Source organism: Vulpes lagopus, chromosome 4 (assembly GCF_018345385.1).
Source record: "Vulpes lagopus strain Blue_001 chromosome 4, ASM1834538v1, whole genome shotgun sequence".
NCBI classification, from domain to species: domain Eukaryota; kingdom Metazoa; phylum Chordata; class Mammalia; order Carnivora; family Canidae; genus Vulpes; species Vulpes lagopus.
In genome coordinates this window covers 114,046,897-114,117,572 of record NC_054827.1, presented here as the reverse complement: position 1 = coordinate 114,117,572, position 70,676 = coordinate 114,046,897, and the positions used below count along the sequence as shown (strand labels likewise).

Sequence of the window (70,676 nt, the reverse complement as noted above, 5' to 3'; positions counted from 1 at the left end):
TTTGAGAGACAAGAGAGAGCACAAGTATGGGGAAAGGCAGAGAGAGAGGGAGAAGCAAACTCCCCGCTGAGCAGGGAGTCGGGGGCTCCATCTCAGGACCCTAGAATCATGACCCAAGCTGAAAGCAGATGCTTGATTACCTGACTGAGCCACTCAGGTGCCCCAGTAGTGTCTTTTAAAGCATAAAAAAGTCCTACATTTTGGTGAAGTCCAGTTCTTCAGTGTTTTAAGGACTGTACTTTTGGTGTCATATTTAAGAAATCTTTGTCTACCCCACAGTTTTTCCCTATGCTTTATTTTTCCCCTAAATTTTTATTGTTTTAGTGCCAGCACTTAAGCCTATGATCTCTTTAGAGTTACCTTTGTGTACAGTATGAAATAAGGGTCTAAGTTCACCTTTTTGCATGTAAGCATCCAGTTGTCTCAGCACTATTTGTCAAAAAGCCTAACCTCTCTCCAGTGATTGGCCTTGTGCCTTTGTTGAAAGATGGTTGCTTAACCATAAATATAAGGATTTATTTATGGACTCTGAATTCTGCTCCACTGATCTTTGTGTCTGTCCTTATACCAGTAACTTGTAATTGTTTTTTATCTTTGCCTAAAAATAGGCCGTGTGGGACAGCAGTCGTTTAAAAACAAGAGGGAAAGGAGTCTTGCTAACCATTTGGAGGCACCTGGAGCTGCCTTTTGTCCTGACGGGGCCTGAGCTACCAGGTGCCATACAGAACCTATAGCCCCAGGGAAGCTGATGGCCCAAAGGGACTTGTTTTGACACTCCCATGGGAAGAAGAAATCAGAGTTCTCCTAGATACTAGTGCAGAATATTCCAGAGCCTGGGGAAGGTTGCAGCTGTTTTCCTAGAAATCAAAAAGCATAGTGTTATCTAAGGTGAATTTTCCAAGGTCCAGGTTTTGACCACAGCCTTGATGTCTCAAAAACCTGATTTTGTTAGCACATCCTAAATGAATTGTTTCTAGAGACAGATGTACTCACCAGACTCCCAAGACTGCTGCAGAAACCAGATTGCAGTTTCCTTAGTTCATAAATGAAAGAAGAGGTATCCCTGAAGGTGGAATATTCCAGATCCTGATTCTTTCCCTGTAGAAGACCTTACTTAATCAAAGATTGATAAACAAAACTATAGGGCAACCCCGGTGGCTCAGCGGTGTAGTGCTGCCTTCCGTCCAGGGTGTGATCCTGGAGACTAGGGATCGAGTCCCATGTCAGCCTCCCTGCATGGAGGCTGCTTCTCCCTCTGCCTGTGTTTCTGCCTTCTCTCTCTCTCTCTGTGTCTCATGAATTAAAAAAAAAAAATCTTTAACAAAACTATAACAAGAGGAATCAGCTCAAAGGTTTCCAAATTGTGAAGTGGTGTTTGGCACAAAGTATCCAACTTGTGAAAGCATTGCTGCCTGGGCCCTCATGCCATCCAGGGCCCTAGAGTGGTGTCTCAGGCCTCTTCTCTCATCACTGGGGCCATGGAAACCTTTGAGTTGGATGAATACATATCTAATGGCTTCAGCTGAATGTCACCTGCTTTATCCACTTTGAAGTTCAGTGTTCAGTCTAGTGTGGCTCCCTCTTCCCTGGACAGGCCCCCAGTATTTTCTTTGCCTCTGTGGCTGAACAGCCCCTCTCAGGAACACCACCATCCTCTAGATGTGTTCATAAATTTTCTCACTACTGCAGGTGTGGGTGCCATTCTGACCCCTTAAGCAGTGTGCCTGCCTCTGCTCTGACCTGTTCTGTGTCAGGTGAATCCTCAGACACGACCTTCCATTCTGGCCACATTCATGGAGGTGCCTCATCGTGTCTTTTGTTATCCTACTCGTTCCTCTTTTCTCTTTGGGGCTGGTTTTTTGTGGCTTCTCTGGAGGAGGGCATTTTCCACTGACCAGAGAGGGAAGGTGGAGGAAACCTGCATTTCTTTCCTATTTTAATTACAGAGTACCTCTCCAGTCTGACAAATAGGCCTTTGAAGGCTTTCTCCTGGCCGCCTTCTTTCTCCCGTCAGAGGACAGATCATATCTGAGGCCCCATTACCCTGGTTCAGGGCACTAGGTCCTAGCTGTTCCAGGTTCCTCAGAGTGTGCACAAAGGGAAGTGGCCCAGGAGATGCAGGGAAGCTGTGCCTCATCGGCACTCCTGGAGACAAAGCCTGGTCCTGAGGCTGAACTGTCCTGCCTGCGCCAAACCTCTAGTTCAGCAGTTCTAGATCAGGGGCACTGAAGGTCCATGGGCCTTAGGAGCAGCACCCAAGGGCCGTTTGCATTCCCGCCCAGCCATGGCCCCCATGCCTTCTTTGGATGGGAACGATCTCAAGGGGATTAGCTGCCTTATGCTTGCTTGGCAGGCCATGCTAGTATTCCTTCTCGTCCATTCCTTCCTCATTCTGACTTCTGCCTACACTTTGGAATTTAAAAAATAGATGTCCGTTTTCCTCAGAGAACATGGAGACCAAGTAATGAGCCTCTCTTGGAGTGAGAAAATGTAAAATGGAAATAATGTGTCTCCTACAAAGTAGTTTGTACAGCAGACTCCTTGCTCTGAGCTATGTTCAGAGAAGCCTCCAGTGTAGATGCAGAGGCGAGGACCAAGCAGGCTAAAACACACACTGAAACGATACACCTTGAGGCCTGCATGTCTTTCCTCCATTTGGTGCAACAACGACATGGACCCTCCTGCCCATTCACGTTTGGAGACATTGGCATGGTGACCTTTACCTGCTAGGCATCTGCAGGTTGCTTGAACATGTTTTTGAAGAAATACTCTTTGTTCATGAACTCTGCCTGTGACTTTCACTTGAGGTGTGACATCCTCAGGTTGCTCTTTGTTTTTTTTCTATCTTCATTTGTTCTTTGTGAAACTATAAAAAAGCCAAAGTGCTTTGGGGGTTTTGAGATGGCTGCTATGATTCATTATCTCCCATTTGCAAAACTGTTTATACGACAAATGATAAAGGAATTAAACTGCTTCTGACAGTTTCAGACATTAATGTAATCCAGAGCATTTATGTCTCGCATCCTCTCTTGCCAACTGTCAGGCACCTTTATTCCTTGACCTTCTGAATGTATAAGGGAAGACTGCTGGCTGGCCTTCACCTTTTACTGTTTTTTTTTTTTTTTCTTTAAAGATCTTATTTATTTATTCATAAGAGACACAGAGAATGAGAGGCAGAGACACAGGCAGAGGGAGAAGCAGGCTCTGTGCAGGGAGCCCGACATGGGACTCGATCCTGGGTCTCCATGATCACACCCTAGGCTAAAGGCGGTGCTAAACCACTGAGCCACCTGGGCTGCCCACTTGTTCTGTTTCAAACCTTCATCAGTATCCTGGGTTTTAGCCTCTTATGCTTTCCTCCAGATGTCATTCAGGCTGTCAGCACCATTGCTGTGCAGGAGAAGGAGGACAGTCTGTGGCCTAGGGTGGCCATCTTCTCTTCGACAACACCCGGAGTCCTCCATGGGGTGAGGCTCAGCAGTCTCAGGGTCGTGGATTTAGAATCCCAGAAGACCACATACACCTCAGGTACGTTCATCCATTGTGGCTTCTCCTGCTAACTCCCATCTGCCAGTGCTCTGCCGTGTTAAGAACTGAGTTCAGCTGCATGGGCCCAGTGCTAGGGAAACTAGATGGATGCGAGGCAGGTTCTGGGGCTAGAGGAGGCAGTCCCAGGGACCAGTACCAACCTGGCTGGGTAGAGCATGCCAAAGTGCCTGGGGCTGGAGGGAGACTTCCAGAGGAAGAAACGGGCAACTGGCCAGACTCCTGCGACTCCAACAGCTTTTGTCTGTCACCATCTGTCTTCCAGGGGTCAGTGACAGTGAGGAGCTGAGTAGCCTGCAGGTCCTGGACACAAACACCTTTGCCTTCTGCTGTGCCTCAGGCCGGCTGGGGCTCGTCGACATCCGCCAGAAGTGGGCGCCGTCAGAGAATGTCAGCAATGGCCGTGGCGGCCCTGGCACTGCTGGAGGGAGATGGTGTGCTGAAGTTGGGGGCAAGGTCCGGAGCCCTGGGCCCAGTGTTGCCATCCTTGGCTCAAATGGGCAGCTCTGTCTTCTTGACCCCCGGGATCTCTGCCATCCTGTGAGCTCGGTCCAGTGCCTGGTGTCTGCACCTAGCCCTGACCCAGAGCTGCTGCGAGTGACATGGGCTCCAGTCCTGGACAACTGCTTGGCCATTTCAGGTACTGCTGAGCGGTATTTTGTGTCTGTTACCTGGAGGACTCAGGAAGGAACCTGCAGGAAGGAACCTGCAGCCCCATAATAAATCTGACCCCAGAAGTGACAGTTGCTCACAGAGAAGCTCCAGATCAGCTTTCCAGGTTCTTCCATGACAGGCCCTTCCCCATTCTGGCTGCTAAACTTTCACATTAGTAGCAGGCTATTCCTCCCTGAGCAGGAATTTGGTGCTAAGGTTGGTGAAGAGTCTACAGAGAGGGAGGGGCTAGGACGGTCAGGGGGCTGTGCCAGGAAGAGGTGAGAGGATCACAGAAGTGTTTCTCAGTCTACTTGCTTTCCGAATTATAGCAGGCTGCTGGGTCAGCAAGCCCCTGGGTCTGGCCTGGCAGTTTCTAGCTGAGTAACGGTATCTATCTAATCAGGAGGGTAGCTGAAAGTCAATGGGAAGGACCCAGGTCCAGGATTGGCCTTGGGCCTTGCACATAATAGATGAACGACAGAAATACACCATCACATGCCCTGTGAAGTCATCAACTTCTGACACTGAGGACAGAGGTTACATGGCGTTCTGCTGGCCTTTGGCTTTTTTTTTTTTTTTTTTTTTAGTAATCTCCATCCAATGTAGGGCTCAAATTTGTGACCCTATGATCAAGAGTCAGATGCTCTACTGACTGAACCAGCCAGGCACCCCTGGCCCTAAGCATTTTGTTATTATTTGATTTTTCATCCTATAGCCTGTTTCGATACCACAGAGCAAACTAAAAATTATTTCCAGGGCACCTGGCTGGCTCAGTCAGAATGTGGACTCTGGCCCATGTTGGGCAATAGAGGTAACTTAAAAAAATGAACAAACAATAAAAACTACTTTACAGATTCAGCAGCAATCCTCTCTTTTCTTGTGTTTCTTAGGTTTTGATGGGACGGTCCAGGTCTATGATACCACATCTTGGGATGGAATGGGGAGCCAAGTAGAACCTCTCTTCACTCACAGAGGTCACATTTTCCTGGAAGGCAATCAGACAGACACGACTCCACTGGTCACTACCCACACCTGGCACCCCCACAAGCCAAGGACTTTGTTATCAGCAGCAAGCGATGCCTCTCTGCATGTGTGGGACTGGGTGGACATGCATGCGTCCAGCTGACTCCAGCGTCTTTCTGCCCAGGCCTCTAAGAAGAGGAGGAACTGCTGTATAGCCAATGTGCTGATTTAGGACTCCAGTGACTGTAGGTCCCTATTACCAGCCCGGTGGCCTTGGGCAAGTTAGCCAGCTTCTCCTGCCCCCAGTTTCTTCATTTGTAAAATGATAATAGTAGTAGCTTCCTCTCAGGGATGTTGGGAAAGTTAGAAGTGATGTATTAAAAAATAGGATGCGTGACACTATAAATATTTAGTAGCTAGCGCTCAATCCAAGAGTACAATGTAGAGCGATGTTTTATCCCTGTCTGTTTACAATATCATAGAATCAAAAAAAGGCAACAAATGTAAACATGTTTTGTGAGCTTTTTTACATAACTCAAACTATCTAAGGGCTAACAAACATGAAAAAAAAGTCAACCCCAGTAGCAATGAAGGAAATAGCAATTAAAACAAGATTATGCCTTTTTTACCTACCAACTTGCCAAATTGTAAAGCATTATTGCTTTGGACACCTGATAAAGGTGACAACCCAGTTCAGGAGGCACAAAGCAACAGCACATGGTTCCTGCTCCCAGCTGTACATGGGACCAATGTTCAGTGGAACCATAATTCATATATCCAGTCTCCTGTTATGTGATGGTTAAAGTTTTCTGATCTTTGGCTGTTTCAAATAGTATGAATAATGTTTGTACCCGGGAACAAAAGCCTGTAGGATAAATTTATACAATTAAAATTGCTAAGGTAGAGGATATGTGCATTTTTAGGTCCTTATTATAAGTACTGCCAACGTGCCCTCCATGGAGACTGTGCCATTTATGATGGCAGCAGTGATGGGTCTGTCCCTCTTTACTCACCAGCCAAGTCTCCCTACTGGCTTTTGACCTTTGCCAGTCTGATAGGTGAAAAATCATTACTTGTAGTTTTAGTCTTCTTATATGTGTGAAATTGAGACTCCAGGGGAGCAGGCCCAAGGGATGCTCCTGGCCCATAGCAAATATTAAAGTGTACCTGCATCCCTGTTACATACCATCTCTCACTATCACACTTGTTAAGGAATTTTCAGCAGGTTTGCTTTTGAAATTATTTGATTACTAGTCAGTTTGGGCTCTGAGTTTTTAAAAATAGCTCTATTGAGATATAATTCACACACCATGCAGTTCACCCACCGAAAGTGTACGATTTGGTGGTTTGGGTATATCATTAAATTTTTAAAGATTGTGGTAAAATATATGTAAAAATTTGCCAGTCCTTTTCATTTTAAAGTATACAATTAATAGAATTAAGCACATTCACAATGTTGTTACAACCGTCACCACTTCTAAAACTTTCTTGTCACCCCAAACAAGTTCATGGCCATCATGTGTCCTGGTTTTCTGTCGGTGAGCATACTTGTATTCTCAGGTCAGCTGCCCTAACAGCACCACAGACACTCACTGCTCACAGTTCTGGAGGCTGGGAGTTCAAGAGCCGGGTGCCAGCACGTTTCCTCCTGAGGCCTCTGGCCCTGGCTGGTGGGAGCCCCCATCTCTGTGTGCTCACCGGGCCTCCCTGTGTCCTTGCAGAAAGAGCTCTGGCCTCTGTCCTCTTATAAGGACACCAGTCCTTTCAGATTGGGGCCCCACCCTCACGACCTCACTTAACCTCATTTACCTCTTAAAGACTGTATCTCCAAATACTGTCACCTTGGGAGTTAGTTAGTGAGTTGAAACCTAAGAATCTGGGGGGGCAGGGGACAGTACACAATTCAATTCATAGCACTTAGGAAGTATCTTGAAGTGAGAAAAACCTAAGACATTTTCAAATGAAATGATTTTAACAGTGAAGTTGAGAGAGTGTTACATATTGGAGAAATTTAACTTAAAATATTCAGTTTCAAGATGTGATCATTTTTACCATCTTCTGAAATCATCTTTCTGTCATGCCCACCACCACACACACACACACACACACACATACCACCACCACCACCACCACTTGGGAGAGCTGGTCCTGTAGACCTGGCTCTGTTGGTGACATCACTCTGACAGTTTGAAATTGGCCATGATGGACATACTTACCCCACAGAAATTGGCAAACACTGCAGCACACCACTGGCTAAGCTATATTATTTCACCAAATGAAAGGAGAAACGAGTCATTTAGAAAATGGAATTGATGCACCAATTCAAAATCTGCCTTGCTAGAAAATAGCGTAAAAATGCACATCAGTCAGGGTCCAGCCTGAAAAACTGAACCGACACCTAGTAATTCAGTTGCAGGAATTTAGTTATGAGTCTGAAAGAGAATGCAAGGGAAGGTGGGGCCCTGAGGGAGGAGCAGCAGCAGGAAGTACAGAGAGGGATCCAGGGGTGGGGTAGGGGAGTGACTGGAGCTGAACCCTGGGCTTCCCAGGGGCAAGGGAACACAGTAATGGTGCTGGCCTGGCCTGGGGCTGGGACCTCGGGGCAGGAGCTAGGACTGCAGAGGAGACAGCCGGAGACTGCAGGAGTCCAAGAGAAGCTCCCTGGCTCCTCTCCCGCCCTCCAGTGTCCTGTGTGTGCCAGGACCAGTGTGTGTGTGGGGGGGGCTTGCCAGCAGGGGCCCTGAGAGGCAGGTGCAGTGAGCAGGAGGCAGCACCTGCAGTACACAGCAGAAAGGCGGAACCCAAATCCACTACATCTAAGTCCCTATGAATTAAGCAAGAAAAAGAAAAAAAAGAGAACAAAGGTTATAAGAGAACAGTGTGTAACAATTATATGTTAATTTGAAAATCTCAAGACAGTTTTCTTAAAAACAATGTAAACTATTTTTTAGTAGAAAATCTGAATTATCCAATACTCAAGAAAGTAGCACCAAAGGGATGTTGGGGGTGGGGTAATTTTATGTGTACATTTTTTCAAACTTTTGAGGCAAATTCCCATGCCAGAGACATTTTCTTTCTTTTTTAAAAAGATTTGAGAGAGAGAGAGAGCAGGGGGAGAGGGAGCAGCCGACTCCCCACTGAGCACAGAGCCCTATGGCCATGACCCTGAGATCAGGACCCGAACTTAACCAACTAATCCACCCAGGTGCTCCAACTAAAGACATTTTCATTTTAAAAATCTGGGAAGGGGCACCTGGGTGGCTCAGCAGTTGAGCATCTGCCTTCAGCTCATGTCCTGATCTCAGGGTCTCTGGATGGAGTCCTGTTGGACCCTGGCTCACGGGTGCCAACGTGTCCCGGTGGACGCCCCAGAGACTCAGACCAGATGCAATTAGCAAGAGGGTATATTGAACGTTTGCGCAAACGGGCTCTCCGCCTCGTGCCACATTGGGCTCCCCGCAGGGAGCCTGCTTCTCCCTCTGCCTATGCCTCTGCCTCTCTCTATGCGTCTCTCATGAATAAATAAAATCTTAAAAAATATATATCTGGGGAACTACCCAATTCCTATAATCATAATACCAAAATGTGGCCCAGAAACTGTGGGTGCTCCTAGACACACAGACACACTCACTCAAGCTGTTATTAATACAAGACAGTGGCCCTCAACACTGTGTACCCCAACATGCCTTCTGTAAACACCCCTTTAGTATCCTGAAGTAAAATTTTATAGGGAAAATTGCTTAGTTACAATTTTAAAACCAGTATAAAAAAAAAATAAAAAAAAATAAAACCAGTATAAATACAAAATAATGTGTTTCAATACATAAATGTTCATACTTCTGCATAGCAATGTAATCAGATGCTTGGCTGGCTCAGTCGGAGCATGCACCTCTTGATCTTGGGGTCGTGAATTCCAGCCCCATGTTGGGGGAGAGTTTACTGAAATAAACTAAAAACAAAACAAAACTCCTTGAAAAGTTCTGAACAAAAGAAAGTACTTTTTTCCTTAGTTTTATATCATAGTAGAGTTTCTGAGAAATTCAGGTACATTAAAACTGTGCGAAACTGTCCTTATATAGATATAAAAAAGTTCCCTTCCATTAGTGGTTCTCAAACTTTCACATGTGTCAGAATCACCTAGAGGACTGGTTGAAACAGATTGCTGGGGGCAGCCCGGGTTGCTCAGCAGTTAGCACCACCTTCAGCCCAGGGCCTGATCCTGGAGACCCGGGTTTGAGTCCCACATCAGGCTCCCTGCACAGAGCCTGCTTCTCCCTCTGCCTGTGTGTATGTGTGTGTGTGTGTGTGTGTGTGTGTGTGTGTGTGTGTGTGTGTGTCTCATAAATAAATTAAATCTTTAAAAAAAAAAAAATGCCTGCCCCTTCACTACCTCCAAATCTCACCCCAAAACAACTCCTGTGGCTCGCTCTACCTGGAAACAGACAGGGAAATGAATTCTGGGGAATGTGGTCTTGTGCCCAAGATTACGTATCCTAGAAACCACCTAGGAGCCAACACCAATGCAAACATACGAGGGTTTATTTACAAGCTTGAGCTTGGGTCCAAGTATAACCAACACAGCGGAGCAGGGACTTGGTCCCCGAGGTGGGTTCCAGCTTAGTTTTATGGGCTGGTCTAGGGGACCTCCAGAGTCCAGTCGGGATCCAGTCAGAGTCCAGTGGGAGTCTAGTCGGAGTCCAGTCGAGGTCCAGTGGGAGTCCCGTAAGGGTCAAGTAAGGGTCCAGTCAGGGTCCAGTCGGGGTCCCGTCGGAGTCCAGTCAGAGTCCAGTGGGAGTCCAGTCGGGGTGCAGTAAGGGTCCAGTCGAGGTCCAGTCGGGGTCCCGTCGGAGTCCAGTCAGAGTCCAGTGGGAGTCCAGTCGGGGTGCAGTAAGGGTCCAGTCGAGGTCCAGTCGGGGTCCCGTCGGAGTCCAGTCAGAGTCCAGTGGGAGTCCAGTCGGGTCCAGTAAGGGTCCAGTCGGGGTCCAGTCAGAGTCTAATGGGAGTCCAGTCGGGGTCCAGTTGGGGTCCAGTGGGAGTCCTGTAAGGGTCCAATAAGGGTCCCGTCGGAGTCCAGTCGGGGTCCAGTCAGAGTCCAGTGGGAGTCCATTAAGGGTCCAGTCGGGGTCCAGTAAGGGTCCAGTAAGGGTCCAGTCGGGGTCCAGTTGGGGTCCAGTCGGAGTCCAGTAAGGGTCCAGTGGGGGTCCAGTCAGAGTCCAGTAAGGTTCAAGTAAGGTTCCAGTAAGGGTCCAGTAGGGACCAGTCGGAGTCCAGTAAGGGTCCAGTAAGGGTCCAGTCGGGGTCCAGATGGGGTCCCGTTTGAGTCCAGTTGGAGTCCAGTCAGAGTCCAGTGGGAGTCCAGTCGGGGTCCAGTAAAGGTCCAGTCGGGGTCCAGTCAGAGTCCAGTGGGAGTCCAGTCGGGGTCCAGTCGGGGTCCAGTGGGAGTCAAATAAGGGTCCAGTAAGGGTCCAGTCGGGGTCCAGTCGGAGTCCAGTCGAGGTCCAGTATGAGTCCAGTGGGAGTCCAGTAAGGGTCCAGTTGGGGTCCTGTAAGCGTCCAGTCGGGGTCCAGTCGGAGTCAAGAGGGGTCCAGTCGGGGTCCAGTGGGAGTCCAGTCGGGGTCCAGTAAGGGTCCATTCGGGGTCCAGTTGGAGTCCAGTCAGGGTCCAGTAAGGGTCCAATCGGGGTCCAGTGGGGGTCCAGTCGGAGTCCAGTAAGGGTACAGTCGGGGTCCAGTAAGGGTCCAGTAAAGGTCCAGTAGGGTCCAGTCGGAGTCCAATAAGGGTCCAGTAAAGGTCCAGTCGGGGTCCAGTCGGGGTCCAGTCCGGGTCCAGTCGGAGTCCAGTAAGGGTCCAGTCGGGGGTCCAGTCAGAGTCCAGTAAGGTCCAGTCGGGGTCCAGTGGGGGTCCAGTTGGAGTCCAGTAAGGGTCCAGTCGGGGTCCAGTCGGGGTCCAGTCGGAGTCCTGTAAGGGACCAGTAAGGGTCCAGTCGGCGTCCAGTCGGGGTCCCATCGGAGTCCAGTAAGGGTCCAGTAAGTGTCCAGTCAGGGTCCAGTCGGGGTCCAGTAAGGGTCCATTCAGAGTCCAGTCAGGGTCCAGAGTCCAGTGGGAGTCCAGTCGGGGTCCATTCGGGGTCCAGTCAGAGTCTAGTCGGGGTCAGTTGGGGTCCAGTCAGGGTCCAGTCGGAGTCCAGTTGGAGCCCAGTGGGAGTCCTGTCAGGGTCCAGTCGGGGTCCAGTGGGAGTCCCGTAAGGGTCCAGTCGGGGTCCAGTCGGGGTCCCATAAGTGTCCCGTCGGGGTCCAGTAAGTTTCCAGTCGGGGTCCAGTCGGGATCCAGTCGGGGTCCAGTCGGGGTCCAGTCAGGGTCCAGTAAGGGTCCATTCGAAGTCCAGTCGGGGTCCAGTCGGGGTCCAGTCAGGGTCCAGTAAGGGTCCATTCGGAATCCAGTCGGGGTCCAGTCAGGGTCCAGTAAGGGTCCAGTTGGGGTCCAGTAAGGGTCCAGTCGGGGTCCAGTCAGGGTCCAGTAAGGGTCCATTCGGAGTCCAGTCGGGGTCCAGTCGGGGTCCAGTAAGGGTCCAGTAAGGGTCCATTCGGAGTCCAGTCGGGGTCCAGTCGGGGTCCAGTAAGGGTCCATTCGGAGTCCAGTCGGGGTCCAGTCAGGGTCGTCAGGGCCGACCAGGGAGCGGGCGCCCCCCAGCGGTTGCTGTGTGCGAAGCAGCACACTGGCCGCCGGGGTGGGAGGCGGGGGGATCCACAAGCCTGGCCCTGCTGGTGGGGCGTCGAAGGACCGCTGAGAGGGAAGGGGTCGTGAGAGCGGAGCCAGAGACCAGCTGTGGTCACGAAGGGGGTACGTGAGTTGCACCCTTCCCTCCAGCTAAGGAGACGGTGGGCTGTTCCAGGCAGAAGGAACAGCATGGGAGAGGACGAAGTGAGAAGAGGCACAGCCCAGCCTGGGGAGCGAAGCAAGCTGGAAACACGACTGAGAACGGGCTGTGGCCGGTCGGTAACGGCCCTGAGTGCCGTGCCGCGTCCCGACGACGGCTGCAGGGAGAGCAGGTAAGGGAGGTGGCTGTTGCGCTTACCTGGGCGAGGGCAGGTACGCCTCCTCCAGGCGGGAGGAGCAAGGACATCTGACTGGCGCCCACATCTGTGGCCTCTGGATCTGCTCTCAGTTATCGCTTTGGCTACATTCTGTCTAGGAAGTATCACCAGTCAGTGAAGTGGTTTGGATTTTCTCTGCCTGGTGCTACCCCCTTGGGCGTGGGCAGAACCGGTGCCAGGAAGTAGGGCAGGCGCAATGGACAAATCTATGATTCCGCTTACAGGAGGGACCTGAACCAGGCCAGTTCACTGAGAAAGTAGAAGAGTGGTTGCCAGGGGCTGGGGTGAGGGGCCATGGGGAGTTCACATCAGTTTGGGACAATGAAAAAGCTTTGGTGTTGAATGGTGGGGTAACTGCACAGAAATGCAAACATACTGGGGCACCTAGGTGATTGATCCTTTGGCTGAAGGCGTGATCCCGGGGTCCTGGGATCAAGTCCCACATCCAGTTCCTCACTGGAAGCCTGCTTCTCCCTCTGCCTATGTCTCTGCCTCTCTCTCTCTCTCTGTGTGTCTCTCATGAATAGATGAATAAATCTTAAAAAAAATTTTTTTTTTAAACAAGGGCTGCTCTGTGTTCTCTGGCCAGGGCCTCACAACACTAGGGACAGGCCCCGGGGCTGCAGCAAGGGTTATGGGTCTGGATGATGGCAATGTGTTTGGGGTATCAGATTTCGGAACCAGGAGTGACAGTTCAACTACCTCTCTGTTTTGCAGATGAGAACACGGAGCACAGAGAGGTGCTGTGGCCTGGATGCAGAGGCACCCACGATCCAGGGCAAAGGGGACCAGCTGTCCAGAGCAGCTGCGAGAGGTAGGCTTCTGCTGCACATTAGCATCTCACAGGCCTGAGAAAGACACTGTCCTTGCCTACTGGGCTGTGGCAGGGACTCTCAGGAGTCATTCTGAGCACACACAATCATTCCCTTGTGTGCAGACTTCACAGCCCAGCCCCCACAGCCGCCGTGGCTCCCAAGAGTGCACAGCTCGGGGCTGAGAATAGGGTGATCAAGGTCCCCCACCCCGTGGTGGAATCAGAAAGATTGGGGGGCCCCAGGCGCAGCTCTGCACGTGCCCCACACGTGCCCCACACCTGCAGCAGCTGTGATGGTTATAGGACACCCGCAGTGAAGGGCTCCGCAAGGGCCTGCCTCCCTCAGTAGGCAATGAGCGAACTGTTCTCCTTTCACCCTGCCTTCCTGCCTGGAGGGCTAACAGAACTGCGAAGACTCTGGAAGATGGAGTCTGGAGAGACCTGAAGGGAGGGTCGTGTTCTCTGCTGGGGGAGCAGAGCTAGCAAAGCCAGTGTGTATGGGAGGGGGCTTCTGGGCTGAGGGGGGGCCTGGATCACATCCAGGTCAGCAGGTGTGCCCCACCCATGTGGCTGGCACAGCCTTGGGGGACCTCAGGCTCACAAAGCCTCTGGCCTGGGGCTGAATCTATGACAACTTGACAAAAGCAGCTCACCCTTCGACCATTCCACAAATAGGATGCAGTTGGAATTCATTTATCTAATGGGTGAATATACTTGCATCAGCTTCGGCTAGCAGGATTGGCTTCTGAAACCCAACTCCCGTTTCTTGCTATCTGTAAATGAGAATAAGAGCCAGTGGTTTTGCTATGAGCTGCTTCTGTTAAAATTTTGCAACACATAATTGGATTGACTGTATCATCTCCTGCAACTGTTATGATAGAGATGAATTTCATGCATTCCCACTTAGAACTTTCATTATTATTTTCATCTTGAGGGATTTCCAAGGAAACAGCTTCCAAAAGCCACTTTGCTTGCCTGGTTCAAAAACTCTGAAGCCGTGATTGTGAGTCTGAGTTGAGCTAAAAATAAAAGCCCCCAGAGCTTCGCTCATGCCAAGGACCATGGTGGACAAATGGGTAAATCAAAACACTCCTGAGCAATGTAACAGAAGACTAGCTTCAAATCAAAATCCAGACCATGTAAGAAGTACATACTGCATTTGGTTCCCTGGGAAGCCTCTCCATGTGATAGTCGCCTAGTGTTAATGCCCTGCTCTAGTCTTCCATGGAGAACTGAAAGTAGTGCCCTCACATGTCCTATTGCATCAAGGATTGTACAATCCGTATGAAAGATCTACAATCTCCAGCTCAGTCTTCCCACTGCTTTGCTAAGGGGAAAATACATGTGAGATGAAATTGTGTGGATATTATATTTGAATCTCCTTGTTCCATTCCAAAGAAGTATGATGGCAAAGGTTTCCAAAAAGGAATCTGGTTACTTCCAAAGTCTTTTTATAAGGCACAGCCACATTGGTTTTAGTATGATGAATTTCCACCCAAGAAAAAACTTTCTCATTCAAAAGAGTAAATGATTTAAAATAACACATGTCAGATTTATTTCCTGGCCTTACAAAAACATTTTGAACTCAAATTTCTGGGATCTTTTTGAAAACCATCTCCAAAAATAGGGTCTTTGAAGTCTCCTCGATGGTAACAAATTGACATCCTTTGAAAGGAATTTATTTTCAGAAAGCAGATACTGGGCAGAGCCAAGTCTCGTGGATAAGAGAGGCAATTGGGCTAGGTAACAAACTGTTGGTTCTAACAGTGTTTACTAAGCCCTTCTTATGTGCGGGGCACTACTCTGTGCTGGAAAAACATAGGGGGCCTTCTGAGGTGGTTTGAAGACAAATCTCAAAGGAAAACTCAATTTCTTCAATATGGCAACAACAAATACAGTCCACAGCCCATCAGAATGGCTGCCTGACAGGTAACACTTATTGGAATAAGTTCTTTTATGTTCATTTAAAAAGACTCATTACTTGATCACATTTTATAAATCTAATTATATGAAATTGTCATAAGAATAGATAGTGCTCTGTTTTATAATTGGTGGGATTCTGGAAAGTTGTGGGAAAATACTTTCAAGTTAAATGCACAAAGGAAACTTTTTTATTTTTTAAGCAGGCTCCATATCTAGCATGAGGCATAATGTGGCCCTTGAACTCCCAGGCACAAGATAGAGATCTCAGGAGTCAGACGCTAAACCGACTGAGCCACCCAAAGATAACTATTTTAAGAGGGAGAAACTGTATTCAACTTATTTCCGAGCACCATTTGCTCTGTGTGTCAGAGAGTGCCCCCAGGAATTGTGCTCTGGTCTCACAGAGATACCCCAATCTCCAGGAACCTGTGGACCAGGACATGGCCTCCCCTGGAGGAGCTAGTATACTTGTCAGAGGCCAGACAAGAGAGGCAGATCCTCTAGCTGGGAGTCCTCTTAATGCCATGGTTCCTAGTTATTGCTCTGGATATATTTACAAACAGAAAAGGCTTTCTCCACTACACCATCCTGTTTGTGATCTCCTCAACCCAGTGTTGAGTATCTTAGGACACAGCAGGACCTGTAAGGCTCTGCAGCAGCCCTGCTGGCAGTCTGGAGTAATTCTATCCTGCAAAAAGTCTGTTTAGGTTGAATCATGAAATTGCTGGTTTTTGAGATCAAAACGGCAATCTCCTATGATTTGAGCTAATATGTTGATAGGAAGGGTAAGTCATGGTGTAGAAAGCCAACCTCCAGTGATGATCTTTTCTCCTTTGCCCTCCTCCAATGTGATAAGAGTGCTTTTCTTTCCAGTCACTCCATATAAATCCTAAGAAAACAAATGCGGAGAATGCAGGCAGTTCCCAGGCCCCCATCTTCCTATAGGGAGGATCGTAGAAGATCTTTAAAAGTGTAGGGAGTTAAGTAATCCCAGTTCAGCTGCCCAGTGCTGAGAAGAGACAGCTCAGCACCTGCTGCTCTGTGCCCAAGCCAGCCGTCCACAGTGCCAGCCACACAGCAGGGCGGAGGCTCCCATCCTTGGAGGAGGGTCTCGGGGACAGGACTCCCACCCCCAGCTTACCAAGCCTGGAAGTTAAGGCATAGGGTCATAGTGGACACATACTGTAATGGTGACCTGGTCAAATTCAGAACCAGTCTCTGAATTCTCTGCAAATGAGCTTCCATTACGACAGTGTGTAGAAGAAAGCCCTGAGTAGTATTTCATAAGCCAAGTGAGTTTTTAGAGAGAGAAACAAAATAACATCTACTGGGCTGGGATCTAAATTCTTTCTCTCCATTTCGAGTGGGTGTCGTGATAGAGAATCAGGACAGTACAAACCATTTTTGGAATGGATTCTGCAGTGTTCTTAGACTTGCTGTTTTAAAGATGCTCCTACTACATTTTGAGTCTCTGCCATGTGGGTCCTCCGATGTGCACTGAAATGTGAGCTGTTGTTGAATCGCCTCCCACATTCAGCACACTCATAGGGTTTCTCTCCGGTGTGGATTCTCTGGTGGATGATGAGGCTGGAGCTCTGATTGAAGCTTTTCCCACACTCCCCGCATCTATAGGGTCTCTCTCCAGTGTGAATTCGCCAGTGGGTAATGAGGTTTGAGCGGTCGCTGAAACTTTTCCTGCACTCGAGACATTCGTAGGGCTTCTCTCCTGTGTGGATCCTCTGATGGCTGGTGAGCGTGGAACTCTTGCTAAACCTTTTCCCACACTCAGGGCACTGGTAGGGTTTTTCGGCAGTATGTGTTCGCTGGTGTGCACTGAAGTGTGAGATACTGGTGAAACTTTTTTCACACTTAGTGCACTTATGGGGCTTCTCCCCTGTGTGGACTCTCTGGTGCAGAGTAAGGCTTGAACTCTGGTTGAAGCTCTTCCAGCACTCTCCACATTTGTAGGGCTTCTCTCCAGTGTGGACTCTCTGGTGTGCTGGAAGGTTGGAAGGATCACTGAAGCCTTTTCCACATTCAGGGCATTTGTAGGGCTTCTCCCTAACGTGGATTCTCTGGTGGCAAACCAGATGTGAGTTTCGGCCACAGCTTTTCCCACAATGGCCACACTTGGAAGGTTTCTTTTCCCCAGTGTGGGCTAATCTGTGGACAGTGAAGTGTGAGCTCTGGCTGACATGCCTTCCATATGCGCAGCACAGACAGGACTTCCTTCCTATGTAGGTTCCCTGAGGATCTAGAGTTTACCTACGTCTCTTTCTGGAGGGAAGAGTGCTTTTTGTCTGTCTTCTGAGGGTGTTTCCCACTGCTTTTCCACTCCACATTTGCCTGCCCAGTTTTTCCTCCAATCAGGGGCCTGGGAAGCATCTATTTGGGGTCTCTCTAACTGTACTCCCTGTAGCTCTGCTTCCACTGAGATGTCCTGGCTTGAATTCTCCTTGTCCTCTGTCCTCATGTCACGATCTGAAAGAATGAGATGAAACCGTAAATGTGACCTGCTTTCTGAGCTCAGAAGAATGCAAACAATGTGCAGGAGGCCCCTTCTGGACACTGAGAATTTCTCGATGGTGACAGAAAACCGTCAGCTTTCCATTAAGGAACACAGAAACAGGAATCTGGCTGAACCACGGGTCAGACAGCCAACTTGCAGGCCTTCCTCCCTCCTCCAGCTTCAAACAAGAAGGCTGTGTGGAGAAAGGCTGAAAGGAAGGGAGGTGGGCATGGTCCAGACCCATTTCTTCCTCTTCCTACTCCTAGGAGCCTCTGCCCCCGAGCGTGGCTCCTCACTTCTCCTCCCACCCACCTTGGCTGGCAATCAGTACTAAAAAGGTACCTTTCTCTGCTTGATGCTGCCTTCTGGGTGGAGGGACAAGCCTGAGAATAACTCTGGCTTTCTATAATGTTTCTATAATTGTTTCTATAATGCTCTATAATGTTTCTCAAAGAAGACAGGGAGACCCATTTGCTATAGAGCAGAGCAAGACCCTCAAAGTTGTCTTGTGAGTCACCTCGTACCATGGCTTCAGCAGAGGGCTGATTCTAGCAATATCTGAGGACAAGCAGTCAACAACGTTCCCTTCCCCCTTCCTTCTCAAGTAGGAGGAAGGATTCCTTCCATTAACAAGGAGCTGGGCACACATGGCTCAGAAGCCCAGCAGTGAAGGCTCCATGCCGGCGGGGCAACGCTGTGGGCAATGCTGTGGTTGTCTGGGGTTCAGTGTGAGGAAGCCCACTGTGGCCACCCATCAAGCCACATTGTCCTATGGCTCTACCCGTTAGAAAGCTGCCATTCTGATCTCAACAGGTTACTCTTATGTTTCTTGGTGGGTCCAGAATCTGAGTGGGGGAAGAACAGTACTATATTGGATCCTCTCACATTACAGCAAAATGACTGAGCCCCATCAAGGAGGGAAGCTCATCTGAACCATGAGAAATTCACCCCTCTAATAATCCGAGGTTGACTGCAGTTTAATTGGGGGTTGCCAAGGCTCACTTTTTCTATTAACCTGGTTATACGATAGTTAATCATAAAATTCAGATTGAGGGGCATCTGGGTGGCTCAGTGGTTGAACCTCTGCCTTTGGCTCAGGTCATGATCCCGGGGTCCTGGGATCGAGTCCCACATCAAGCTCCTTGCATCAAGCCTACTTCTCCCTCTGCCTATGTCTCTGCCTCTTTCTCCGTGTCTCTCATAAATAAATAAATAAAATATTTGAAAAAAAAATTCAGATTGAAACTTAAGTGGGAGGGGTGCCTGGCTGGCTCAGTTGGTAGAGCATTTGACTCTTCATCTTGGGGTCATGAGTTCAAGCCCCATGTTGGGGGTAGAATTTACTTACAAAGAGGGCCTTAAAAAAAAAAAAAGAAATTTGAAAGGGAAACCATAAACACTGATAATTTATTTATATCTGTAAGCCAAGGTCAATAAAGAGAGCTGGCTTTCCTGGTGCCACCTGCTTTCCTGTTCTTCTGCCACCACTTGCTGTTTTAGCAGCACCTCAGAGTCCAGCCTTCACTCGGTGCTGCTTTGTCCATGTTCAGAATTCCGGGTCAGACTTCCTTGTTGGTGCCATCCTAGCTATCATTCATTTCCCATTTGCACAGGAAGTTCTCCGAAAGTCCTGGAGATCAGCATTCAGAGGCTCGTCACTTCCCTCCCACCTTGAGACCCCCTCTGGCTGGGGAACCGGGAGTCCTGCTCAAGGACAAGCAAGAAAGGACATGGAGTTCTTACGTAGTCTGCTTTCTGTTCCCATATCTGGAAGTGGTAGGGGAGATGAGAATGGAAGTACCTCCCAGGGGATCCCTGGGTGGCTCAGCAGTTTAGCACTGCCTTCAGCCCAGGGCATGATCCTGGAGTCCTGGGATCAAGTGCCACGTCAGGCTCCCTGCATGGAGACTGCTTCTCCCTCTGCCTGTGTCTCTGCCTCTCTCTCTGTGTCTCTGTGTCTCTCATGAATAAATAAATAAAATCTTAAAAAAAAAAAAAGGAAGTACCTCCCAGAAAATCTAGTTTTTGTAGGAAAATGTTTAGTTAATGAGTCAGGAAACTTGCTCCTATCAGTGAGGAGTACAGGGCAAGGTGTTCATGTATTTAACAATAATTACAAGGCTCATGATAATGACAACATCTGCTGAGTGCTAGCCCTGTGCCAGGGTCCTAGTAATGGCCCAGTGAGGTAGAAACTGGCGCTATGTCCATTTTACAGATGAGAAGATGGAGGCTTAGGGTATGTAACCAGTTTATCCAAGAACAGACAAGTCTTAAGCTGGAAGGCTATTGTCTATAATATGCACAGAGTTCAAAAAAAAAAAAAATATGCACAGAGTTCACATGGATAGGGTACTTTGGATGGAAATGAACAACTGGAACGTTGTCACCCCCACCTCTCTTTCCTCCTATAACTGTTACTAAATATTGTTTCTATAATGCTTTCTATAATGTTTCTATAATTGTTTCTATAATGCTCTATAATGTTTCTCAAAGAAGACAGGGAGACCCATTTGCTATAGAGCAGAGCAAGACCCTCAAAGTTGTCTTGTGAGTCACCTCGTACCATGGCTTCAGCAGAGGGCTGATTCTAGCAATATCTGAGGACAAGCAGTCAACAACGTTCCTTAAGGAAATAACAGTTCTCCTGACAAGCCCATTCCAGAGGCACAGAGAGTGACCATCTCTCCTGCTTCCGGTCCCTAATGATTCCCTTCCCCACTGCTCTGAGGGGCACTGTGGGAAGGAGTGCTTACCACTGGGACTTCCCTTCCAGGCCTGGGGGCCAAGGCTCCTGGGCTCCTCCTGGGGTTCCTCGGCCAGTTCCCTACCATCCCATGTCACATCCTCCAGCGTGGCCTTCTGGCTCTCTTCAGAGTCCCCCCTGTTCCACAACAGGCCTCCCGCCACCTCTAGGGCATCAACGGTGCCAGCGAGGGTCTAGGGGCTCATCAGGGCATCCATCTCCTGATAGAAGGGGCAGGTGCCTGGAGCACGGCTGCTCCTGGCTTTTCGGTAGTGGGTCTGGAGGTTTTTGAACCGGTAGCGACACTGTTCCAGGGTCCGCAGGAAGCCGTGCTCCCGCAGCCGTGCAGCCACCAGCCGGTACACCTGGCGGTTCCAATGGCAGGTGCGCAGCTTCTCATGGATGTAGGGCTCCCCAAGAATCCCCAGGAAGGTTTTTGTTTCCTCATAGCCCCAGTGCACCCCTGGAGGAAAGGAAGAGAGGAAAGCTAAGATGCCGCAGCTGCTTGTGTCCTGAGGCCAGCAGAAACACCTGCCGCCTGCCTCAGCCTCAGTGACTTCCTTGTCCTCTGTGACAGGACCTGATTCAACAATATGCACACATTAATTTTTATGCTTATAAATATTATTCTTACAAAAGGGTTTTCCTTTTTCTTTTTTTTTTTTTTTTTAATTTTTATTTATTTATGATAGGCACACAGTGAGAGAGAGAGAGAGGCAGAGACACAGGCAGAGGGAGAAGCAGGCTCCATGCACCGGGAGCCTGACGTGGGATTCGATCCCGGGTCTCCAGGATCGCGCCCTGGGCCAAAGACAGGCGCTAAACCGCTGCGCCACCCAGGGATCCCGGGTTTTTCCTTTTTCTCAATGGCACACAGGAACAAAGGGCTATCCCACTTGTTTGTAAAAATAGCCTTCCCTGCCCTTTCCAGATGGTTGCAGAACCCCCTGACCCCATGGCACCTCTGAAATAACTGGTTGGTGGGGTTCTTTCCATACCCTGCTGACAGCCAGGGCCCTCCCATCTTGCTCACGACGAGGGCTTACCAGTAGGACCATGAAGCAGGGCGGGGATTCCAGGGCTTCCAGACACTTCTTCAACATTTAGCTCGTCCCCCTCAGAATCCTTGTGATGGCTCCTGAATGCCCTTCTAAAGATGCTGCTGTGTGGCCCATGTTCTGCCCCGGCTCCTCCGACTCACGTTCCAGCACAGCCTCAACCAGCACCGCCTCCTCCTCTCCCCAGTAACCCTCCTGCAGCTCTTTCTGCTCCACATCAGGGTCGCTCTGGCTAAGCAGAGCCCCTGCCACATCTGGAATGGGGATGGCAGCCTGTGGGCACATCAGGGCATCCATCTCCTGATAGAAGGGGCAAGTGCCTGGAGTGCGCTGCTCCTGGCTTTGCGATAGTGGGTCTGGAGGTTTTTGAACCGGTAGCGACACTGTTCCAGGGTCCGCAGGAAGCCGCGCCCCCGCAGCCGTGCAGCCACCAGCCGGTACACCTGGCGGTTCCGATGGCAGGTGCGCAGCTTCTCATGGATCCAGGACTCACTGAGAATTTCCAAAAAGATCTTGGTCTCCTCATAGCCCCAGTGCACCCCTGCCACCTTCTCATCCTCCAGGCCCTGCCACTCCAGCTCCTCCCAGGTCTTGTGTTTTCTCAGGATGGGCAAGTAGCTGGGCTTGACTCTTCTCCCACTTGCTGGAGAGTCTCTGGGGCCCTCCTCTCCGAGGCCCTGATGATCTGGGCTCTGTGGGTTTTCCTCCTCCCTGTGGCAGTTGACCCTAGGTCGTGGGTTGGCAAATCTATTTGCAGGGAGACAAAGAGAAGACACAATGGTTTGCTAAATCTAATCCCAACCACTTTATATGCCAGGGAAGGGAAATACTATTAATTTTTTTTTTTTGAAGTCTCAGGGGATTCTTGGGAAGCCTTGGTGAAAGTAATAGTAAGGACTGTGAGGGAAGACAAGAAAAAATCCAGGCCCAGATCTAGAACTATACACACATGATCATCTGTCCTGTAACAAAATTTAGGCTCCCACCAGAGGCGTTACTGACCGTCTTCCTAAGATGAGCTTCGGTACAATCTCCTCTCTGGGCTCTAGAAACTCATCCTCGATAGCACTGACTTTGGTATTAGATTACAGGTCTCTGGGATCCCTGGGTGGCGCAGCGGTTTGGCGCCTGCCTTTGGCCCAGGGCGTGATCCTGGAGACCCGGGATCGAATCCCATATCGGGCTCCCGGTGCATGGAGCCTGCTTCTGTCTCTGCCTCTCTCTCTCTCTCTGTGACTATCTATCATAAATAAATAAAAATTTAAAAAAAAAATAGATTACAGGTCTCTTTTTAAGCAGGATTGAGGGACTTGAAAATTTTGACCCAAAAAGGTCTGGAGTAGTAACTACTATGGGAACTCACCAGCTAACTTCTGTACAGGAACACGACACCCTTACCCAGTGCAGCCCCATTTGCAGATCTCTCCCAACTTCTTTCCAGGTGGTTCCTCCATCCAGGTTCTGGCTGCTTCTGTGCCTCCTGAAAGACATACACAGCCACATCACCGAGTGTCAGCAACTCCTGAAAAAACACAACACCCTACTCAAAATATGCTGCCTTGGGACAAAACATCTCTTACACTGCCTTCATCAGAGGGCAGGTGACAAAAAAGATTGAGAAGAAACTAAAACATGAGTGTTCTTTGGCTTTTACATGCCATAAGGCATGGGGAGCCTGGGTGGCTCAGTCAGTTAAGTGTCCGACTCTTGATTTTGGTTCAGGTCATGATCTCAAGGTCTGGGGATCAAGCCCCACGTTTGGCTCTGGGTTCAGCGAGGGGTCTGCTTGGGATTCTCTCTCTCCCTCTCTTCCTGCCTCTCTCCCTCTAAAAAAATTCACTCATTCACTCTCCCTCTAAAAAAATAAATAAATAAATAAATAAATAAATCTTTTTTAAAAAGGCAATAAGGGGCAGGGGAAGGGAACAGAGGGAGAGGAATAAAGCAAGAAAGCAGCTATCATTTAGTGAACACTTATGCACTGTGCTGGAAATTTTTCACACTTGCTCAAAATTCTACGGTCAGTATGCAGTGGAGCTGGAACTTGAACTCAGGGCTGTCTGACTCTGAAGCTGGTCCCTGGCTACACCTACACCCGTAGTCCTGCATACCATACAGGCTAGATTCCGATACGGAAATAACTATTCCCCTTAAGGCAAACAAGCAAATCAGCATAATCTTACAATCTCAGGGGCAAGGAAAAGAATGACTTTAATACAATTCCTCACTACCTCAGCTGTGGTGCTGCCTTACATAAAGAGGCACAGAATTTTAGGCAACATTCGTTTGGGTAACATTTTTCTGGCAGATGAAATCTATAATACTGGGCCTCCCTGATGGCTAAATTTGCCTTGGCATTTCTGATAAGCAAGAGAGTTGGTTGCAAAAGCCCCCCTGCATGAGAAGTAAAATGTGTCCTGAGTAAGAGAAAAAATCTAGCTCACCTGGGAGGTGCTCAGGATCCCCTGGTCACCACCACTCTCCTCCAGAGAAAGACCCAGAGCCCGAGGATCTGTTTGGAGACAACGTTTCTTGACTCCTTCTGGGGACTAGCCTGACTTAGCTCTGAAATAGAAGAGTCTTCCCCTGTCTCTTTGTATATCTTTGTCCCAGAAAGAAGGTTGGTAAAAAAAACAAAATGGACTTTTCCTTTCCATCCAGGTTACTGACTGTCCTAGTTTTATGATTTTCTTCTTCAGTTTTTTTTTTTTTAATTTTTATTTATTTATGATAGTCACACAGAGAGAGAGAGAGAGAGGCAGAGACACAGGCAGAGGGAGAAGCAGGCTCCATGCACTGGGAGCCCAACGTGGGATTCGATCCCGGGTCTCCAGGATCGCGCCCTGGGCCAAAGGCAGGCGCCAAACCGCTGCGCCACCCAGGGATCCCTCTTCTTCAGTTTTGATAACACATTTGAATTGTCTGAATTGGGGCAGCCCGGGTGGCTCAGCGGTTTAGCGCCGCCTTCAGCCCAGGGCCTGATCCTGGAGACCCGAGATCAAATCCCACGTCAGGTTCCCTGCATGGAGCCTGCTTCTCCCTCTGCCTGTGTCTCTGCCTCTCTCTCTCTCTCTCTCTCTGTCTCTTGTGAATAAATAAATAAAATCTTTAAAAAAATTTTTTTTAAATGAACTGTCTGAATTGGTCTAGGGACACATGTACCTGTTCTGAGAATTACTGTGCTGTAGTTTAACCCTACCTTGTGCTTTTCCCAGCAATCAGGCCTAAAAACTGTGCCCACACCTAACCTACTGGGACCAGTAGCCTGCCACTCACATAAGGAAAAGTGCCACAGACTCCCCTATGTAAGTTTACAAAACATGCCAACCAAGGCTCATCTTCCCTTTGAAGGTGTCTATTGAGAATCCCCCAGATTCATGTGGCCAGCCTCATTTCACATGCCCCATCTTCCAAGTGGAAAGAAATCCCACTCCCTCCACTCAGAAGGGACTTTCACACCCTCTCCACAGAAGGGTCCTTCCTCCTCCCCAAACTGCTGCCTCTTGGGGATCCCTGGGTAGCACAGCGGTTTGGAGCCTGCCTTTGGCCCAGGGCGCGATCCTGGAGACCCGGGATCGAATCCCATGTCGGGCTCCCGGTGCATGGAGCCTGTTTCTCCCTCTGCCTATGTCTCTGCCTCTCTCTTTCTGTGTGTGACTATCATAAATAAATTAAAAAAATTAAAAAAAAAAAAAAAAACTGCTGCCTCTTACCGTTCTTGTGGAAGGATCGGAGTTCTACTTTTGGGCTATGATTCAACTGTTCTTCTGGTTCTGGCTGTGAGTTTCTCACCATCACCTGTAACAGACACATGGATCCTGTCTGCACTTGCTTCAGATGGATGCTTAGGGAACCTGGCACTGATCCCAAGGGTCCCAACTCCTCTGAGTGTACCTTCAGCCCCTGTCCAAGGACCAGAAGTGGTCAAAATTCCGTAGGTACTAAAGCTTAATCATCCCAAGACATAAAAAAACAAAGCAGAAATCAGTCTTATGCAAATCACTGCAGGGCAGTAAGAAGTGTGAATGTGTGGAAGACTAACAGAGAAGGTCTGGGACCCAGGCTCTCTCCTGGAGCCACACCTGTCAATCCCCAGCAAAATGCAGCCAACCAAAAATACAGCTGTTTTTCAGTAGGACTCAAAGGTCCAGTGTTATCAGGGAAGACCAGTGAAGCCTCTTGCTTCCAGCTGGCTGCTGATGAATGACAGCTATTCTGTAAAACAACAACAATCAGCTTTTTGGTCCATCTGTGTGTTCCTCCTCGACCAGAGTGGTGTTCAAGGCACCTTAAGCACCACTCATACTTAATGGCAGGGACCGACACTCAGAACAACCTATGTAATGGATTCCCTGGAGTCAGTCTGAGCTTGGAAGGAAAACTGTGGCTCCCAGACTCAGGGAATAAGCAAACAGCACCTGACACAAACAGCAGAGCTCTATGCGTCACCCATACTGCTGGCAAACCAAGGGAGTGCAGTCTCTCACATTCCCCTATTTTAACCACTCAGAACAAGTTTCCTGTTTCTCACCTGGAGCCCATATCGTCCAGGTCCTTTCTGCAAGTCTTCCACCAGGGCCACGGCCGCCTCTCCACTCTCTGGATGCTTCTGTCTAACCCAGATCTGGATTTCCTGAGGAAGGACAGTCAGGAACTGTTCCAGCACCAGCAACTCCAGGATCTGGTCTTTTGTACACTCCTCTGGTCTCAGCCACTGACGACAGAGCTTCCGGAGTTGGATAAGGGCCTCCTGGGGTCCTGATGCTTCCTGATAGCAGAAATGCCAGAAGCGCTGGCAGGAGGTCTCTGGTCCACGGTCACTCTCCTGAAGGGAAATCTCCTGCTCCCAATGGGAATCATCTTCCAGCTTCACTATTCGAAGGTCTTCTTGCACTTGAGGAGTATGGATTTGTCGGCCCACAGACACAGCCATGGTTCAGCTCAGAGAAGAACCTTGCAACTGGGTTCTGATGCTCAAACTTCTTCCTTTAGCACACTGGGACGCTACGTTGAGATAGGAGTCACCGAGTTAACTTGAAATTCTAGAGCCAGAGATACATTACGGAGTGAAGGCAAGTGACCATCACAAGTTAGCCCAGAAAGACAGAGGTGAAGGAAAGAGCCCTCCTGTTCTCCCCTTCCCAAGTCCTGGTGCCTGTGGAGTCTGGCCCTCTGTCGCTGGGGTGGGGGTGGAGATGTGTGGGGCAGCAGCTCCCAAAGTCTGAGAGGAGGGTCAAGGGCTGGCGATCTGGTTGGAAAGTAGGGGAGCCTGACACTGTTTGCATAGCAATTTACTTGAGGCCAAGAAAGATGTCAATTATCCATACTTATGAATGAGGAAGGGCTGGAGGAGATATCCCGGGGACAATAGCTGCCCACCCTCCCAGGCCACTGGTCTTCAGGAGTGAACAGGACAAGGACGAGCTGGTGCACAAGGTAGCAGCACCTTGGAGAGCAGCGCCCGGGTGGAGCGGGCTCTAGGCTTCAGGCGCACAGGATCCAACCTCTAAACTGCCCACATCTCTGGAGGGGCGCTGGGCACCGGGCCCCCCACTCAGGCCTCCCCAGTCCTGCAAGAACTCTCTCCCAAACAGGGACATCTACCCTGGCTCAACTTCAAAAGCACGGATAATAAAGACACAGACTCCTATTCAGAGCTGGCAGGAAAGTTAAGAGATACTTCGGCTGGTCAATCACAGCCCAGGGACTGCATTCCTTGGAGACCCCCAGGGACTCGCCCAAGGTCACAGAGCTGATGTTTGGCAGGGAAGACGCGGGGCTCCCTGACCGTGGGCTGAGGGGCTGGCCCACAGAGCGTGACTTACACTGGAAGGTGGCTCCGCGGGCGACCTTCCCTGGAAGACTTACGGGGTCCACACGGGCCCTGCGGACTGGGTGGCCTCGGCGCCTACGGGGCCAGGGTCCTCCCCGCGGGGTCCGGTGGGCGGCGCGAAGGACGGCGGTGCCAGCACGAGGAGCGCATCCTGCCCGGGACCCTCACGGGGCCTGGGCCCGAGGCGGCGGGACCCAGGGTATCGGTCCGGCCACGCCGCCCCCACCCCCGCCGGCGAGGGCGGCCAGCGTCCCCGCTGAGACCTGCGCGCGCCCCCGGAGGCTCCGCGAGTACGGGCGGCCGGGGCCCGCCGCACCAGCTCCGCGGCTACGCAACGTCCCCACACGACCCGGACCCCCAAGCCCAGACCCGGAGTCCGGGTATTCGGACGTCCACTAAACACCGGAAGCGGAAACGCAAGCCCCAGAAGGACTCGGTTTTGTCGGACTCCATTTCCCATAGGCCTCCGCCAGTGCCCGCAGATTGACAGCGGCATTAGCCAATAAGCTGCGGGGGTGGCCTAGGCGTCTATGTGTTTCAGACGAATCGTTAATGATGGGTGGGACCTCACGGCACGCGGGATTTGGGAGTTCAGAGCCACCCGTAGGACCGTCCTAGGTGGCGGACGTGTGATCATCCTCCTTTCCCGCACTCTCGGGGGCGCTGAGACAGAGAAGGACCCTTGCAGGCAGGAAGTCTGCGAGTGTGAAGCCAGAACTCCAAATAAGTTTGTTTTTTTTTTTTTTTTTTTTTTGCTACTTAAAAAAGTACTTTTCTGGCATGTCCCCTATGTAATGCTTTACGTATACATACACCACACACCACCCCCAGTTCCTGAGTGCACAGTCCTGGGATATTCAGGATGAATCCTACTGACGCTTACTCATTCAAGAATCAGTCATGGAGGGATCCCTGGGTGGCACAGCGGTTTAGCGCCTGCCTTTGGCCCAGGGCGCGATCCTGGAGACCTGGGATGGAGTCCCACATCGGGCTCCCGGTGCATAGCCTGCTTATGTCTCTGCCTCTCTCTCTCTCTCTCTCTCTCTCTCTCTCTCTCTCTCTCTCTCTCTCTCTCTGTGACTATCATAAATAAATTAAAAAAAAAAAAAAAAGAATCAGTCATGGAACATCAACTTTGGCCCAAAGGAAACACTCCCGCCTCCTCTAAGGAATGCAGTCCAGCAGAGGATGCATTTTTATTTTAAGTTTATTTATTTGTTTTTAGTAATCTCTGTGCCCAACGTGGAGCTGGAACTTAACCACGGTGAGATCAAGGGTCGCGTGCTCCAGCGACTGAGCCAGACAGGCGCCCCTAGTGGATGCATTTTTTTAAATGCTGCCCAGAACCACTCCTATATCTCCAATGCAGTGTGGTAAGTGCTAAAAGGTGACTTCAAACTTAGTGGCTGGAAAGAAATACCAGAGAGCAACTGGGTGAGCCCAAGAGGTAAGAAGGTGCAGCTACAGGGGAAGGGGACAGGAAACTGTACTTTATTAAGCATCTACATTGCATATTTTATCTGGTTTGGATCTGACAAGGAATCCTGCATAGATCTCCCTATATAACAGATGAAAGATCCAAAATTCAACTGGAGGTGGGTGAAGCTATGATTCTGCCCACACAATTGGCAACCTGAGGTGGGGGAGGAGATGCACAAGGGAAGGGCCAGGTGACAAGAGGGGCTTTCCAGAAAGTCCTAAGTTGTGAGTTCCCACCAAATCACCAGAGCAGCTTTGCTTTTACGTATTTTCTGCTATTAAAAAAAAAGAAAATTGAAAATCACTGATCCAAGCCCATGCCCTATTACCTTAACTCATTTCCTGAGCAAGTGGAACTTTCACTGGAAGCAAAATCAAGCATGGAGAGGGTGGTCCCCACCTCAGGTCATATCACCTTCACCATCAACACCACATTAGTATTTCAAGGGAAAAATGCATACATGTCCTCAAACTGTGAGCCACACCCCTCAAAGAACAGGATTAAAGGACCCCTTCCCCCAAGGTCTATTTAGATAAGATACTTTCCTTCTCGCAGCCTTCTGGTCCCTCAGAGGACAGTTGTCCTCAAAAACCTAGACAGGTCCATTTGTTGGTGAAAGCAGGCTCCATCTAGGTCAGAGTTGTCAGTATTACCAGAGAGAATAGGATTTCAATGTTCATGGCCTTACAGAGTGACTTACCTCTTCCCAGCAGCCTTCCAGAATGAGAAAGGCAAGTATCACCAGCGGTTTGGCAGATGTGGAAAATGAGGCCTCCAGAAGTGATTTGCCCTCCTCATACTGCTAGTCAGCCACACAAGTGTGTCTGGAACCAGGTCTGCCAGGCTCCCAACACTCCACCCACTGCACAACAAGTGTCAGGACAGGAGCGGGTGGGAGACGCACAGGGCCTAAGAGCTCTGAAGGGCGTCACCGTGTGGGACAGCTGGAAGAGGCAAGCAGAGGTCACTAGTCAGTTTAAGCAAGTTTGGTTTTTAGATCTTTGGAATGTATTTAGAAAAACATTGCACAGAGGTGTTGATAAGCAGTGCCTCAGCAGACAAGGATCTCCAGATGAAGGAGATAAGCTTATCCTCCAGAAATTTGATGGATCACAGCCACATATAATGAGTAGAGGCTACTGTTCCTTGGGCACACTGGATCATCCATTTAACTCCAGTTTAACCAGTGATACTAACATATCTGCACAAGGGGATGTGTTCATAGGGGAACCTGGAGGAGGAGTTATCAAGGGGATCTTGGGTACTGAGTAGACAGTGCTGGGGGTGAGGGGGGCATGAAGATAAGCTGGATTTGAAGTACCGCATCTGCCTCCTGAGGGTGGCTGGTGTCTGCTTGTCCCTCACATGATCCCTTCCTTTCCTTCCATGCTGCTCAAGCACTGTCTGATCATAAAGCCACTCATTTCAGTCACTCAAGACCAGGAACAAGGGGTGCTCTGAAGGTGGCTTGCGATAGGAGATCCCCTACTATGAATTCATAATTGGGGATCATTAACACGAGCCTACCACCCAGGATTCCATCATCTCTGGGTGTACTCTCCAGGCTCCAGGTGTACATCTCCAGGCTCTGCACCAGAAAGGCTGGGGACCAGAAATCTGTGGTGATTTTGCCAGAATGTACCACCCCTGAGGCCTCCTGGCAGGTACCCCTGCCTCTGGTACCAACAGTGTAAACAGGCAACAGAGATGTCATGCCTGCTGGGGCCTGGGAGTGGTCAGGGGCCTGGGCAGGGTTTCCTGAGACCCAGACTCCACATCCCGCAGCAGTTCTACAGCTGCCTGGGGCTTGTGAAGGGTGGAAAGTTCTCAGGGTTAGGACACTGAGAGGAGCCAGCAGGAGCGGGGAACCCCAGGGGCCAGAGGGCCCTAGAGCCACAGCCTCTGCCGATGCCAGAGGCTTGAGCCCTCTTGCAAAGGCAAATGGAATTCACCATCCACTCTTACTCTACCCCAGGCTAGGAAACCCTCCAGCTCAAAACCTGACCATCCTTCATGCAGTTCTATGTCTATTCCCTCTGGGATTGGGGCTATTTTATCAAGTCAAGAGGATGGGAAAAGGAAAGACCCTACTCCTATGTCCAGAAATTTGGAATAGCTTCATAGGGCCCTGCAGCAGGGAGGCTTGAAAGACTCCAGTGCTGCCTGTGAGGGCCCCCGCAGAGCTCCCTGTTAGGAGACAGGACCCCAAGGTAGGGGGTAAAGGGCTGGGAAGAGCACCACTGGCCACGTGGTCACGTGCAAAGAAAGGCCAATTACATCTGTGGATCTTCTTGATGCCAGCTCCAGAGAAGACTCGTAGGCAGCATATCAGTTATCTTTCAGTGTTTTGTTGTTCTCTCCATTCTTCCCATAGATATTTCTCAGGGCTGTAGTAGCAGAACAGGCATGGGGCAACGTACTTACTGGGCCTCTCTGCCCTAAAGTGGAGATAGTGACCTACCTCACTTACCTCCCTGCCTCGTTGTCCAGATTAAGTGGGGCACACGTGGAGAGCTTAGCACAGAGCCTGTGCATGGTAACCGCTCAGTAAATCGTTACTATAAACTATTATGGCTTTTTTGTAAACTATAAACACAACCCAAAGGGAAAGAAAATTCCATGAAAAAGAAAAAGAAGCCTCATTATGACCTGCCTCCAATTGTAAAATCTCTAATAAAAATGAGGGTGTGTGGTTAATGGCACAAGTGTCTAGAGCCAGGTCTGTCCAGTGCACACACTCCCTCCACTACACCAAGCTTGAGAATGGGGGCAGGGGACAGGGGGCCAAAGTACTGCCTGGGAGGGGACCTGAAGGGGACTTCTGGGATGTGGCAAAGTTGTTTCTTTCTTTCTTTCTTTCTTTTTTTTGGGCAAAGTTGATTCTTGATCTGAGTGCTGGTCACACAGGTGTGTTCAGTTTGAAAAAGTGCAAGGAGCTTACACTTCCATGGGCTTATCTGTGTGTTGTATTTTTAAAAAAGATCAAAACAAGGGGAGCTGTCTCAGAATATAGTCATATGACTACACTGGGACCAAAGAGTGAGTAAGATACAGTCTCCAAGTTGCATTGCCTGTCCAGACAGAGGAGAAACAGATTGCGTATTAGACTTGGCTACAATAAGAAGATGCCTAGTTTTCCATTGTGTTTTGATATCTGTGATATTTCAAATATGAGTTGTTTCATTAGGATACTGGTTAATTGGGTTCTTTTTTAAGATTTTATTTTTTTAAGTAATCGCTACACCCAACATGGGGCTTGAACTTAAAACCCCAAGATCAAGAGTCACATGCTCTAGCTACTGAACCAGCCAGGCGCCCTGGATAGTTGGTTTTTATAAATGTCTTCAGCTGTGATTTCATGTACCAATTCCAATAAATCATAATTTAGGTGAGAGACACTGAGGTTTCAATTAATTTACATTTGGGGCACTTGGGTGGCTAGTCAAGCATCTGCCTTCAATTCAGGTCATGATCCTGGGGTCCTGGGATCGAGCCCCACGTTGGGCTCCCTGCTTAGCGGGAGTCTGCTTCTCCCACTCCCTCTGCCGCACTGTTTATGCTCTGTCTCTCCCTCTCTTGCTGTATCTCAAATAAATAAATACAATCTTTAAAAAAAACCTAATTTATATTTATCTTCTTACCAAAGGAAAGTGTGGGAAACTGAGTTTATTTTCCAACTCAGAGTTTTGGGCTCCACCTGCCTCTTCATTTCTGTATATCCCATGAAGAGAACTCAGCTGGCAAAAATGAACTGAGTTCCTGTCACATACCAGGCCCTGAGCCGGGTGCTGGAGACAGAGTTTAGGACCTCTGTCTAGAAGGCAGAGGAGGGGCAGAATCATCTCACAGACTCTAAACTCAGGGAGCGAGCCAGTGCAGGAGGCAGGGTCAGGTCTGCGAAAGAAGAGCAGGGAAGGCCTCCTGGAGGAGGGGGTACCCAGGCTGGGTGTTCTGAGATGTACAGATATGCCTTAGGCAGACCAAGCACTTCAGAAAAGGGGGGACAGCATGAGGACAAGGCGAGGCCCCCTGGAACACATTCATGGGGAGTGGCCAGGGGGACAAGGATAGTCTGTGGATTGGGGTGCAGTGAAGAGGTTGCACGGGGGCCAACCAAGGAACGTAGGGATGGGGAGCCCCAGGGGGTTTAAGCTGGGTCGTGCCAGGCTCAGTTGTGTTGGAGAATGCTCATGCCGGCGACGACCTGAAGGGTGAAGTGGAGAGAGCTTGGGTGCTGTTGCAGGTGCAAGGGTCTGACTGTGCTCCGTGTGGGGGTGGTGGTGAGGTGGGAGCTGGCAGGTAGAATTGGAAGGGCCGGATTCCTGAATGGCCCTCAGGGTGGCGAGGGAGGAAGGAGTCGTGGGGGACTCCCAGGGGAGACCAGGTCTGGCAGTGCTGTTGACAGAGGAGACACCAGGGAGGCCGCAGGGAGCGGGCTCCTGAACATACAGAGTCTGAGGCTGTAGGACCCACTGCAGTTTTTGTACCATTTATTATAAAATTTTTAAAAGATTTATTATTATTATTATTTTTTTTAATTTATGATAGTCAGAGAGAGAGAGAGAGAGAGAGAGAGAGGCAGAGACATAGGCAGAGGGAGAAGCAGGCTCCATGCACCGGGAACCCGACGTAGGACTTGATCCCGGGTCTCCAGGATCGCGCCCTGGGCCAAAGGCAGGCGTCAAACCGCTGTGCCACCCAGGGATCCCAAGATTTATTATTTAGAGAGAGTGCACGAGGAGGGGGGAGCAGATCCTGACCTGAGCCGAAACCCAGAGTTGATGTATAACCGGCTAAGCCACCCAGGTGTTCATTATAAATTTTCAACTGTCCCAAGGCTGTTCCCATGAACTTAGAAGCAACCGGCGACAGAACATCAGTCCCTAAATGCATGTAAATGTAGGGGAAATGTCTTGTTACAGACACAGGTGTAACTGAATTGAGAGCAAAGGCTGGCAGATCATCTGCCAAGGGAACTGGGGCTTCCTGAGGTCTTTTCGGGAAGGCCATGCCCTTCCATTCCAGGCCAAGCCACACGAAGGCCTGTGTATGCCAAGCCCTCCCTGCCCCCACATACCTGTTCCAGGGGCAAGCAGAACAGGAAGCAGAGGACTCTTGGCCTTTCTATGACCATGGTCGGTCACTTCCCAACCTGGGTCTAGCCTGATCTTGTGTCCCTTTTTTTCCAAGATGTTTTGTGTGCCTATCAGCTAGAGAGGAGTAAAAAAAATAGAAAGTTTTGCTAAGCTTAATGTCAGCTCTTTTCTTAGGTGGAGACTTAGGGGAAGAGAGAGCCAGTATCTTCTACAACCCAAACACCAGAACCTAGTATCAGCTAGGAAACCACCCTATCCATTCTCCCTTGGGACAGCTCTCATAGCTTCCCAGACAGATGGGATTACTTCTGTGAAAACTTCATGAAGCCAGGTAATGGAATTTCTCATTCATCACCCTTCCCTAGTACCTAACAGTGATGGTACCTAAGTCCTTAATGTTTGCAAGGAAATGAGGGAATGGGATTGATGATGGGGATTTCACAGCCTACGTGGTTTGGTTTAACAACCGTCACTCCTGGGATGCCTGGGTGACTCAGTGGTTGGGCATCTGCCTTTGGCTCAGGTCGTGATCCTGGGGTCCTGGGATTGAGTCCCACATCGGTTCCCCATGGGAAGCCTGCTTCTCCCTCTGCCCATGTCTCTCTCTGCCTTTCTCTGTGTCTCTCATGAATAAATTGAAAAAAAAAAAAAAACCGTCACTGCCAAGTTTAGAAATGTCCTCCTTGTGTCTAATCTAGCTGATTCTGGAAAGAGAGGATTCCCAACGACCTCCTTAGAAGGCCGCCTGGCTCCTTGACCAAAGCTGCCACTCCAAGTCCTGCCTGACAGACTGAATGAACTGTTGGCAAAAGGCAGTGGGCAGGTGTGTGCACTAGTCAAGCACACAAGTCTAAGTTCACCCAAAGGTGTGTTTTTTGAAACCACTGATTTTAACTCCCTGAAGGTCTTGAACCACTTTCGGCCTAGGGCAGAAGGTGAGTGGGTAGGAAGTGAGGTGTGGGTTTGCTAATAGTCAAGTTCACATTAAAAGGCAGACACACGAAAAGAATGGGACTCTATTTTATTAGGAAACATTGAGCAGTCTATAAGAACCAAGGCCCATTGTGAGCATAGGCTCCATGCACTGGAGGAGATGGTTTCATATTTCCCAGAAACACCTGATCTGCTCTCCTCTTCCTTATAACAAACCCCTTGCCCCGCTATCACCCCCTGGTCTTTATGGTTTCAAGGACCCAAGAACAAAGCCCTGGTAGCATCCCAAGATCGACACCTTCAGGACAACAACTGATTCAAGCCCAGATCTCTCCAGAGGACAGATGATGTGTCCTCAAAATCAACACTTCCTTAAAAATATGTACGTATATAAAACCTATCAGACAAATTCCAGCTTTGCACATACAAAAAACAAAAACAAAAAAACAGAAGAACAGAGGAATGACAAGTGCATAGAGATGATTCAGGGGCTATGTATCCATGAGGGTGAAGACACAAGCCTACCCTGAAGAGAACAAGACTGTTTCACCCTCGAAGAGACAGAAACCACTGTCCGCCAGGGGTAGGTGGCTGGGGGCTCCCAATTTCACACTCAAAAAACAGAACCCCACCAAAACTAGTGCATTCCCCTGGCAGCTGACTTACCACAGGATGGTAAGCAGAGACACAAGCAAACGTGTCAACCTCCTCAGTTTATACCCTCGCTGGTGGGTCCTGCTCCACTCTTACCAATGGAAAAGCTCCTGGGATATTGGTTCCAGGCCACACTCCCTCATGCCTACATGTTCCTGACACTTTCTATGGATAGAAAAAGGCTTTACCTTCATATGGATGGCTCAGAATTGGAAAAGCCCATCCACCGTGACCTGAAATTGAAGCCCAGGACAACTCCAGGAAGAGGTTTTTCTGACCCAACCCTCTGGCATGCCAGCAACTTGGGGTGAAGGCACCTTAACCTAACCAAGTGGCAGCAGGGTAACCAGACCACACCTACCGATTTCCAGTATTTCTGAGCCTGTGGCCCGTGTGTGCGGGCCACACACTCACCCTCCTCTACCAAAAAGGAAACAGACACAGAGGATCAGGAGAGAGGAAGCCCATTGTGGGTTGTGCAATGAAACAGGAAAAAGACACAACTTTCTGACCATCCCTTCCTGTGCTCTGTTCTGGGGGTTTGACTCTGAACATCAAGATGGCAACACGGTAGAGATGAGGATGAGCAAGGGTGAGATTCTGGCAGAAGTCCCCAAAGACCACTTAGGAGGAATGGCTCTCCTAAAGGGATGCCAGTACTGGGGGGCAGCCCTCATTATGCCTCTCTGCCAGCTCAGTACCCTTTCTCTTTCATGTGAGTCCTCTGGTGGGTAATGAAGTTGGAGCTATTGCTGAAGCCCTTGCCACACTCTGGGCACTTGTAGGGCTTTTCCCCCGTGTGGATACGCTGGTGGATGATGAGAACAGAATTCCAGCTGAAGCCCTTCCCGCACTCGGGGCACCGGTATGGCTTGTCCCCCAAGTGGGCACGCTGGTGCATGACCAAGATGGAGCCCCGGCTAAAGCTCTTGCCGCACATGAGACACTCATAGGGCTTCTCGCCCGTGTGGGTGCGCTGGTGCACCACAAGCTGGGAGCGCTGGCTGAAGCTCTTGCCACACTCCCCGCATTGGTAGGGCTTCTCGCCAGTGTGCACTCGCTGGTGCTTGACGAGGTTGGAGCTCCAGCTGAAGCTCTCCCCACAAGTCAGGCACTCATAGGGCTTTTCGCCAGTGTGCGCCCCCTGGTGGGCGATCAAGCTAGAGCTCTGGCTGAAGCTCTTGCCGCACTCGCCGCACTTGTAGGGCTTCTCCACCAGATGCGTCCTCCTGTGCGTGGCCAGGTTGGAGCTGCGGCTGAAGCTCTTGCCGCACTCCGCACACTGGTAGGGCTTCTCCCCGGTGTGTGTCCTCCGGTGCGTGATGAGTGCTGAGCTCTGGCTGAACCTCTGCCTGCAGTCAGGGCACTCGTATGGCTTCTCCCCCGTGTGGATCCTCTGGTGCCGGATCAGATTGGAGTTGTAGCTGAAGCTCTCACCACACTCCTTACACTCATAAGGCTTCTCGCCCGTGTGGATGCCCTGGTGTGTGTTAAGGCTGGACCGGTTGCCAAAACTCTTTCCACACTCAGGGCATGAGTAGGGCTTCTCCCCTGTGTGGGTTCGCTGGTGAGCAATGAGGTTGGGGCTCCTGCTGAAACTTTTGCCGCACTCGGCACACTGAAAAGGCTTTTCTCCTGTGTGGATCCGCTGGTGGGTGATGAGGTTTGCACTCCGGCTAAAGCTTTTCCCACAGTCCCTGCATTTGTAGGGTTTCTCTCCTGTGTGGGTGGTTTGGTGTCTACTGAAGTTGGAGCCGTCACTGAAGCTTTTCCCACATTCGTTGCATTTGTAGTATTTCTCTCCTGTGTGGGTCCGCTCGTGTGTGATCAGGTGGGACTTCCGGCTGAAGGTTTTCCCACACTGGGGGCACTCATAGGGCTTCTCACCCAGGTAGGTGCCCTGAAGGCCGATGAGCTGCCCGACCTCCCTGCCCTGGGTGGGGACCTCCCGGCCATCCTCACATGGGGCCTTTGCCTGGGGCCCCCTGGAGCCACAGTCTCTCTCACGGTCACTTTCCCAGTCGCACTGCGGGATACCTTCCCCTTCGGGCATTTCTGAGAACATCTCCCGTGACTCTGCATCCTCAAATAGATCTTGATTAGAATTCTCCCCATTGTCACTCTGGATCTCGAAATCTGAAACAGTAAAGAAGGACGTACAATTTATATGGAATTTCCTATAATGATGAGAAAAAGAAAGGAAACCAAGGAAATATTTAAAACATTAAACTTCTAATGAAAAAAAAAAGAGGCGGGACACCTGGGTGGCTCAATGGTTAAGTGTCTGCCTTCAGCTCAGGGTGTGATTCTGGAGTCCTGGAATTGAGTCCCAGGATTGAGTCCCTGCAGGGAGCCTGCTTCTCCCTCTGCCTCTCTCTCTCTGTGTGTTTCTCATGAATAAATAAATAAAATCTTTAAAAAAAAAAAAAAGGCTAAAGAATCCTCCAACTTTTTAAACCAGGTTGATTTCCTTCTACATGATTATCTACTTGTCAGACCTCCTACCCATGTGGCAATCATCCAGAATTTCTAAGTCTTAAAGATTTGGGTTCTAGGTCTGTATCTGTTTCTTGGTTGGGAAATGAAGTCAGGTGGGAACGGGAACATCCTAATCAATAGAAGGCAACAGGGTACACAATGACCCCTAATTCTCACTGTCATGCCTGATGTGTAACAGGTGCGCAATTACATTTGGTGAATGAATGAATGGGTTTTTCACTGGACCACAGAAATTTCCCTAAAGCTCAGTCTCCTTTCAAAAAGAGCTTATATAGTAACCTCATGCATTATGATATGTCTGGTATTTATAATCTTATTAGATTATAATAGGTGAGACACAGACAAGATGACAAGGCCCCTGCAACAAGGACTCTAGGGTCTATACAGATGACAGGAAACAAGTACACAGTTAAAAGAGCCCTAAAATAAATAAATAAATAAATAAATAAATAAATAAATAAATAAATAAATAAATAAAAAGAGCCCTAAAATGTATCTGCAGTAGGAGCTTACGGATGGACCTCCCATTGGTAGTACAAAAATATATACCATCCAGAAATTTGTCAAACATTCAGGTGAAAGGAATCATGAGGACGGACTGCTGACAACAAATGCATCCTCTTCCTTCACTGAGAGACTCTGAAGTCTATCCCAGGATTGAGCCAGAGCAGTGGAGAGCCATGAACCTGGACCTCACTGCAGAACTGAGTGGTATGTTGATTTAATGGCTCTGGCCAACAGTCAGGAACAATCTGGTAAGTGTCATTAGAAATTAATGACTGTCAGGAACGTTAATGCTGCCAGGAAGTTGTTGGTGACACTATTTATGCCACACAATGTCCTCTTATGAACGAGAAGGAAATTTCCCTCTAACCGAAATTCCCAAGAGAACTGCTCTTCTGAGCAACTGATGTGTGTTTGCCTTTTGCCTCTGGTCATGGCTCCCTCTCTGCCTTGCCTGCCTGGAAGCTTGGAGCCAAATGCTCAGAGAGAGAATACTGCATGTTTGTGCCACAACCTGTGTTCTTTCATTTTTACCTTCCACTATTTCCTTTTTTGATATAATTTCCTTGTGTTTCCTTCCTTCCCTCCCTCCCTCCCTCCCTCCCTCCCTCCCTCCCTCCTTTTTTGGCTAATCTTCCCTTATTGTTACAATTTTAGTATATGTGTTGCCGAAGTGAGAACCCTTGTGCTCTGTTTCTATAAGTTGTCTTCAATTCTTTTTTGGAATTCTGGAGGGTGTACAGAAATAAATCAATGATTTATTGATAAGGAGGATAGCCTGATTATTTCTAACACCTAACATCAGACCTCCAGAGAAAGCAGATCCATCCAAAACAGGGAAGACAATTAGTAAATTAATGACATGAGGTCCTAGTGATATTCCCATTATTGAAGCTAAGAAATAGTTTCTTTCTTTTTTTTTCTTTTTAAAAGATTTTATTCAACCATTTGACACAGAGAGGGAGAGAGCCCAAGCAGGGCAGGTAGAAGCAGAAGGAGAGGGAGAAGCAGACTCTGCACGAGCAGGGAGCCTGACGTGGAGCTCGATTCCAGGACTGAATCAAAGGCAGACACTTAACCAACTGAGCACTTCAAGCACCCCCCAAAATAGTTTATTTAAAGTTAGATACTCGGGCAGCCCCAGTGGCTCAGCGGTTTAGCACCACCTTCTGCCCAGGGTGTGATCCCAGAAACCCGGGATCGAGTCCCACATCGGGATCCCTGCATGGAGCCTGCTTCTCCCTCTGCCTGTGTCTCTGCATCTCTCTCTCTCTCTCTATGTCTCTCATGCATAAATAAATTTTAAAAAATCTTCAAAGTTAGATGCTCAATTTGGTGATTATTAATTTCTGTAGGTTAAGGCAAATTTCCATATGTGCACATGATAAAATGTGACAGGCCCTCAGGCAGAACCTGGGTCCTAGTTATACTGCTAGTCAATATATAAAATTGTATTTAAGCTTACAAGTAAGCACATGATTACATTTCACGGTCACTAGCACATACGCTGCTGGTCACGTGTGGGCTTGTAGAACTGCCCTTCTAGCTCAGGTCACAAAGCACAAAGCACAAAGCTCCCATATGGCTAGGACCAGCAGCTCTACGCTTCCTCAACTTCCTGCAATAGGGTTTGGAAGTTTCTAGCACAGAGGTCTGCTATCAACCATTATTCTACAAGGTCCTCCAGGCAGAGGCCCTGATTGATTTTCTACAAGCTAATACTACCAAAAACATTTTTAAAAATGACTTTAGTAGGGGTGACTGGGTGGCTCAGTCAATTGAGCACCTGACTACTGATTTGGGCTCAGGCCATGATCTCGGCATCATGAGATCGAGCCCCACCCACATCTGCACTCAGCAGGGAGTTTGCTTGAATTTCTTTCTCCCTCTGCCTCTCCCCTAGCTTGCTTTTCTCTCTCTCAAATAAATAAATAAACCATTTTTAAAAAATAACTTTAGTAATTGTTCTCTTCTGAACAGAGACATTAGCTGATAAGGTTTTCCACTGCCTTAAACTCAGAAGAACTGGTTGGAATGCTCTGGAATGAGCTCAGAAGCAACAGGGAAAACAAACAAAAACTCAAATTCCATTTGCAGTGAGATTGGAGGAAGATTAACTTGCAGACATCAAAACACATATAAGGCCTTCCAAAACCAGCAGAGACATGGTTGAGGCCAATGAGGCAGGAAGTGAACAGAACAAATGTGGAAGGCAACACGTGGGGGGCAGCAGGGAACTGAGGGGCAACTAAAAAGTTCAGGGAGAGGGGCACCTGGGTGGCCCAGTCTGCTGAGCAGTTGACTCTTGACCTCAGGGTCGTAAGTTCAAGCTTCCCCATTGGGCTCCACACTGGGTGTGATGCTTACTTTTTTTTAAAAGGTGGGGGGGACACCAGGGTGGCTCAGCGTTTTGGCATCTGCTTTCGGCTCAGGGCGTGTCAGGGCGTGATCCTACAGTCCCGGGATGGAGTCCCACATCAGGCTCCCTGCATGGAGCCTGCTTCTCCCTCTGTCTGTGTCTCTGCCTCTCTCTCTCTCTGTCTCTCATGAATAAATAAATAAAATCTTAAAAAAAGAAAAAAAGGACATAAAAAAGCTCAGGCAGAAAATCACTTCCTGGAGGTAAGGGACTCACCATTAAGAGCAACAGTGCACCTAGGAACTAGGGCAAGCAGGGCTGGCTTCTTTGGTTCAGAGAAGCACAGGAGGTGAAGCTACAACCAGAATCACCCAGATGACCTATATACTGCAGGAAGCTTTCTGCTTCTGTAAAGCAGAGAAGGAGAGAGCCTTTCACCCTCACATATTAATCATGGCAATTATGACTAAGAAAGTGACATTTTTCATGCATTAAAAAAAAATTAAACAAAGGGTGCCTGCAAGGCTCAGTCACTTAAGCATCCAACTCTTGGTTTTGAGCTCAGGTCATGATTTCAGGGTAGTGAGATTGAGCCCCGCCTTGGGCTCCACACTCAGCCAGGAGTCTGCTTGAGATTCTCTCTCTCGCTCTCCCTCTGCCGCCCCCCCCCCCCCCCGCATGCACACGCACGTTCTCTGTTAAGAAAAAAAAAGAAAAGAAAAAGAAGAAAAAACTTAAATGAAGCAACTGCCTCTAGGAAGGAAGACTACTCAGTAAAAGTCAAGGAAGAGATGGTGAGACAGCAAGAAGAGATGGAGTGGAGCTGGCAGGACTCAGGACAGCAGAGGAAATCTGTAGACAGAGAACAGGCATGCTGGCAAGCCCAGCAAGGGGAAAGGAGGGCTGAGATGAGCAGAGCAGTTAAAGGAAGGGAACAAAGAGGACAAAGGGATTAACAAGAAGGACAGAGAGGTCAGATGAAAGGAGAGGCCATGCACACATAACTGGGAGTTATCAAACAGGGGAACAAAACCAAAGAACAGAACAAGCACTGAAAGCAAAAAGCTGCCAGGACCCTGGACAGGTGCACTATGTCAGGAAAACTGACACTGAGTGGCTAACGATGGGCACGGGGATGGCAAGGCTAAAGGCTCAGATCACTCCCATGGGGGAAGAGAACCAGCTGGGCTCAGACTGCTCTACAGGGACAATGCCTGCAGACACAAGGCAGACAGGGAAAGAAAGGGGATGCCCAGGATTCTGTGCTCATGAAACTGTCCTTCAAGTATCATGTTTGCAGGCAAACAGCTTTGAATATGCACAAATTCGCATAATATGGTTCCTCTGAGTCCTTCTTAGAGAAAATTAACTAGGAGGTGAGCTTTGGTCAACCAAAATGAGGGGAACTAAGGGCAAACAGGCTGAGGACAAACACCTGACACGTGGGACTCCAGAATGAAGTCTCAAATTACTGTGGCCATTACAATGAGAAGAGAATGTAGAGGCCACAGAGCAACATAGAAATGTCTCTAGCCAAAATTGGGGTTGAGAGAAGGTGGGAAAGAGGACATATTCATTGACTGACTGCCTCATCTGGATTGCCTCCCTAACCTGGGAGTTCAAGGCATACTATTTAAAATTGGCAAATCATGCACCTGAAGTGTGTCCTTACCAGTGCAAAAATAAACATTAAAGAGCCCCTGCCTGGCTTAATGGGTAGAGCATGCAACTCTTGATCCTGGAGTCATGAATTTGAGCCCCACGTTGGGTACAGAGACAACTAAAAACAAAAACAAAACTTTAGGGATGCCTCAGGGCTCAGTCGGTTAAGCGTCTGCCTTCGGCTCAGATCATGATCCTAGGGTCCTGGGATTGAGCACTGTGTTGGGCTCCCTGCTCAGTGTGGAGTCTGCTTGAGATTCTTTCTCTCTCTCTAAAATAATTAAATCTTGGGATCCCTGGGTGGTGCAGCAGTTTAGCGCCTGCCTTTGGCCTGGGGCGCGATCCTGGAGACCCGGGATCGAATCCCATGTCGGGCTCCTGGTGCATGGAGCCTGCTTCTCTCTCTGCCTATGTCTCTGCCTCTCTCTCTCTCTCTCTCTCTCTCTCTGTGTGTGTGTGTGTGTGTGTGTGTGTGACTATCATAAATAAATAAAAATTAAAAAATTAAAAAAAAATAATTAAATCTTAAAAAAAAAAATGAGTCCCTGAGACAGACTGAACAGAATATATGATTCTTAGGGTGCCTTGGTGGCTCAGTCAGTTGGGCATCTGACTCTTGGTTTTGATTAGGGTCATGATCTCAGAGTCTTAGGATCGAGCCCTGTTCAGGCTCCATGCTCAATAAAGAGTCTGCTTGAGATTCTGTCTCTCACTCTCCTCTGCCCCTCCCCACCTTGCACATGCTCTTGCTCTAAAAGCAAATGAATAAATCTTTAAAAAATGAATATATGATTCTCCCCTTGTGCATTGCTGGAATGTAAAATGGTGCAGCCAATGTGGAAAACAGTGTGGTGGCTCCTCAAAAAATTAAACATAGAATTACCATATGATCTAATAATTCCTCATCTGGGTATACATCCAAAAAAACTGAAAGCAGGGACTGAAACAGGTGTTTGTATACCCACATTCTTGCATTACTCGTAATAACCAAGTGCTGAAAACCCAAAGGTCTATCAAGGAATGAATGAATGGAGTATTATTCAGCCTTGAAAAGAAATGAAATTCTGACCCATGCTTCTACATGGATGAATCTTGAGGACATTATACAAAGTTAAATAATAAACCAGACACAAAAGGATAAATATTGTATGATTACTCTCTATGAGGTACCAAAAGCAGGCAAATTTATCATAGTGATAGAAATTAGAATGTTGGGTGCCAGGTGCTGCTGGGGAGGGAGGGAGGAATGGAGAGTTGTTTACTGGGCATAGAATTTCAGTTTGAGAAAAGGAAAAAGTTCTGAAGATGGATGATGGTGATGGTTGTATAGCAATATGAATATATTTAATGTCTGTGAAATACAACAAAAATGGTTAAAATGAAAAAAATGGTTAAAATGGCAAATTTTGTTATGTAAATTTTATCACACCATAAAGAGAATATGATTCATAGTTTTATGTATTCTATCAAATTTAAAATAGATGGCATTACCTACTAATTCTGAAATTAGTTTAGAAGATTAAATAAATGCTCAGCAAGGCAGAGAATTCTCAGAAACATTATTAAACTTCTGATGGTACAGTAGGGAAAAGAATAATATCTTGTTGTAATGAGTACTTCCCCAATCAAAGCTGAACATATGGTTTCATAAAGTTATAACTTACTTTTCTTCATTTCTAAATTGCCTACTCATATCTCTGACCTTTCATTCCACTGCATTGACTTTTCTTTTTTTATGATGGTCACACAGAGAGAGAGAGAGGCAGAGACATAGGCAGAGGGAGAAGCAGGCTCCATGCACCGGGAGCCCGATGTGGGATTCGATCCCGGGTCTCCAGGATCGTGCCCTGGGCCAAAGGCAGGCGCTAAACCACTGCGCCACCCAGGGATCCCTGCATTGACTTTTCTTATGGATTACAGCAGCTCTTACAGATCAAGAGCTCTTTGTTCTTTTTGTTGTTTTTTTAAGATTTACTTATTTTAGAGAGAGAGAATGTGTGTGCATATGCAGGAGCAGGAGCAGGAAGCAGAGGGAGGGGCAGAAGCAGACTCCCCACTGAGCAGGGAGCCCGACACAGGGCTCAATCCCAGGACCCTAAGATCATGACCTGAGCCAAAGTCAAGAGCTGGATGCTCAAGTTGAGCCACTCAGGCACCCCTAGATCAAGAGTCTTTGACTCTTATCTGCTGTACTGCAGACTTCGTTGCAAAAATTGCCTTCCAGTTGGTGTACTGTCTTTTAACTCTGTTCATGGTACCGTTTTTATATAAATGTCTTTTTGTTTTCCTGAGTCCTGTCCAGCTTTGAAGATGGCTGTCTTGTATAAGAGGTCGTTCACCAAAAGATGATAAAAATATTCTCCTACGTTATTCCAGTCTTTTATAGTAGAAATCTATAATCCATCTAAAATTTATTTTTGTGTGACCTGTGAGACAGAGATCTATTACTGTGTAAGTTATGAACTAAGGATCCAGTGTTAGTTTTTTCAGAACGGTGAGACCACTGTCCAAATACTATCCACTGAATGGTTGCTGCATGGCCACGGGCCCTCTTTCTGCCTTTCCTGGTTAGTAAACAAAAGCCGCAGTCAAGGCTCAGACTAAAGCAATAGTTCTTGGATTCTCCGGCCCTAGACAGAGGCTCTACACTCAGATGTGCAGCACCTCTCCACTGCTGCTCCTGGGGCTGTGCATGTCCCCCTTCCTGGACAAGACACTTCTGCTGTCTCTCACACTGGAAAGCAGATCACGATGAGGGTGAGGAAAATTGGTATCAACAGGGAGATAAACCTGATTTTACTGTAATTTATTTAGAAAAATGAACTAGTCATAGACTTTAATGCTCTAGTCTGGGTTAGGCTCCAAAAATTTTGGCAAAGCCCTTCCCACCTGATTAGGACCTCAACACCATGGTCAGAGCCACTGCCCTAAAATGCAGGGATGGTTCTAACACAGCTTCTCGCTGAGTTGGGCTCTCCCCGTCAGAGTGCTGCCCTGGCAAGCCTGGCAGGAGCCTGCTGGTGCCTGAGTGACTGGGAGCACTGGTCCACCTCCACTCTGGCTGCCTGAAAGATTAACCATTGATAAAACCGGCAATGAGCTCTGTTATCTGTTTAAATGAATGATTGCCAAACATTTTAGAGTTATATGTTACATCTAAAGAGCTCTGAATGGTATGTGTTTCAAATATTTAAGTGAATTAAAAGCGATTTTTGTTTTGAAGCTGAGAATCATAACTTTAAAAAAGACAAACACCTTTACAACCCACCAACACTCTCCATTCCTGGTCCTGTTAAGAAAAATCTATGTATTTGCTCTTTGTTGTTATGAAGGGAGAATTTGGCTGGGGCACCAAACTCAGAATAGGCGACCTGTTGCCTGTGTTCACCAAAAGCCAGGAAATGCTAAAGATGCCTGGAGAGGTAAGCCGTGGTTCTTGGGCTTGACTGTTGAACAACAGTAGGTTTGAAGTGGATAACCTCCATTCCTCTCTAGGCTAGAGGAGAGCTTCTCAAACTTCAAAGTGCAGACGAATCACCTGGAGAGATTGTTAAATGCAGATTCTACTTCACTTGGATTAGGTGAGACTGAGCATGCCTTTCTAATAAGCCCCAGGTGACACCAGTATTGTTGGTCCATGGACCACACTGAGAGTAAGGCTCTAAGCAGTGGTTTTGAAATTGCTGCAGCTTAGGACAATGTGGGAGCTTTCAAAACCTCCCTGCCTGGGCTGCACCCCAAGCCAATGAAATCAGAAAATCAGAATCCCTGGAAGTGGGGCCCCAAGTGATTCCAACATGTGGCTGAGTTGGAGAACCAGAGGTCTAGCACAGTGGCTTGCTAACTGGAGCTTAAATCAGGATCACTTGGACGGCTTGTTAAACCATGAGGTACTGGGCGCCACCCTCAATTTCTGGTTCAGTAGGTCTGGGATGGGAGAGCCCAGGAAGTTCATTTCAAATACATTTGCAGATGATGCTGATGCTGCTGGTTTGGAGACCACATGCTGTACTGATGGTCAGAGGATTGATATACCAGGATTCATCCATTTTGAGCCCCCAAATTTCCCCTTTGCTCCCCTGTGACATCAACAGTTTCTTTTTCGGGTGATGGAGCTTCTGTGAGATAAAATCTGTGTGTCAGGAGAGGAACATTTCCTCTGCATGTTGCACCAACTCTGGTGTGTGGCATCTGGGGAAGGCCACCATGGCATGAGTCCCTGATTTGCAGGCTGTAGGTTACCTTTCTGCTTACTTCTTACAGGTGGATGAGCCCTGGGTAGAGCACTTAGACAACAGGCCTGAGTCAAGCTATCTCACTTCTACAGATTGTAGTTTCTGAACCAAAAACTGGGCCATGAAATTTGAGAAATGATTTCCGGCCCCAGACTCCAGGCTGCTTACAGATAGGAATCTGAGAGGCATGGTTTGTCCACCCACTATTGAACTTTGAGACATTCTGATGACTTACAAGGACAAATATTTCATCTTCAGGAGTACCCTGGACAAATCTAGGTTGTCATTCACCAAATCACCCGAAAAAAAAGAAAAAAGGGAGGTGTTCTGGGTTTTATGCTGGGACTTTATAACAAGTGAGAGAGATACCCTGTGATTTTCACAAATGGTCTTTCAATGGGTCTGTAAAACACAGGCTGAAAACACAGCCGCCAGGGGCCAATCTCACTTCAACCGAAAACCCTTCTCGTTGGAGAGATGAGCTCCACAGGACCATGGACATCCTACTGAGACTTGCAATTCTGGCCCTTTGCCAGTTCATTTTCTCTGTCATCTATTCACTGATGTGCACATCCATGGCCAGCTCCCTGGCACAAAAGACTGTCAGGCAAATGTCCTCCCTGGGGGTGTGGATTCACCATGCCCAAGGTTTCCAAAGTCAAAGCTTATCCCATGCAAGTAAATGCTATTGGTCTCCCACATGATTCCTGCAGTTTGGATGGATAATATCAGGTGAAAAAGGCCACCTTCTAGTTTATAGTTGGGCCAGGCAGGAAGGATGCCTTTGAGCCTTTGTTGTTTGAGAAATGGAATAGCACAAAACTTGGTCCTCAAAAACATGTTCTGTTTAAAAATATCTTTGGATGGGATCCCTGGGTGGCGCAGTGGTTTGGCGCCTGCCTTTGGCCCAGGGCGTGATCCTGGAGACCCGGGATCGAATCCCACATCGGGCTCCCGGTGCATGGAGCCTGCTTCTCCCTCTGCCTGTGTCTCTGCCTCTCTCTCTCTCTCTGTGACTATCATAAATAAAAATAAAATAAATTTTAAAAAAATATATCTTTGGAGCGCCTGGCTAGCTCAGTTGGAAAAGCATGTGACTGATTCTCCATCTCAGGGTTGTGAGTTCGAGCCCCATGGTGTGGGTAGAGATTACTAAAAAGAATTTTTGAACTTAAAAATATCTTTATTAGTAGCATAAACATGATAGTATTCACTGTGTTTGCTGAAAAGAGGATTCATATGGTACTTCCAAGGATGAAAATGCCAGAGGCTAAGAGTAAGTGCTCTTTTGCTGGACTAAGCTGTCTGGGCTGCCCACTGGCCTGAGCATCCCCCCCAGGTCTGCAGCCTTGCCTCTCCCCTCTGTCCAGATTTGGAGTGTCCCAGCTGCCTTCTGCCAAGTGTGGGCTTGACCCCATTTTGTTTTAAAACCAAAGCTTAGCATGGCTTTCTTAAGGAAAGGCAGAGAAGCCTGGAATGAGGAAGCTATCTATCTGCCTCCTTCATGGATGGAGCAGGGGAGCCTCTCCACACCTGCTGGTGGGCGGGAAAATTCATTCATTTGTGCCAGACACACTTACTGAGTTCCCACTGTGTGCAGTGCTGCAAGAGAAGAAAAGAAAAGAAAAAAAAGAAAAGAAAAGAAAGAAAAGAAAGAAGAAAACAGGTTCCATGCCTTCTGAGATTTTAAAGGTTCCTAGAAGAAATAAGACAACTATTCATATAAATAGAAAACAAGGTGGTACATAACCAAAAGCTAAAGGACATGGAGAATCCAAAGCACTGGGGGAAATTGCTTCTGGAAAAGGTGATCAGATTTCCAACTCAAAATTCAGGCACACAGATGGATGCTAGAAAGCATAGGCTACATTTAAGGAGCAGCAAGGTCTAGTCTGAATGGAGCCAGGGCAATGGTAGGAAGATGAAGGGCCACTGTGGGGCAGGTCCGGGCCAGACCACACAAGGCCCCGGTTTTGAGCAGAATAAGGAGTACACACTTGATCTGGAGACATTGGGGAACTCATGCAGACTTTTATGCAGGAGCGTGCCCGACTGTTCAGGTAGGAGTAGAACAGGGGCACCAGGTAAGGGAGAGGTCAGACTGCTTTAAGAGTTCAGAGCAGAAACAACAAGATTCTGAATGAGGACTGCACGTGGGGATGGAAACGTCCTTGGGAAATAGTCACAAGGAGAGATGAGTTTTACCACTTAAACTAGTAGCACAGATCCCATCTTCACTGGAATCATAAGAACCTTTCAATGTGAGTATCTAGAGGTGACCATTAGTCAAATATTAAATAACCACTGTCCAAACAGGGATTAAAATGTCCACTGCTGAATAAAAGTGTGTCCAAAGGTCCCAAGGTGGATGAACAGAACAGAGGTCAAGTTGTCTTATGTTGAACAAATGTTTGAGGGGATGAAGACAAGCACACGAGTTCCTCTGAGTCATCACGGGGAAGGTCAGGAGGCTTTGCTAAATGAATGGAGACCAACAAAGCTGATCTCAAGGGTTGAAGTCAGAGGACTGAGGAGCCCATCTTGGACATTCTGGGAGTGATAAAAGGCACAAAGCCCCCACAGCAAAGCCAGATGGGGAAGGCTGTCACAGTGGGTACCTGTCACCACATCAGCGGCACCTGCTCAGACCTGACCCTCCGCTTCACTACTTCCCCAACTAATCCACAACCCTAGTAGTGCCTGGGCAGCTCAGTTGGTTAAGCACGTGACTCTTGGTTTCAGCTCAGGTCATGATCTCACAGATTGTGAGACTGAGCTTCACGGGCTCCACGCTCAGTTGGGAGTCTGCTTGAGCAGACTCTCTCTCCCTCTCCTTATGCTCCTCCCCAGATTCATGCTTACTCTCATGCTCTCTCTCTAAAATAAACTAATCTTAAAAAATAAATAAATAAAAAGATACAACCACTTCAGAGATCACTCCTCAGCCCTCAACCCCTCTGGCCTCTCCACAGTATCTGACTAAAGATCCTAAAGATCATTACAAACTTCTCACATCCATCAGGAGGCAAATGAACTAAGTTTTTAGGACAGGATAAGGGTGTTGGGGTTTTAATAGGAAGAGTAAAGTCAAAAGATATTTTTTAGGGCCAAAGAAAACCAGGTATTTTTTTTTTTTTCCAAATAAAACCTGCCCAACACACGTTGAAGCAAACAGACTGGAGTTTGAATCCCGACTCCGCCTCTTACTATCTAGTGTGTGACCTTGAGTAAGGGCTTGACCTTGCTGAATTTCCATTTCCTCATCTGTAGAGTGACAGCCCCACTCCCCTCCCGGGACTGCTAGTGAGAGGGACATGTGAGGAGTCCAGGGCAGGGCTGGGCTCACAAGGTCAGTCCCTTTTCCAAAAGCCAGGCTTCCTCCTACCTCTCAAGTCCCTGGGCTTGCTCACAACCTCTGCTCCCAAACCACCTCTTTTCCGTTCTTTTCTTCTGAATCTTCCACACTGGACACCTTTGAATAAGCCACCTTCGTCTTACTCCTCGTCTGCATCTCCTCTTTCCAACACCCCACTAGGGACTATACTTTGCACCACAGATGTGATAAAATGCTTGAGAACATGGGCCAGGTTCTCAGACCCATGGGTTCAAATCCTGGTTGGGCCTCCTATTAGCTGCATGATCTTCAGGGAGTCACTTAACTTCTCTGGTGATGATAACGTCACTCACCTCCCAAGATGGGAAAGTGTCCGTCACTTTTGCATAGTGGATGCTAGGCACAAGGCCAGGACCAGAAAGGGATCTGTAAATGCTAGCTAGTGTTACTACTGGTTCTCCTTACATGTGTCCAATGTCCTCTCCTTCTGCTATCCCCGCCACGGCCTGACCCCTATGCCTGCACGCCTAATGTCTGGGCGGCTTCCTGGCTGTTCTCCTGCCGCTGGCCTCTCCCTACTCAAATCAAACCTATATCCTGTTGCCAAATTCCACTTCCTCCCATTCCCCTTGGGCTCTAGTTCAAGAACCTGCTGAGGCCAATGACATTCAGTCCAAGCCCCCACCCACCCTTCCCCCAAACTCTACATCCTACCCCTTCCTAAAAATACACTTTCTACTCCAAGCAGCCAGGCTCCCTTAGTGTCACCTGAACCAATGAGCTTCATGCCACCCCTCACTTTCTTCCCAGCTGCCACACCCTCCCTACTGCCCTGCGCTTTTCCAAATCCCACTCCAGCCTACAACCTCCTGCTCAAGCTCCACATTCTCTGGCCTCTCCTACCCTCTCCTCTCCTTTCTCTGAGCTTCTATGGTTCTCATCAGTGCCAAGGCAGCCATCATCCATGGGTCCTGAAGCAGCCCTAGGGACCCGGGCAGATGTGAAGGAAACATCTGGTAATCGGAGGAGTGCAGTCTCCAGCTGAAGACCATAATGGAGACAGCATAGCTAAATGGCATGCCTGGATCCCAGAATGTATTAGTAACATGGTGACAAGCTTACAAAGAGCTCAAGTTTGAAATTATTCTTTTATTTATTTATTCAGGAGAGACAGAGAGAGAGAGAGAGAAAGAGAGAGAGAGGCAGAGACACAGGCAGAGGGAGAAGCAGGCTCCATACAGGGAGCCTAATGTGGGACTCGATCCCGGGACTCCAGGATCATGCCCTGAGGTGAAGGCAGGCACTAAACCGCTGAGCCACCAGGCGTCCCTGAAATTATTCTTTTAAGAGCCTAGGAGGGCAGCCCAGGTGGCTCAGCAGTTTAGCACCGCCATCAGTCCAGGGTGTGATCCTGGAGACCTGGGATCCAGTCCCATGTCAGGCTCCCTGCGTGAAGCCTGCTTCTCCCTCTGCCTGTGTCTCTGCTTCTCTCTCTCTCTCTCTCTCTCTCTCTGTGTGTGTGTGTCTCTCATGGGTAAATAAAATCTTAAAAAAAAAAAAAAAAAGAGCCCAGGATGAGGGATGCCTGGGTGGCTTAATGGTTGAGCATCTGCCTTGGCTCAGGGCATGATCCCAGGGGTCTGGGATTGAGTCCCACATTGGGCTCCCTGCAGGGAGCCTGCTTCTCCCTCTACCTGTGTATCTGCCTCTCTCTGTGGGTCTCTCATGAATATATGAAATCTAAAAAAAAAACAGAAACAAAAAACAAAAAAGGGCCTAGGATGACTTTATACCATAGCTAGTTCCTAGTTACTAGCCAGTTTACTCGTCATTGATTTGTTTCATAAGAAAAAATAACTCTTTAGAAATAGGATTATCTGGCTCTTGTAATTGCTGGAACTTCAAATATTTAGATGTTGGCTGCACAACAGAAGGTGCCAAGGGGTGGTTTATACAGTCTTCAGTCCCCCTCCCTATAACCTCCATCGGTTTCCCAACCACTCCAAATAAACACAGAAGTAAACACTATGTTTATTACACAAATATAGCTCCAAGAATAGTCCTGTAAGCCTTTCCTATACCGAAATTCTGGAACTACCACTGCACACAAGGACATTAACAAGTGACAATGTTGGGATACCTGGGTGGCTCAGCAGTTGAGAGTCCACCTTCAGCTCAAGGTGTGATCCCAGGGTCCTGGGATCGAGTCCCATATCGGGCTCCCTGCAGGGAGCCTGCTTCTCCCTCTGCCTGTCTCTCTGCCTCTCTCTGCGTCTCTCATGAATAAATAAAATTTTAAAATAAAATAAAAACTAAATAAAAAAACTTAAAGTGACAATGTCCTCGTTGCCAGCAGCAGGAGGATGGGCTGTCCTCAGCTCCGTCCTGGATACCACCTTCTCCTCTTCCACACACACCACACTACTCCACTTTGGGGGGATGCTCCCACCCACTCCCCATGAGGTCCAGCATCTTACCACCGTCCCGAAGGGTCTGGGTCAAGTCTTCCACCAGGGCTACAGCCTCCTCACTGCTTTCGGGACGATGCTCCTGCAGCCAGGCCTGAATTTCCCTTGGTAGCACAGTCAGCATTTGTTCCTTAGTGTGCACTTCGGGCCTCAGCCAGCGCCGACACAGCTCTCGAAGGCGGCCAAGGGCACCCTGTGGCCCTGCAGCTGCCTCCCCATGGGGGCTACCCTTGCCAGCACTCTGGGGAAAGGGCTCCGACTCAGGGCCATCCTCCTGCAGTACAGCTTCCTGCACCCAAGAATCATCCTCCAGGATCATGGTGGTGACCTCCTCCTGTTCGTCTTCCTCCTGAGGCACTTGGACCATGGGGCTCAGGGGAGTGGTTACTCTAGGCCCCTCTGCAGCCATCATTCACCTTCCTGGGGCAACCACCCAGGCTTCTAGCCTTGAACTTCAGTCTTCTAGGCCAGACTCACTGAGAAGACACCTCTCTCCTCAAATGTCAACAAGTAACGTGACTGGGAAATAAGAAAGAGAACCACATCAATAAGCAGACTGCCCCACAGTGATCTAACTCACAGCAGCCCAGGTCAGGCCACCAAGTGATTCTTACATCTGCAAATCAACAGAAGTTTCTTGTCCCTCTTAAAGGAAAAATGGCTTATTCCTGAAAACCTCTTTCTATTAAAAGAAGTTAAGAAGAATTACAAGCACAAAAAATACAGCACTTTTCTTCCCAAAAGAATGGTATCAGAAATTCAAAGCCCTCCTAAGAACCCAAGACTGAGTTATTCTGTCCTAAATCAGTTCAGACTTGCTGTAGAATGAGTGACCTTGATCTAACACACAACTCAGTCCCTTAAGCTCAGTGACCATCTAATAGGTACAGATAATAACACCTATCCTTCTTATCTTATGGGGATATCTTCAGGATTAGCAAGGATCAGATGTCAAGATACTTTGAGCCTCACTGGAAGGAAGGCAGTATCTAAACTGCATACTTACCACATGAATATGAAGTTTTAAAATATTCACATTCTTCAATGCAGCCTTGGCCCCTTCAGGAATTTATCTTTAAAAATAACCATCTTTGTGGCACCTGGGTGGCTCAGTGGTTGAGTGTCTGCCTTTGGCTCAGGTCATGATCCCAGGGTCCTGGGATCGAGTCCCATATCAGGCTCCCTGCCTCAGGCTCTTTGCATGGAGCCTGCTTCTCCCTCTGCCAATGTCTCTGCCTCTCTATGTCTTTCATGAATAAACAAAATCTTAAAAAAAAAAAAAAAAAACCACCTTTGTAAAGGAAAACTTATTTGCAAAGAAACGAAACCATAGCATTGTTTCCAATTGCAAATAATAATAATAATAATAATAATAAATTGGCATTTAAAAAACCCAGCAGCAGAGGAATGAATGGTTAATGAATGATGGCACATCCATAGTAAAATGTATTTAAAACCATGCTGATTTTTGGGACACCTGGGTGGCTCAGTGATTGTCTGCCTTTGGCTCAGGGTGCGATCCTGAGTCTAGGGATCAAATCCCATATCAGGCTCCCTATGAGAACCCTGCTTCTCCCTCTATGTCTCTGCCTCTCTCTTTGTCTCTCATGAATAAATAAATAAAAATCTTTAAGAAAAAAACTATGCTGATTTAATAATGGCTACCTCTGGGTGCCGGATACTGACTGAGTAGGGGCTCAAAGAAGCCTTTGGGGTGCTAGAAATGTTCTATATCTTGATTTGATGATGGCTGCACAAAGCATACCTATGAAATTTAACATCTATGCATTCTGCCACATGTAGTTTCAAATATTCTTTAATAAATGGGGGGTGGGGGGGGAGAGACAGGGAAGGGAAAATAAAAGAAGAAAGCAAAGCTAGTGGGAACACCGAAGCTCTCCTGTCTATTTACCAAAGGGCCAGAAGATGCCCAGGTAGGGGAGGCCCTGCGGCGAGCCCCGGAAATTTGCTCGCGCTCCGCTCATTCGCTGACCTGGGGCAAGACACGCCCCCTCGGGAGCTCAGTTTCCCCATCTGTAAAACGAGGAGCTGCGCGGGACGCCGTCCAGCGAGCTACCAGTCCCCACCCCGCAGCCCCGGCTGGGGGCGCAGGGAGCTCACCGCCCGAAAGCAGCGTCTGAGCGCGTTCCCCGAGCGGACCCGGCGCGTCAAGCAGGGGGCCCCGGCCCGCGGGCGCGGACAGCTCCCCCGACGCCCCTCCCCCAGTAGGGCTGCCCGCACTGGCTCCAGGCCCGTTAGTCTCTAGCCGCGGGCTACTCCCAACCCCCGGCCCGCGCCGCTCCAAGCCCGAGTCTCCAGGCTCACCTCTCGGGACACCCGGTCGGGCTTCCACAGCCACTCCGCGCGCAAAAGCGCCCCTGGGCACGGCCCGGCCCCTCCGGATCACCGCGGCTCAAGCCCGAGGGGCACCGAGAACAATGGACGGGAGAAGCCCGCCCCCCGCCGCGCTCATTGGCCGCAGAGAACGCCCCCTGGAAGCCCTGCTCTCCTATTGGTGAATCCGGCCCCCAGCCCGGCGCGGGGCGGGGGAGGCCGGACTGAGGGGATCCTGGGAGTTGTAGTCCAAAGCGGTGGCCCGGCCCGCGGGCTGGGAGCCGGGCTGGGAGCTGAGAGCCCCTGCGGTGCGGCAGCGCGGGAAGCGGGGCAATCCATTGACTGACCCTTAGGACCCCAGGGATGGCTGCAGCTATGACCTGGTACGGGTCATTTCACTTCCCTGAGGCCTCCGTGTATTTGCCTACGGAAAGTGAAAGTTGAGTGGAGGGGCTCCCACCCCGCTACACGAGCCCGGCAAGCCCCTCCCTACCCGCCCCCCCAAGCCTGCAGGTCCTCGCTTGCACCTGTCCCTGGCACACCCCTTTGTTTCATCACGTGGTGTTCCTGCTGCTGGAGGCGGTCCTGCTGCTGGAGACGAGCCCAGTCTCGCCTCTTCTGTCTCGAAAGAACTCCCATTCTTTCGTCCGCCTGGTCTTCTTGGAGCCTGCCCCATGCGCGCCTCCCTGGGCGCGGACGCCGCTCCCAGCACACCTGTTCCACGTCTCCGGGTGAGTCCTGGTTCCCAGTACCGGGAGGCGAGAGTGGGAGACCCGCCTCTGTCCTTCCCGAGGTTGGTGCCCTCGAAGAAGCAGCTGCCCCAACCCTGTCTGACAACAGGTGAGAACCCCTCTGGAAACCTAAGGGGAAGATCTGAGGATGAAGAGAAACACGCTCTTGGTGATCTGAGATAGAAAAACTGTGCATGTTCAGTGCACAACAATCATCGGAGGCGCGCAAGCAAACGACTGCATTTGTTGTTTTAATTTTTAATTTATATTACATTTCATATTCATGAAAATTTTATGAGTATCTGAGAAATGGGTGATTTTAATCTCCTTTTCTGTGAACTGATTGTTCGTATCTTCCGATGTCTTTGTTGGTTGGTTTGTTTTCTTTTGGTCCAGTATGGTTTACATACGGTGGTGTTACGTTTGAGGTGTACAATATAGTGATTAACACTTCCATACCACACCCAGTGCTCATCAGCGACTTCACCCACCTCCTACTCACCTCCCCCCTGATAACCGCAGTTGGTTCTCTCTAGCTAAGAGTCTGCTTTTGATTTGTCTTTTCTTCTTTGTTTTGTTTCTTAAACTCCACGTTTAAGTAAGATCATATGGTATTTGCTTTTCTCTGATGGACTTACTTCAATTAGCATAATACCCCCTGGCTCCATCCATGTTGTTGCAGATGACAAGATTTCATTCTTATAATTCTTTTCATGTTTTTTTTTTTAAGAATTTATTTATTTGTTCATGAGATACAGAGAAAGAGGCAGAGACACAGGCAGAGGGAGAAGCAGGCTCCATGTAGGGAGCCCGATACAGGACTCGATTCCAGGACCCCAGGATCACGCCCTGAGCCAAAGGCAGATGCTCAGCCGCTGAGCCACCCATGCGTTCCTCTTTTCATGTTTCTTTTTTTTTTTTAAGATTTTATTTATTTATTCATGAGAGACACAGAGAAAGAGAGAGAGGCAGAGACAGGCAGAGGAAGAAGCAGGCTCCATGCAGAGACCCCTATGTGGGACTTGATCCCAGGACTCCAGGATCACGCCCTGGGCTGAAGGCAGGCACTAAACTGCTGAACCACCCAGGCGTCCCTCCTTTCATGTTTTTTTTTTTTAATAATAAATTTATTTTTTATTGGTGTTCAATTTGCCAATATACAGAATAACACCCAGTGCTCATCCCGTCAAGTGCCCCCCTCGGTGCCTGTCACCCATTCACCCCCACCCTCCTCCCCTTCCATCACCCCTCGTTCATATCCCAGAGTTAGTAGTATTCATGTTCTGTCTCCCTTTCTGATATTTCCTACCCATTTCTTCTCCCTTCCCTTCTATTCCCTTTCACTATTATTTATATTCCCCAAATGAATGAGACCATATAATGTTTGTCCTTCTCCGACTGACTTATTTCACTCAGCATAATACCCTCCTCTTTTCATGTTTTAATCAAAGTTATTTGCAAGAGTTCTTAGTGTATTAAGAAAATGGGGCGGGGGGGGAGGGAGTGGTGCCTGTGTGGCTCAGCGATTGAGTGCCTGCCTCCTGCTCAGGTCCTGGTCTCGAGATCCCAGGATTGTGTCCCGCATCCAGCTCCCTGCATGGAGCCTGCTTCTCCCTCTGCCTGTGTCTCTGCCTCTCTCTCTCTGTGTCTCTCATGAATGAATAAATAAAATCTTTTTTTTTAATCTTTTTTTTTTAAGAAAGAAAATGGTTTCTTTGTCACAGAAGTTGCTATTTCTCAGTTTGCTGGGTTTTCTTTTTCTGTTTTTTTTTTTAGCACAAATGTTTATGTTGTCTGTCTTGTCTTTTTATAGCTTCTGAGTTTTGTGTCATTATTAGAAAGTTCTCTGCACCACTCCAAAGATTATTTGAGTTTCACTTGTTTTTCACTAATGAATCCCTTTAATCAGTCCAAGTGTAAAGATGGAAGGTGAGCTTCAGCTGTGGAGTATTACCTCCTCAGTAGCATACTAATTTATTAGCCTAAAGTGACCACATGCAAATAGCACCACCTCCAGGCCAGCTTGAGAAGTTGGCACTACCTGCCTGGATGCAGAACTCCTAGTGGCCACTCCCCTGGACAGCGGTCCTAGAGAGCCAGATACGCAAAACATTGAGGATGATAATTCTCAGGGATGATCTCGTATTACAAAGATTGGTCTTTCCACATTTCCATCCTCACTAGGAATGGGAATGTACACAAATGGGAAAAGGTTTGTTTGGGAGTGGGGTCTGAGGGGTTCACTGCTGAAACTGTCTAGCAGCCAAAGAATGCATTTACCTCTGCTCCTATCACAAGCCAACCCTTGACCACAAGAAACTGGCACAGTCTTGTCACAAGAGAATCCTGGAATCCGCCATCTCTTCTCTGTGCCTGAGTTGATCCTAGCCAATGTCAACTGTCCCAGGTTTAGATAGAAAGCAATTCACATTTGGGGCCCCTGGATGGCTCAGTTGGTTAAGCATCTGCCTTCAGCTCAGGTCATGTTCTCAGGGTCCTGGGATCAAGTCCCATGTTAGGCTCACTGTTCCTCGGGAAGTCTGCTTCTCCCTGTCACTCTGCCTACTTGTATGTGCACATGCTCTCTCTCTCTCTTTCTCTGTCTCTCTGTCAGATAAATAAATAAATAAAATCTTAAAAAAAAAAAAAAACCAAAACAGGCAGCCTGGGTGGCTCAGCAGTTTAGCACCGGGCGTGATCCTGGAGTACCAAGATCGAGTCCCTCATTGGGCTTCCTGCATGGAGCCTGCTTCTCCCTCTGCCTGTGTCCCTGCCTCTCTCTCTCTTTGTGTCTCTCATGAGTAAACAAATAAAATCTTAAAAAAAAAAAAACTTCTGAGAACTAGTCTGGCTAAGTAAAAGGGACTTATTGAAAGAATGTTAGGGAACTCACAGTGTAAATGGGAAAGAATCAGGCTTAATGAAGAACAGTTGAGAACCAAGAAACCGGATAAGTTAGGCCCCAAGAATCACAACAGTCTCTTAGCAGAAACAGGCTAGTGTGACCACTCTGTGTCCCCTTGTGACCCTACAGCCACCTCTGTTAGTCTGCCTTCCTTTCAATGTTCTAAGACCAGGGAAAGCACATGTGGTTGGCTGAGTCTGTCCCATGCCCACTCCCTGAGCCCACCAGGGTGAGAGGGAATTGGATCTGGCTCTGAGTTTTCCTTATGAATACCCTACACAAAGGCAGGTTCTCCTCTCCAGAGACTGAAGGGTTACTAGGAGAAACTGAACAGCAGAAGGTACCGGTGTCACTACTTATTTTCAGATGCTGAGCAAGAAGAGACCTTGCCCCAGGAAATGCTCAGTCTAAGGCTTTTGGGGAGCTCCCGGGTCAACTAGCATTGATGAGATGATAAGGCTGGAGATGGGCAGAATGTGCTTTTCATAATAATACTTGGTCAGGATCGGGGCCAGTGACCTCTGAGCAGGCTCAGGCATAGAGGCAGAGGGGACTTCGGGCCCTGAGGATGCAGAAAGACCCTCACCACTGCTTAATCTACCCTATGTCATGGATGTCGAGGAATGTGAGTGTCTTTGTATGAAGCATGGGCATTGCATTTTTGCTAATTATGCCACAGAAGCAGGACCACTAAATGGGATTGGGAAAAGATTATTAAATGAATAGTGTTGTAGGATGCTATAAGACCGACCTAAAAGGAAGAAAAAAAAATATCAAAAATTCTTCATAGTAGGAATGCCAAGGGGGAAAGAGAAACCAGGGAATGAGATCAGGGAAGCATTTATTTTCAAGTGGGAGGGGTAAAATTCAGTCCAAGAAGTATCACTGAACAATTAAATTGTCAAGTATCACATGACACGTGCCCATGTAAAAAGAAGAGCTAGAGCAGGATTTTTTTCCCTTTTAGAATGGACATTATCACCCCTCCCAAGGCCTGCCTGTATTTTTCCTCTTTTTTTTACGAATAGTTTGTAGTTAGGGTGTGTGTGGTAGTGGCGGTAGGGTTTGGTCCTTGTCTTTCTCTTCCTGGGATGCTGGTTTTTTTCTTTCTGAGTTGTTCTGTGCTGGCCTGGGTTTCTCTAGCTCTTGTGCTAAGAAGGAAGAGAATGGCTTTACAGTCTCCAGCCAGTTCCCATGCCCTGTTCTGAACTGTTCTAGTCAAGAACATTTCTCAGAAGACACAAGGGTGCTCTCGGCTGGACAGAATAACTTAGGAAGTGGCCTAGTATAGACTGATGCTTGTCAAACACAGAAGCATGAGTGGTACCAGGAATGGCTTGAGACAGAGTGTTTTGTTTTTTTTTTTAAGATTCTATTTATTTATAAAGAAGATGTGGTTTATGTATACAATGGAATATTACTCAGCAATTAGAAACGACAAATACCCACCATTTGCTTCAACGTGGATGGAACTGGAGGGTATTATGCTGAGTGAAATAAGTCAATCGGAGAAGGGCAAACAGTGTATGTTCTCATTCATTTGGGGAATATAAATAATAGTGAAAGGGAATATAAAGGAAGGGAAAAGAAATGTTGGGAAATATCAGGAAGGGAGACAGAACATAAAGACTCCTAACTCTGGGAAACGAACTAGGGGTGGTGGAAGGGGAGGAGGGCGGGTGTTGGAGGGGAATGGGTGACGGGCACTGAGGCGGACACTTAACGGGATGAGCACTGGGTGTTTTTCTGTATGTTGGTAAATTGAACACCAATAAAAATTAATTTAAAAAAAAGATTCTATTTATTTATTCGTGAGACACACAGAGAGAGAGGCAGAGACACAGGCAGAGAGAGAAACAGGCTCCACTCAGGGAGCCCGATGCAGGACTCGATCCTGGGACCCCAGGACCATGCCCTGGGCCGAACGAAGGCAGACACTCAACTGTTGAGCCACCCAAGGCAGAATGGGTTTTAAAGGGGATTTAAACACTGAATCATTAGTGTTCCCCCAAGTTATTATGAGTAAAAACTAATTTTAAAGATAGGAAGGGGTGCCTGGGTGGCTCAGTCGGTAAAGCATCTGCCTTTGGCTCTGGTCATGGTCTCAAGGTCCTGGGATCTAGCCCTGAGTGGGGCTCCCTGCTCAGCAGGTGTCTGCTTCTCTCTCTGCCCCTCCCCCTTCTTGCTCTCTCTCTCTCTCTCAAATAAAATCTTTTAAAAAATTTAAAGATAGGAAGGAAAAAAATGTAAATACACACATGCATACAAACACACTGTTTATACACATACTGTATGTATACAGTTGACATTTGAGCAATATGGGGCTTAGATGCACCGACCTTGCACCCCCAACCTCCACCCCGGTAGTTGAAAATCTGAGAATGTCAGACTCCTCAAAAACTTTTTTATCTTTTTTTTTTTAATTTTTTATTTATTTATGATAGTCACAGAGAGAGAGAGAGAGAGAGAGAGAGAGAGAGGCAGAGACACAAGCAGGCTCCATGCACCGGGAGCCTGATGTGGGATTCGATCCCGGGTCTCCAGGATTGCGCCCTGGGCCAAAGGCAGATGCTAAACCACTGCGCCACCCAGGGATCCCATTTTTTTATCTTTTTTTTTTTTAATTTTGTATTTATTTATGATATCCTCAAAAACTTAACTACAAATAGCCTACTATTGACCAGAAGTCTTACTAATAATAGAAACAGATGATTAACACATTTGATATGCTATACGTGTTATATACTATATTCTTACAGTAAACTAAGAGAAAAGAAAACATTATTTAAAAAATCATAAGAGAAAGTACATTTACAGTAATGTATGGTATTCATTTTTAAAAATCTGCATATGGGTGAATAAAAATTAAAAAAAAAAAAGGGGGATCCCTGGGTGGCACAGCGGTTTAGTGCCTGCCTTTGGCCCAGGGCGCGATCCTGGAGACCCGGGATCGAATCCCACGTCGGGCTCCCGGTGCATGGAGCCTGCTTCTCCCTCTGCCTGTGTCTCTGCCTCTCTCTCTCTCTGTGTGACTATCATAAATGAATAAAATTTTTTTTTAAATCTGCATATGGAGCACCTGGCTGGCTCCGTTGGTAGAGCATACAACTCTTGATCTCTGGGTTATGAGTTCAAGTCCCCCATTGAGCACAGAGCTTAACTTAAAAAAAAAAAAATCACCATATAAGTGTACCTGCACAGTTCAAACCTATATTGTTCAAGGGTCAGGTATATATATAATCTCTAAGCTGCTTAGTTCATAGGAAGAAAAATTATCACTAGAATAGGTGACCATTGGAAAGAGAAAAAAAAAATCTGATGACTTCCAGTAGAAGCTTGCAAGGCACTTGGCATGCATAAGAGGCTTCAGGACAAGTTCCCTGACTCGCTTGTCAAACCAGACTGCTGCTCCGAAGTAATTCCCTTACAAACATTGAAGTCACCGACTAAGTTGACTGGGCCACCTGGCCTGGGACCTAGAAACATCCCCAGGGAACGGTTTGGCCATAGGCTTTCCCCTAGTGGCAGTTTACCATTGTGTGTTTGATCGCTTCTCTCTCTCTCTCTCTCTCTCTCTCTCTCACACACACACACACACACACACACAACTTGAATTCTTTTTTTTTTTTAAGTTATAAAATTAAGACACAAAAAGAAAAATAAATAAATTTGAACACACAAAATTAAAAATGTCTGTATAGCAGGAAAGACTAAAACTGAAGTCACATGACAAAGTGGGGGAAATATTTGTAACACATGTGACAAAGGACTAATTTCTAATTTACTATGAGTTTATACATCTGAGCCTGAGAAAGACCAACAACTCAATAGAGAAATTGGCAAAGGATTAAGAATAAGCAGATCACAGAGCAAAAAAAAAAAAAAACACTTGAGTTCACTAATAATTTTTTAAATGCAAATCAAAACAAATATACTGTTTTTCTTCTGTGATGTTGGTAAAAATTTTAAAGCATGATAATACACAGTAGTGTTGACAGCAAAATAATTCCCTCTCCTGTTGATGGCAATAGAAATTGGGGCAGTCGAACCCGCGTGCGCAGTGCTCTTACCACTTGCCAGGCAAACCATATCTTCCCAGGGAACTTACACCTCCTGGTGTTCAAGAGTTAGAAGGCAGGGTTGGCTGGGGGAGGAGAGTCTTCCACACAGCTCTCGGGGACGCCCCCTGGCTGCCCCGAGATGAACCCTCTCCTTTTGTTCTCATCATATTCTAGATGTGTTCTCCCATCTTTGGGGTGAGAGCACCCACAGGGAGGCAAGTGACTTGCCCAGGGTCACAGCTAGTGGAGATTCGCCTTGGGTTCCCCAGCTGCTGCATCCACTGCCCCCCATGAAGCATGTGGGGGGCCCTCTGGTGTCCCTGGAGAGGTCTGCGAGCTCCCGGGGAGCTTTGGTGGTGCCAATTAAGGGACATGGGGTCTATGGTTTCCTATGCCAACTGTGACTTCAATCATGCGAGTGTGTGTGCACGAACCTGCCACACTTTGTGCGGGGTGTGGATTGAGCTCAGGGTTGCCCTGCTGTGGCAAAAACCAAAGTACTGAGCCATGTAGCTTTAACGAGATCTGAGCCAATTTTATATTTCTCCGTCTTCTCAACCTGGCCACAATGACACTCCTGGGCAAGCTGCTGATTTCACTGGAATGTGCTGGTGAGGGGCGATCCCGGCCCTTCCTCAGGTTCCTTCAGTGTAAAGCTGAAATTAGGCAGGGACTCAGGCAGGGGGCAGCAGATGCCTCCAAATTGATTATAGACACATTTCTGAGATTAAAATAAATCAGCTAATTGGTTCTTGTGAAAAAAAAAAAAAAAAAGAAATTGGGGCAGTCATTTTGGAAGGTAAGTCAGCACTTCTCTTGCTAGAAATACTATAGATATATAAATATGCCAAGATGTGTACAATAACATTGCAGCAATACTTATAACTGAAAAATATTAATAATTTAAATGTTTATAAACAGAGGCCTAGATAAATAATGTTTGGAATATCCATACCTTAGAATTCTATTTGGCCTTTGAAAAAAAATAAACCTCTCTGGAGCACCTGGCTGGCTGAGACAGTAGAGCAAGCAACTCTTGATCTTGGGGTCGTGAGTTCAAGCCCCGTGTTGGGGTAGAGTTTTTAAAAATGAATATCTCTATTGCTAATATAAAAAGGTATTAGGGTGGGTGAAAAAAGCAAGGTACAAAATGGTGTGCATTTAGTATGATACATTTTGTGGAAAATGGAAAGACATATTTATTTATTTTTTTTTTTTTTTTTTTTTTTTAAAGATTTTATTTATTTATTCATAGAGACAGAAAGAGAGAGGCAGAGACACAGGCAGAGGAAGAAGCAGGCATCATACAGAGAGCCTGATATGGGACTCGATCCGCGGTCTCCAGGATCACACCCCGGGCTGCAGGCGGCGCTAAACCGCTGCACCACCGGGGCTGCCCGGAAAGACATATTTAATCTATATCCTGAGACATATCTGATACGTTTTCCTTGTAGAATATACGAGAAAGTGTGAATGGAAATTAGTTGTCATAGAGAAGACCTGGAAACCAGAAGAGAGAATATTTTACCTTTAATTTTATAGTTTTCTAACATGCTTGACCTTTAATCATGTGTGGGATTTCTTTTGGTTTTATAAAAGTAATAATAATGGAATCGAGGAGTTTTGTGTTATTTTCCTCTAAAATTTTATCTATTAAAAGAAAAAAAAAAAGCACAGGATCTCTTATTCTTTGCTGGTGGGGATGCAAAATGGTGCACCACTCTTGGTGGTTTCTTATAAAACTAACATACAATCCAGCATCACATTCTTTGGTATTTACCCAAAAGAGCTGAAAATGTATGTCCACACGAAAACCTGCACATGGATGTTAATGGCAACTTTATCTGTAATTGCCAAATCTTGGAAGCAGTCAAAGTGTCCTTCAGCAGGTGAATGGGTAAAATGTGGTTTATTCAGACAATGGAATATTACTCAGTGCTAAAAATAAAGGCTTTGTTAGGTGGTCAAAAGGCATGAAAGAACCTTAAATACATACTACTAAATGAAAGAATCCAATCTAGAAAAGCTGCATACTGTATGATTCCAACTCTGTGACATTCTCAAAAAGCCAAAACTATGGAGACAGAAAAAAATTAAATCTGTGGTTGCCATAGGCTTGGTGGGAGAAAGGCCAGCAGGAAGAATGAATAGGTGCGACATGGAGGATTTTTTTTTTTTTTTTACTTTCTTTACTTTTTTTGAGAGAGAGTGGGAAAAGGAAGAAAGACAGAGAAAGAGAGGGAGAGAACCGCAAGCAGGTTCCACGCCCAGCACAGAGCCTGATGCAGGGCTTGATCTCAGGACCCTGAGGTCATCATGACCTGAGCTGAAATCAAGAGTCAGACACATAATGGACTGACCCACCCAGATTCCCCAGTACAGAGGATTTTTAAGGCAGTGAAACTACTCTGTGTGATACTATAATGATGGATATATGCCATGCATTTGCCCAAACCAAAAGTAAGTACAACATTACAAGTATACCCTAAGGTAAACTATGGATGCTGGGTGATTGCATATGTGAGTGTACGTTCGTCAATTGTAATAAATGTGTCACTTTGGTGAGGGATGTTGATAATGGGAGGGAGGCTATCCATGTGGGGGGGGGTAAGGGAGGGGTCTATAGGAAATCTCTGTACCTTGCTCTTAATCTTGCTGTGAACCTAAAATTGCTCTAAAAAGATAATCTTAAAAAATAAAAAGAACCGGATCCCTGAGGGCTCAGTCAGTTAAGTGTCTGCCTTTGGCTCAGGTCATGATCCCAGGATCCTGGAATCAAGTCCTGCCTTGGGCTCCCTGCTCCACAGGGAGCCTGCTTCTCCCTCTACCTCTGCCCCTCCTTCCCGCTGGTGCTCTCTCTCTCTCAAATAAATAAATAAAATCTTTAAAAATAAATAAATAAAAAGAATTACAGGGCACCTGCATAGCTCAGTTGGTTGAGTGTCCAACTCTTGATTTCAGCTTACATGATGCTCTTGGGGTCATGAGATAGAGCCCTGTGTGGGGCTCTGCGCTCAGTGGGGAATCTGCTAGAGATCCTCTCTCTTCCCCTCACTTGCAAGTACTTTCTCTCTCAAATAAATATTTTAAAAAGTAAAAATAATTACAGTAATATACCATTGTATACCCTTTATAACAAAATTAGTATTTCTGTCAAAGCAGCAAAAGTGATATATCCTGATTGTCGAAATTTTTAAAAATACATAAGCCTTTACAAAGATAATAAAAATACTGTATAATATCAACACCCAATATAACCTCTGTTACTGTTATGGTGAGTTTCCTTGCATTCCTTTTTTCCATGCGTATGAACATGGCCAATATGAACTGTACCACCGCAATCAGGATATCTGTAAAAAGATTTCCAGAACAAATTAAACTAAAACCTAACTCTAGACTCTGACCAGTAAACCAGCCAATTACCTCCTTCTTGGAGCTCCCCCTTCTCCTGGATTTCCCAGGACCCTAGAGTTTATGTAACACATAAAGTCCTATGGATGCTCTCACCTATAGAAGAAAACCTCACATGTCCTGAACTCTGGACGGTGGCTGTTTCTGCAATTGCTCCTTCCCACCACAAGGTGTCACTCTCCTGCTTGTTCCCACCAAGGGGACTGCTGGCCAGGCTCTCAGACACAGGTCAGCTAGATCCTTGGGAAGAGGAGTTCCACTCTCCCAGCATCACCTAAGCTGGAGTTCTTTACCAGTTACCAAGGCCTCATTCTTGGTGTCCAGCTCTTTCAGGCCTCCAGCCTCTGCAGTGTCTTAGGACTGGCTCCGATGAACACCTGTTCCATTCTATCAACCCTTAAAACAGATTGGGCTTGTTCTACTTCCCTCTGGGACCATAGAACTGCAAATTCCACCCTACCCCCAAGAGTGACTTTCAGTAGGTTTTCTTCTTTGTGTGCCTTTAGACATAAAAGGTTGGTTTCTGGTTCCCACCTTCCCTGACAATAGGGCCAATTGATTGCCTCTGGTGGGCCAGCCCTTCAAAACAGCTGAATTCTAGCTACCTCCCTTGAGGAAGAAGACCTCATTGAGTGTCTCCTTCCCAGAAGACTTTCTGGCATTCTTTTTGTAGAGCAGTGAAAAAACTAACCTTGAGTTACATTTCCAGCATAGTATCTACTGTATATGGTGCATATATTTTTATATGGTTGTAAACATGACATATATACATCCATGTCCTGATTTTCATGTAATGTATCTTGAGCATCACCCTATGTCTCATATGGTTCTGTTGTAATTTTTGTAGTGATTAATCTGTTACTAGACACTGGTTATTTCCAATTTTTCACTATATTGTATTTTTGTACTTGCATCTTGGTATGTATTTCTAATTATTTGCTTGTAAGAGAATTACTGAGCCAAAAACATTTCTAAGTCTTTTTATTTGTGCTGTAAAATTTGCTCCTTGAAAAATATGCATCAGTGTATATACTACCAGAAGCAAGCAGGATGTAGAATGCTTACCTTTACCTTACTGCACCCTTGTCAAAATTAAGTTTCTTTTAAAGATTTTATTTATTCATTCATGAGAGACACACAGAGAGGTGAGACGTAGGCAGAGAGAGAAGCAGGCTCCCTCTGAGAAGCCCAATATGGGACTTGATCCCAGGACCCCAGGATCATGACCTGAACTGAAGGCAGATGCTCAACCACTGATCCAGCCAGGTGCTCTGGAGTTTTAATTTTTTTAATTGATTCATGTGAACTGCTATTTATTGAAGATACCAATCTGCTTATTGTTATATGTGTTACGAATGTTTTCTCATAATGCTTAATTGAAAATTTTATTAATAACATTTTTAGCATCTACAAGGTTTTTCTATTATTTTTTAAGAAATTATTTTATCTTATTTTATTTTTTATTTAAGTAATCTCTATACCCAGCATGGGGCTCAAACTCATGACCTAGAGGTTAAAAGTCACATACTCTTTCAACTGAGCCAGCCAGGCACCCCTAATATGATTATTTTAATTGAGGTAAATTTATATACAATGAAATGCACAGATCTTAGGTGTATATACCAGAGTCGGGGTTTTTTCTAAAGATTCTATTTATTAGAGAGATTGAGAGCACAAGCAAGGGGAGCAGTAACGTGAGAGAGAGAAACAGACTCATTGCTGAGCAGGGAGCCCAATGTGGGACTCGATCCCAGGACTCCAGGATCATGACCTAAGCCAAAGATGGACGCTTAACCAACTGAGCCACCCAGGTGCCCCTATACCAAAGAATTGAACTCTATATACACTGTGATGTATGTGTTTTTAATTTTTATATATTCATGTTTCTTGGTCTTCTCTTCCAGTGTTTAACTATTAGGAAAAAGCAAAAGATCAAAATGGACCCCAAAAAAGTTATTGGATATCTTATCTGGAGAACCCATCCATGTTATCTTTCCTTGTCTTTGATCTATTTTACACCTCTGTAAGTTGTAGAAAACCAACATTTTTTTTTAAGATTTTATTTTAAAAAAATAAAATAAAGATTTTATTTTATTAACTCATGAGAGACACAGAGCGAGCGAGAGAGAGGCAGAGGGAGAAGCAGACTCCACACAGGGAGCCCAACGTGGGACTGGATCCCCGGTCTCCAGGATCAGGCCCTGGGCTTCAGGCGGCACTAAACCGCTGCGCCACCAGGGCTGCCCCTAGAAAACCAATATTAATGCAAAGTATTCTTGTCCATAGAAATGCAGATTAGTCATGTCTGGTGGAATGGAATTGATTATTGCCTGATAGATATATTTGCATTGATTTATAAATTCCTTTTAGCACTTCTTTATTTTTAAGATTTTATTTATTTATTAGAGGGAGAGAGAGAGCACAAGCAGGGGGAGTAATAGAAAGAGAGGGAGAAGCAGGCTCCCCACAGAGCAAGGAGCCTGACCCGGGGCTCAATCCAAGGACTCAATCCGTGGACTCCTGAATCATGACCTGAGCAGAAGGCAGACACCCAATCACTGAGCAACGCCTGCACCTCTTTTAACATTTCTTATCTGCCTACATATGTGTGTGTATGTGTAGTTCTTTGAATTCACTGGGTCCTTGATTAATTCATGAGTTCAGTAAAATCTTTGACATGTGTTCATTTTATATTTGCATGAGAATTGTGACCATATCCTCTTTAAAATATAACCTTTAAACATAGCCAATATTTGAGGCAGGGGTTAATAGGTCATGGCCTGGACCTATTTCATTCTGGAAACAGTTTATTTTCAAGATCAAACTGGCTTGGGATACCTGGGTGGCTCAGTGGTTGAGTGTCTGCCTTTGGCTCAGGTCGTGATCCTGGGGTCCCTCTCGGGAGCCTGCTCCTCCCTCTGCCTATGTCTCTGCCTCTCTCTCTTGGTGTCTCTCATGAATGAATGAATGAATGAATGAATGAATGAATGAATGAATATATATATATCTTTTTTAAAAAGATCAAACTGGGTTTATTTAAAAGGGTTAGGACAAAAAAAAAATAAGGGTTAGGACAAGACCAACAGTTTAATTATGAATCATCATGAAAAGGTGAAATTACTTCTTTTGCTTAGAAAACATATATTCATACATGTTTCCAAATTTCTGGTAGAAGGTGAAGTCCATTCACTGTTGTCTTTCTGGACGTTTGTTCATTTTTCATTTGTTATCTCAGCTTCGTCTCAAAGCCTTGAAACTTGGGGAGCCAGTGAACTGCTGGCAAGTTCCTGCAGGACAAGCACCATTTTCATTAATTTCTAGTACAGAGTTCCCAGTAGACCCAAAACATCTGTGAAATTAAGTGGTTTCCCTGGTAGTGGGAAAGTTTTTTGCATGCATAGGGAATGGGGCTAACCTCAAGGAGGAACAGGAGAGGAAATCTCCCCCAGGCTGGACAGCCCAGGGCACTGAGGCCCCATATTTCTGACCCTCCTTTGTCTTACCATTTCCTTCCCACTCTGCAGGCCAATGGGATGGCAGGACCCCAAACAGCTCCAGGAAAGAGTGGCTGGTGTTTCTGGGGGTGGTGGTCATGCTCCCTGGACAGGTCCCTCCAGCTAGGTTGGGTTTGGGGCCACTTCCACCAGCCCAATGGTTGCATAAGTAGCAGCAGGGACTAGGGGGTCCCCTGCTTGGGGACTGACACAGTGGGTAGACTGGGCAGTTGGAGGACAGGAACTCTAGGGCAGTAGAGCTGCCTGTGTGTCCACACTGAGTGGGCAGTAAACAGAACAGTAAGCAAGGAAGCAAAAGAGGCGGTGGTGAGGATACAAAGCAGTCCCATTACCGTAAGGGACAAGAAAAGAGGGAATTAGGAGAACAAAGTTGAGGTCTTAGAAGCGGCTGTGGGTTCCTGAAGTGGCTGTGCCTCGGAGGTTGAGCAGGTGGAGGGACCATGAGCACAGGTGGGGCAAATGTAAACAGCATGTATGCAGAAGTCACTGAGGAGGGGGACGCAGGACACTGGACCCCAAGCCTTCACGTGACTGCACAGTGGCCTGGAGCAGAGGTTCTTGGCTAAGGTATGACACAGAGGGGGTGGTTGTGATCGTTTGTGGAATGTTGGGGCATTACAGCCAGCACCCAGGTCTGTGCCTCACCTCAAATGTGCCTCCAATCAGGTGATGGCTGCAACCCCAAATCTAGATGGGAAAGCTGTACGTGGATCAAAGACTGGTGGGTGACCATGGGGGACCATGTAGATGTCCTGTTGATATGCAGTGTTGGGGTGTGGGGTGGGGGGAGTTGGTAAATAGTTCCCTTCTTTTCCTCACCTGGGTTTAGAATTTATTGAGAGATGGATTCAGATGGAATTCATTCAAATGGATCATTCACTCATTCGACAAATACTTATTGAGTATTATTTATATGGCCAGAATGTGCTAGTGATTTAACAATGAATAGAACAGGGCAGCCCAGGTGGCTCAGTGGTTTGGCACCGCCTTCAGCCCAGGGCCTGATCCTGGGGACCCAGGATCGAGTCCCACTTTGGGCTCCCTGCATGGAGCCTGCTTCTTCCTCTGCCTGTGTCTCTGCCTCTCTCTCTCTCTCTCTGTGTCTTTCATTAATAAATAAATAAGATTAAAAAAAAAAAACAATAGAATAGCAAAATCCCTACACTCATTGAGCTCACATTCTGGTTGAAAGAGGTGGGCAGGGCAGCCCCGATAGCTCAGCAGTTTAGCACCACCTTCAGCCCAGGACCTGATCCTGGAGACCCAGGATAGAGTCCCACAAAATCTTTGAAAAAAAAAAAAAAGAAGAGGCAATACATTTTTAAAAATTAGTAAGCATATGCTATGTTAGGAT

The 70,676-nt window shown here is 47.5% G+C and overlaps 3 protein-coding genes across 3 annotated transcripts in view; 1 reads left to right on the top strand and 2 right to left on the bottom strand.

Annotated features, from left to right (window-relative positions):
• WDR73 (WD repeat domain 73) overlaps positions 1–6,071 on the top strand; it is a 12,519-nt gene extending 6,448 nt beyond the window's left edge. Inside the window, exons 6-8 of the mRNA XM_041753510.1 lie at positions 3,364–3,528; positions 3,812–4,186; positions 5,091–6,071. Of these exons, the coding sequence (XP_041609444.1) occupies positions 3,364–3,528; positions 3,812–4,186; positions 5,091–5,326 (776 nt within the window). The 3' untranslated portion in view covers positions 5,327–6,071. The remainder of the gene's footprint in view (positions 1–3,363; positions 3,529–3,811; positions 4,187–5,090) is intronic.
• A 9,094-nt stretch (positions 6,072–15,165) lies between these two features.
• ZSCAN2 (zinc finger and SCAN domain containing 2) lies at positions 15,166–54,821 on the bottom strand. The gene is made up of 4 exons (XM_041752959.1): positions 54,691–54,821; positions 52,375–52,884; positions 36,006–37,440; positions 15,166–17,056 (listed from the first exon to the last, which is right to left on the bottom strand). Exons 2-4 carry the CDS (start codon positions 52,775–52,777, stop codon positions 16,423–16,425), a joined length of 2,472 nt encoding a protein of 823 aa, XP_041608893.1. The 5' UTR covers positions 52,778–52,884; positions 54,691–54,821; the 3' UTR covers positions 15,166–16,422.
• Positions 20,992–27,533, bottom strand: LOC121489685 (zinc finger and SCAN domain-containing protein 20-like). Its single transcript, XM_041752958.1, is given in 6 exon segments — positions 20,992–21,637; positions 21,640–22,055; positions 22,707–22,788; positions 25,022–25,106; positions 25,840–26,312; positions 27,134–27,533. Coding segments are annotated over 5 exon segments (1,269 nt in total). The 5' UTR covers positions 26,242–26,312; positions 27,134–27,533; the 3' UTR covers positions 20,992–21,353.
• Positions 54,822–70,676: the final 15,855 nt, after the last annotated feature.

What these genes read in the sequence shown, in the direction of transcription:
- ZSCAN2 (XM_041752959.1), bottom strand. Translation starts at nt 52,777, where the DNA reads ATGATGGCTGCAGAGGGGCCTAGAGTAACCACTCCCCTGAGCCCCATG. An exon ending in CCAGACCCTTCGGGACGGTG is followed by an intron (nt 37,441 to 52,374) that starts GTAAGATGCTGG and finishes TTACTGTTTCAG; the next exon opens with ATTTCGAGATCCAGAGTGAC. An exon ending in ACTCACATGAAAGAGAAAGG is followed by an intron (nt 17,057 to 36,005) that starts GTACTGAGCTGG and finishes AATCCACGTTAG; the next exon opens with GGAGAAGCCCTACAAATGCC.